Source organism: Hyaena hyaena, unplaced genomic scaffold (genome assembly GCF_003009895.1).
Source record: "Hyaena hyaena isolate Hyena2069 unplaced genomic scaffold, ASM300989v1 scaffold_145, whole genome shotgun sequence".
Taxonomy (NCBI): Eukaryota; Metazoa; Chordata; class Mammalia; order Carnivora; family Hyaenidae; genus Hyaena; species Hyaena hyaena.
This window is the reverse complement of record NW_024080777.1, coordinates 217,119-289,207: the sequence shown is the minus strand read 5'-3', so window position 1 is coordinate 289,207 and position 72,089 is coordinate 217,119.

The window sequence follows — 72,089 nt, the reverse complement described above, 5'->3', positions numbered from 1 at the left end:
TATTGGCTAAAGGAAAATGGTTATGAGGAACATTAGAGGAAAAGATGATTTGTTATCATTTGTTCTCTATGATGAAGTGTTTGTCCAATACATTTCAACTGGAAATTTAAAATGTATGATCACTGAAATTATTTGGTGACTATTAAGCACACTAGTTATCATGTATGAATAGCACTTCCTGTCACAAATTGATTGTCACAATAAGTGAATCAGTGAACCCAGCCAAAAAAGCAAATAAGTATATAGACTAGGTATAGGCTATGCTTTAGGAATACAGGGCATATTTTATTTTTAAATTTAAAACATAATTTTCTGTTATACCTGGGCTATATATTGTGTTTTCTTTGACAGGGGTCACCAGTTTACCTACTGGGACAAGTCAAATTCTGGCAAGAAGTGCCACTCATACATGATTACCAATTTTATCTATCTATCCAGCTAACTATCTATAGATATAGATATAGATGATGATATATATATAGATATAAATATAGAGATATATACAGATATAGATACAGGTACAGATACAGGTATTAGAGATGGATAGGTTTCTCCACTGAATCTTAAGGGTTGAATGATAAACGGGATCAGAAATTGGCCATAATCTCTTCAGGCTTAGCCTGAATAAAGCATCACCTATATTCTTGATTAGTGTGATGAGTATATTTCTTTATTAATTCTTCAACAAAATAACTCTGAAATTTGAAAAATCAATACTTATGTGAAGATTCCATCCATTTCAAATATGAACATTTTTATGATGCAAATGCAAATCTCTATTTTTTAATAAAAGGAAAAAGTATTGCTAATTTGTCAAAGTCATTCCGCTCCTCTTCATCTATGTCCTCAACTGGCATCAGTTTTTCCCCCACCAATGGAAGCAGCACATCCTAGATGCAATCTCCATGATTTCACCCATTAAAATGCTTCCTAATTCAGATTTAAAAAGAGAAGAGCTAGCTCACTCTGTTTGAATAAGCCCTAGTTTATTACAGGCAATGAGATGATCAAATAAAAGCCCAGCTGAATTTCAGTTACAGAAGAGATCTATTCATTTATTCTGTGCACTTAAATGAAAGCTGTGTCAGCGTATGACGGTAGTTCAATAATACTAATCTTGATAACCCATTATATTTTTATAACAATTATCTTTCTGTTAGACATGCAAGTAGTCTTGTTAATCCATGCCACATTAGGAGAACAAAACAAAATAACTTTTCTTTCTAAGAAGATTAATAAATTTGCCCTTGCTAGTTTTATAATTGAAAGAATAAAATGGCATGTAACACAAACTGAATAAAAGCAAACACTGTCTTAATCCAATTATATATAAATACAATTCATCCCTCAATTCCACCTAAGGATACTGACCAGAAATTTTGTCTCTATTTGTTGACTGATACAGACATACTGGGTAAGAAGGACTGGACTTCCTACCCCTTTTGGGCTTTATTTCCATGAACAAACCAAACTCAATAATGCTCTACTGCAATACACAAGCATCAATGAGTACTCTTTGTTTTATAAATTTGTGATTCACCTTCTGATCAAATGGTAATCCAAATATTCCTCACTTATCAGAATTAATCAGTTCCTGAAAACTAACTAGAGAATGAATTTTCAGATAATGGTCATCTTCATCCATATTTCATTCATTTAAGTAGGAACTATGATGATATATTTCCAATCTATTTAAAACCTCAAATTTTTTTACATATCTTAAAAACACTATAAAATAGGGAAGCCTGTGTGGCTCAGCCAGTTAAGCATCCAACTCTTAATTTTGGCTCAGATCATGATCTCACGGTTGGTGGGATGGAGCCCCATGTCTGGCTCTGTGCTGACAGCATGGAGCCTGCTTCAAAACCTCTCTCTTCCTCTCTCTCTGTCCCTGCCCTGCTCACAATCTCCGTCTTGCTGAAAATAAACAAATATAAATTTAAAAAGATTTTTACAAACACTGTAAAATAGTTGTGCAAAGCCCACAGTGGAGTCACAAAACAATAAATTACCCAATTAATGAACTTAGGTTTTGTTGTTGTTGTCGTTTGTTGTTTTTTTGTTATTTGGGGAGTGGTTGTTGTTGGAATGATGCTGTGTACAATAACAAACACATTCACTGTTTTTCTAAACTACAACAAATACATGCCATAAATACAATGGCTTTGTCACTTAGTGTACAAACCACATCAGTTTTGAGTGTGATTTTGTATTAAAATTACACTGACTATAGTCATTAAACTGTGATGGATAGTCATCCAATTCCAATGTTACTAAAAATCAGAATAACATGTTAAGGATACATAAGAAATTCAAATAATACTAAGTAAAATTGCTACTTAATGATGGTGGATTTGCTTCAGTGAGGTTGGGTGCTGACAGGAGAGAGACAGAGTTAACAGTCCCAATGCCTGTGGCAGATTAAGTGCCAGCAAAGGAGCCAGGGCAACAGTAAATCCTAGAGGTTCACTGATCACCAAATCCAAGAAACATATACTCAAGACTCTTGATAACTCCAAGAATCCTAATAACTTAAGACCAACTTGTCATTACAGATTTTTAAATGTGATGCATCTGCTCATGTTATGATTATGCTCACTAAGATTTTTTTCATTACCTAAAATTTCAACTAAATTATTGGCATTCAGTATTCATGACTACTCATCTTCCTGTACTCTGATCACTGAGATGAATCAAATTGAATACACCAGGAGTGTGTTCTTCATTATTTGATGTTAATAGTTTTACAACATTTCCCCCATGCATTAAACCCTGCCATTTCCAGATTTAAGATGTATCCAATTCTTTGAGAGTGGGCTGGTCAGAGGGTTGCTTAACATTTTGGAAATCAAGAAAACAGCAAATAGTTTCTCTTATTCTCTATTCTTTATTTTGATGCTTTTCTTTCAAGCCTAAAGTATCTCCTTGATACCAAAGCTCTTTTGTAAATGCTTCATTGAATCAGTATCATCTCCATCAGCACCCTGAACAAGATACTGCTTAGAATATGCAGTGGAGGCTGTAAAGACAATTTGGTCCCAAAAGTTGCAACAATCGTGTCTTATGAGGAAAACAATGCACTTCATTATCATCTCTGTAAATCAATAAATTCTTTATAAATCAACAACTCCTTGAAGTGCTGTTGTCAAAGAGTATAGCTTTAAGATTTTCCTTCTTGTGTTATGTGTTTCTTCAACATTGAATGACCTCCTTTGTCACTTGGGCTTTATGATTTGAATGCTATATAACAGCCTATGTGCTCAACAACATTATTTAAAGAGTCTTGTAGTTTTTGGAGTTATGTACCAACAAAGATTTTACCTACATCTTCATAATTTCTATTCAAGAGCAGGGTAAGCCTATCTTTGGGCACTGAAAGTGCTTGTGTTTTTTTTAATATTCTGATATTATCAGACAAAATTGTCATATATTTCCAAAGGCCCCTGTATTAATAAATTAGAATATCTGCTTTGCAGTGTAGCCAACTCATGCTACTAGCGTAGTGTAGCTTAACTTTCTACATAAGCTGCTTCACCTGTGACCCTCAAATTATAGTTATGCATTAGTCTCAAATTTCCCAAACCATCTCAAAGTTGCTTTGAAATTCAGTCCTTCAATTATTTCTTTGTTCTATCTCTTTTTCCCTCAGCTCTTCAAAGTCTTTCTGACACTTCTGCTGTATCAACAAATGTTCAATGGTATCTCCACTTCCTATGGCTTTTGAATCTTCTGGAATAATGTTTATCTGGTACTTCAAAAATATTATACACTGTTCGAGTATCCTAGTGAGAATATCCAGAATCAACAAAACTTTCATAAAACTTGTGCATTGTTAAACTTTTTCATAGGTACACACCTCTCTCAAAAAGTTTCTCTCTCTTTTTTTTAATTGAAGTATAGTTGACCCACCATGTTACAGTAGTTTCATCTCAGGAAGTTTTGTTACCAATTTTTCTTCTATTCAGTTAGTTTTCCTAGGCTACTTTCTTCTCAGGACTTTACCCTTCATATGATGTTTTAAAATTGTTACATAAAAATGAGGAGCCTATGAAAATACTAGAAAATACTAATGCACAAACACAAATAAAAGATGTGATCCCATCAGAAGTATATATGAGCTATAACTATAGGTCACCTTACAACCTCTTCCTTTGAGTCACACAACTTAAATATTTGTCTTGCCTATTTGATGTAGAAGACACTGAGTTTTGGATAATTGTCACAGTTGTAATGGCAACTGAAAGTGGGCAGTGAGGGGTCCTATGTCTTTTGTTTCAGGGATTTTAAAGTCAATTCTAAAACAAAGGTGAAAGGCATTTTAGATGAAGTCAATTTGGGCTTCCCCAAATTGAAGCAACACTCTATAACCTATTTCATGCCAGAAAACAAAAACAAAAACAAAAGCAAAATGCCCAAGTAGGAGCCAAATGGTCCATTTTCATTTCAGCTATTGAGAGGTTTGTCAGTAACTGTTTGAGGGTAACTGGAAGACCTGGATAATTTCTTCCAATCCTGAGAGTTCTCAATACACTAACTTTTGACTACCTTTGACAAGCCATTTAATCTGATATCTTTAAAATGTGAGAACAGATTAGACTTTAAAATCTCTGACTTTTTCCCATTTACTTTTTATTGTAGCCAAGACAATATATAAAAACACCCTTTCATATATTAACCCTAATGCCTTAATTAGGAGATTAGTATAGAAATGATTTAGGTTTGTTTCATGTCCTAACACATTAAATATATATATTATTCAAAATATTTTACTTATATTACTCATTTTGCCATGATTATATTTGCCTTATTTCATTTGTAACGTGCTTATATCATCCTTTCTGCATAGATTATGAATTATTTTTTTAATTTTTTTAAATGTTTATTTACTTTTGAGCGAGAGAGAGAGAGAGAAATAGAGACAGAACACAAGTAGGGGAGGGACAGAGAAAGCAGAAGACACAGAATCTGAAGCAGGCTTCAGGCTCCAAGCTGATAGAGAGAGCCTGACATGGGGCTCACACTCATGAACTGTGAGGTCATGACCTGAGCCGAAGTCACATGCCCAACGGACTAAGTCACCCAGGCACACCTGCATAGATTATAAATTCTTAAGGAAGACAAGTTATATAAAATTATCCTTTCTATCTTGCATAGTACATATCTCATTAGTGAACAGGGAGCTAAATTATACGATCCTTGATGTATTTTTTTTCCAGCTATATGATCTCCTTGAATTGAAAATTTGATTATCCCGTCAATTTTTATATTGATTGTTTTTATGATTTTTAAAATTTTTCTAAAATGGAGGTTTGATATTATAGAATAGAGAAGATAAAATAAATTTTGACTAATTCTGACCTTTTGTCTTATTTCTCAATGACAAAAGAAAACTGCAGTTTTATATTTATTTTACATTTGTTAGAGATATTCTACATAAATCTGTTAAGGTGACTCACTCTTAGTTAAAATATGCCATGACATTTGGTCTTCTATCCAGAGAAAGGATGGTTATTTAAAGGTATTAGGTATATTTAAATGCTATCAGCAGTTTATAAACAACATGGTATAATGTTGATCATTTATTAACTGATGACAAGGAATATCACTGAAAAATCTTCACAATTCTGTTCAGATTATTTCCATCCAAACCAATTCTCTGTGGGAAATAATGCCAAACAATAACACTATTAAATATGATGGGATTCCTTTCAACCAAGCCTATTCAGGAATGATATTTTTGTTTTTTGCAATTGAATATAGCAGAAATTGATTGAATTTTTCTCAGTGCCTGCAGTGCAACAGCTCAGCAATAATTTGCTAAAGGTCTGCTGTGGCTCTTAAGAAGGCATTTTATTTAACAACAAATGTGTAAACTTGATGTTATTCTATGAATTTCCTGTGGCTTTAAACTATGCCAATAGAGAGAGCTGGAAGAGAGTGAAATGATTTAAAACAACAACAACTATATGAGGCTTTTCAACTGATTTAGACGGCAAGTTAAATACTATGATCTTGGTTTAACCCTTAAGGTTTTTTTTTTTTCATTAACCCTGAAACTATCCAAATAATTAGTCTTACTCTTTATATTATGCTTTACACATGCATTCATTATGCATTCTGCCATTCTGCATGAATTAAAGCACAGTGTCTGAACTGAATTGTGTCTCTCCTCAAATTCATATTTTAAAGTACTAATCCTCAGTATCTCAGAGTGTGAGTCTATTTAGTGATAGTGTCTTTAAAAAGATAATTAAGTTAAAAATGAAGTTGTCAGGGTGGGCCCTAACCCAGTAAAACTGGTGCCCTTATAACAAGAGCACATTTGGACACAGACCCAGATAGAGGGAAGGTGTGAAGACAGAGGGAGAAGACAGCCATCTACAGGCAAAGGAAAAGGGCCTGGAACAGACTTTATCCTCCTGGGCCTGAGAAGAATCCAACCCTGCTGACACCTTGACCTTGGCCTTCTAGCCTCCAGGGGTAAGAGAGGAAATCAATTTCTCTTGTTTATGCCACTCAGTTTTTCTGTACTTTCTTATAACAGCCCTATCAAACTCATTCAGAAAATAAAGCACTGTTTTATATACAGATGGTCTCCAACTTAGGATGGTTTGACTTTCTTTTTGACTACAATGGTGTAAAAGCAATACTCATCACTTGAAACCATCCTTCAGATTTGGGATTTTGATCTTTCCTGACCTAATGCTATGGGGTACAATTGCTCTCTCAGGATGGCAGATGATGGCAGTGAGCTGCAGGCCCAGCCTGCCCTGTAATCATGACAGTAAATAACTGACTGACAACCGTCAGCGCTGTGCAACCATTCTGCTTTTCACTTTTGGTGTGGCATTTAACAAATTACATGGAATGTTCAAGATGTTATTATAAAGTAGACTTTGTGTTAGATGACTTTGCCTAATTGTAAGCTAATGTAAGTGTCCTAAGTATGTTTAAAGTAGGCTAGGCCAAGCTCTGATGTTTGGTAAGTTTAATGTATTAAGTGTATTTTTCAACTTATGATGGGTTTGTAGTCTCATCATAAGGAAACGAAGTTCTGTAATTAAAGATCCTTACAAAGAAACATCCAATAATGGTTGAATGACAGAAATCTAAGTAGGTCACCTTGTCTCTAAAATATAACTGAATATAAAGCCTTGCAAGAAGGATTTCTGCGGTCAAAGCTGAACAACATTCAGATAGAGACACTGAGTCAGCAAATGATTAAATAGAACACAGAAGGGAAGACATGGCTGAAATAGAAGATCAAAAATAAAGATGGACACATAAGTAGTTGCATTTTATTACAAAAGAGGACATCATAGGGGTGCCTGGGTGGCTCAGTTGATTAAGCCTCCCACTCTTGATTTCAGCTCAGGTCATGATCTCATGGTTCATGGGATTGAGCTGTGCATTGGACTCTGCACTGAGCATGGAGTCTGCTCAAGATTTTCTCTCTCTCTCTCTCTGCCCCTCTCGCATGTTTGTGCTCTCTTTCTCTCTAAAAACAATTTTAAAAAGAGGACATCGTGAAATTGAACTTAAAAATGAGTATAAATTTTACAGACTAAAATGAGAATATGATTATCCATGGGTATAGATACCCCAAGAATAAGCTTATGGGCATGACAATGCAAAGAAAGTCATGTGCGGAGTAATGAGCTGGAAAGTTTAGAGAAGAGATAAGGTTGAGGAAAGTTGGTAGAAGGTAGAAAAGATTTAAAAATGAAGATTGGAAATGTGCCAAATCACTTGTACTTATTTTTGAAAGAAACAGGTGACCTCAACAATCTGGGCCATATGTTGACCTTCCTAGACCTAGTTTTAAGGAAGATAATTTCCCTGGCACTTTAGACAGAGCTGTAGTGAAAGGACAGATTGGAAGTCAGTCCAGAACTCCTGCCTTTGGCAATATTGAATGTATGAAAACACACTACTTAGGGAATTTTTCATTTCATTAACATTAACTTACTTGCATTTCCTTTAAAATTTGTTGAGTGTCAAATATAGGAATGCACCCTAATTCTGTCATGTGTTCATTTATGTCTTGGTCTATTCTAGAAATGAGAGGGAGGGAGGAAAAACACATTAAATTACCCCATGCTCCATTCAGCCTTCAAAGGAGTTTGGTTTCTTTAAATGGAAGCTGATGAACGTAAAGACGTTGAGGAAGACATGATGATGATGACGGTCTGGATTAACATAGAAGTTTCTGTGTACGCAGGACTTTCCTGGATTGTGTGCTAAGAAGAAAAACAAAAAAGGGGAAAAAAGGAAGAAAAAGCAGATTTCTGTGCCCTACTTCCAGAGTTTCTTATTTAGTCGGTCTAGGATGATAATGCAGATGCTGCTAGTTCTGGGAATATCAGATTAGCAAAATGGGTCTTGGAAAACAAACACAATAGCTGACCAGGACCACATTCTAAGGAATCAGATTGTGTTGTTTTTTCATATAATAGAGGATACTATGGGGTATATTGGAGTCTCCACTCTCTGTTGATTTAGGAATTATATCATTTTCTTTTTGCTTTTATTGTCAATCATTCTTTATCCCTCCTCCTTCCTTCTTTCTATTCTTCTTTTCCCCTTCATCTTTTTCTTAGAAGTTTCTACTTTCATGCTTCTCTTATTCTCCATATTTTTCTAGATTTGTGATAATAAAAAGGAAGTTTCTTAAAAATATTGTCCATAGAATAAGAGATTTTATCAAAACTCACTTTTCTTACCCTAATTCAGAAAATAAATTTACAAGGTGTGTCATTCAGATCTGTCTTGAAATTATTATTGATTTTATTAGTTAAGCATGGATAAACTTCTTCTTTGATGTTTACTGTCATTAGCTTAAAAGATGCATACATTTAGATGTGTTTTTAAGAAATTGGTATGTAATTAGAAACACTTTATTTCAATCAAGGAAATTTATGCCATCATGCATTGGAATAACAATGCAGATTCTGTAAGATATTTAATGATGATTATTATGTATTATTGTGGGTACCTGGGATTTTACTATTTTTTGAACATGTCAGTACATTAGCCGTTAGTTACTATGGTCCAGTAATATGAATGGTATCTGATTCATGTAATTTTTAATAAGTTATTGCAATACTCAGTGGTAGTTTAAAGTATTTTATTTTATTTTTTTATTAAATTTTTTTTAATTTACTCATCTTTAAGAGACAGAGACAGAGTGAGTGGGGGAGGGGCAGAAAGATGGAGGACAGAATCGGAAGCAGGCTCCAGACGCTGAGCTGTCAGCCCAGAGCCTGACGTGGGGCTCAAACTCATGGACAGCGAAATCATGACCTGAGCTGAGGTCAGATGCTTAACCAATTGAGCCACCCAGGTGCCCCAGTTTAAAGTATTTTAAATATCTCTGTACCTCAGGTAAACTTGTGTACTAAATCACAGAAAAATAACATTATAGAAGTTGTCGATATATATATTCACTTTTGAAACGACTTTCATATTCTGCAATTTTGCTCCACAAGTCAAGATGACTCCTCTTCCAAAAAGTGAAGTATAGGTGGCACGTAGTGTTCTCAGAACCCTCCGTCAGCCACTCTGACCAAAAGATAATAGCATTTCTGAGAAATAGTGAGCCTCTTGCAATTCAATTAAGTCCAATTAGTTATAACATAGTCCCATATGTTCTTTTAACAGCCAACTAGAAATAGATTCCATAGAAAACTATAATTCATGTCTCTTCTAAGAGAAAATTTAAGGCTGCAAGAAATTACAGTCACATATATTAAACACTTAATTCTCAGACTATGTCTATCTACAATATTTATAACTTAACGTGCAAAAATATTTCTTGGATCAAATTACCTGCATTGTATGATACCAAACAATGAGAACGCGTAGCTTATTTTCCTTGTATGTATGCCTTACTGCTTGAAGAAGTAAGTCTGGGGGCATAAGACAGCGTAAGAAAAGCCAGCTTTCAGATATTATTTCTACAACCCAACAAAGCAACTTAATTGGCTGTTGGGAAAAGATAATCAGATTAAGTTGGAAATACCTATGGTGAACTATTGGAAAATTGGATAAACCAGTGTTTAAGCATTTTCACAAAGGATTTCTATAGCTTTTCATTGTTGATTTGGGGTTATTCAAGTTCAACACATAAAATGACAACTGTAGTTTTGCTATTGATGGTAGATCAAATCAATTCTATCTGATCTACTAATAAATCAATATCTTTGTCTAGTATGGACAGGATTCATGAAGAGATATAACAGGAATTTATAATTACTATAAACCATTGGTAAAATGTAATTGCAAACCAAAAATCTAACACTAGGGAGTCACTTGAGAGATTTAACTATAACTCACTGCCAAATGAAATTTGAGGCCTTTTAGATGCAGCTATTAACTAATAGCTTCTGGAAAACAAATTAAGGAGAAATAGTTAAATCACTCTGTTTATATCAATCCCAAGTCAGAGGAAAGACACTCATATTGTACGGAAGTTTATTTGTTTGTTTTTCAGAGAATTTCAGTTGATAAACTACTTTCTGTGAATTCTATTGTTCTTGCAATTAGTGACCAATACAAAGGGAAAATTGCAACTATTTCTAATTTATAGACTCGTATATCAAGTTTTCAAAATATGTCTCTGTTTATGTAAACTTACCAAACATTTTCATCAGCAGCCCCTTAGGAAGCTATTCCATGGGGAATAATATTTTTACACAAACATATTTGTGCTTGGATATCAACTAATTACATCATTATCACCTATAAAGAGTGATGTTAAGACATTGTTTCAAGCATCCCATGATAGTGATGATACAGAAACAAAATGTCAGAATATGAGGGTAATGTCTCAAATTCAGTATAATATTTGCACTTCGTGGTAGATGGAATAATGCCCCTTTGGGGGTCTATAGTAGCCAGATCCAGTAATTGTGTTACCTTAAATAGTATATTTGTTTCATATGGCTACTATAAACAATTACCACTAACTGGGTGGGGGGGAGGTTGGACAAAAGCAATTTATTCTCCTATTGTTATGGAGTCCAGAAGTCTGCAACCAAGCTGCCTAAAAGGTTGATTCCTTCCATAGGCTCTGAGAAACTGAGAAAGAACCCATCCCTATCACCTTCTACTCTGTACCTCTATGTTTAATCCTTTTCTGTCACTTATATGGTCTTACTCTTTATTGGACTCAGGCTCCATCCTAATCCACAATGACCTCACTTGGGGACCTTCAGTTACAGTTACAAAGCTTTTTTTTTTTTTTTAATTTTAAAAAAAGCCATATTCTGAAGTCCCAGGTGAGCTTCTCTTTTGGAGATCCCTATACTATCCAGAAAACATGGCAAGAGAGACTTTGCAGATGTGATTAAATGAAAGCTCTTGAAATGGGGAGATTACTTTGGATAATCTGGATGAGCCCAGTGTAATCACAATGATCCTTATAAAGGAATAGATGGGGTGGGATAATTAGAGTCAGAAAAGGAGATGTGGCAATGGAAGCAAAGGTAAGAGAGAAAGAGATGGAGGCAGAGATGGATTTGAAGATGCTACACTGCTGGCTTTGAAGATAGAGAGATGGGCTGGGAGCCAAGGATGCAGACAGCATCTAAAAGCTGTAGAAGACAAGACACAAAGTCCTCCCCTCCAGTGCTTTCTAAAGGAACACAGTCCTAGTGACATTTTAAATGTAGGACTCTGAATTGTAGAACTCTAAAATAATAAATGTATATGGTTTTGAGCCTCTAAATTTGTGGTACTTTGTTACAGCAGCAGTAGGAAACAAATGCATACTCATATAAGAAGAATCTATATTCTACCTTGCATTGGGGATCCTTACAAACTGTTAAGATTCAGATTCCTAATGCACAGTGATGATATGCTAATTAATGATTATAAACTAGTTAGCTACTGCATTTCAAAATCATCTTTTTTTTTTTTTTTTGAGATAGAAAGAAAGAGCATGCAAGCAAGCAGGGGGAAGGGCAGAGGGAGAGGGAAAGAGAAAATCTTAAGCAGCACCCCCAACGCCTAGCTCAGACCCTTACCCGGGGCTCGACCTCCAGACCCTAAGATCATGACCTGAGCTGAAATCAAGAGTTGGACACTGAAACAACTGAATTACCCTGGTTCTCCTCAAAATCATCTTCATAAGAATTTTATTATTAATTTTTTCTAAATTTATTTTTGTTGTTGACATAAAATCGGTATAGAATTATGAAAAAAATTAAATGCTAAGTATAAATTTCATGTGAAAAAATAAACCTATTTCTATTTTATAGACACACCTGACAAGCTCTTATTGTCTGTGGGTAGCAGTAATATGTTTCATCAGATTATGGAACCAACTTAATACTAATTGTTCTATTTAACTCCATGTTGTTTCCTAATGTAATAGGGCTTTACATTTAGAATAAAACCCATTACACTTTTACATCTGACAGGTTTTTGCCCCACAAAAATTTCAATTTATTGGAGTACTAACATTGCAACTAACAACAATTTTGGAAAGCTTATTGTTAATGCAAAAAAAGAAAATACCCTTGCAAAATTTACCACAATTGTTTACTTTCTGAAAATGAGCACTAAACCATTTGCATAACATCTGCAGTGCTTGGAGGGTTGAAACACTAAAGCAATTAGCTCTATTCTATAATGCAACTCAAGCAACGTTGAAGTTGAGCTAACTTAATATTTAGTTAGAAAAGAAAAGTCACTTTATTTGCCCTTTACTATTAGTGCTTCTTCAAACTACCCGATCATGGTTAATATGTTAAGAATCTTGTTTTCAAGACAGTTCCAGAAAACATCATTTTAAGAAAAAAAAGCTCTCAGGGACATTCATTTAGTCTTCCTAATATGTGTTTGTTTACATCTATTTTATGTACTTGAGTAGTACAGATTTTACACAGTAGTTATAATATAGTAAATAAAGCTGTAAGTCTGCTATAAGGAATAATTATATTAGTGATATGACAAAGTAACTATGTTATTCTAGATCAATGCACTGGGCAATACTTTTACAATTCTAAATAAATATTAGTATCTACAATTTTATTTTTAAGAAAATATGTTATAGGGGCACCTGAGTGGCTCAGTTGGTTAAGCACCTGACTTTGGCTCAGATCATGATTTCATGGTCCGTGAGATGGTGCCCCACATTGAGCTCTGTGGAGACAGCTCGGAGCCTGGAGCCTGCTTCAGATTCTGTGTCTCCCTCCTTCTCTACCCCTCCCCTGCTTGCATTCTGTGTGTGTGTCTCTCTCAAAATAAATAACTATTAAAAAATTTTAAAAATATATTCTAACCAGGAATTCATGCTTTGTTTCTAAATAGTCATAGGATTTGACAATACAGTGTTTTTTGATTTGCAAACACATTTAAGTTGACAATTTAAAATTTATTATTACACCACATTAAATTCTGTATTAAAATAATCTTGATTAGATGTACATCTAATTCATTAAATGTATTAGATCTAGACACATCAATACTATGTAGCTATATGTATTCTACAGGTGAACTTTAGTAATGTAAATCAAATATCTATGAGTATTAAAAGCTCTGTTGTGGGGGCACCTGGGTGGCTTAGTCAGTTAAGCATCCGACTTCAGCTCAGGTCATGATCTTGCAGTTTGTGAGTTTGAGTCCCGCATTGGGCTCTGTGCTGACAGCTTCACAAAGCTGACAGGCTTTGTGTCTCCTGCTCTCTCTGCCCCTCCCCCACTCATGCTCTGTTTGTCTCTCTCTCTCTCTCTCAAAAATAAATAAACCTTAAAAAAAATTCTAAAACAGTTCTGCTGTCCTGGAAAGACATGAGTCATTCCACAGCTCAACAGGGCAACATTCAAACAATTCTATAAAACAGCTAAGAATGCAATTAAACATAAACCAAATAAAAAAATATTTTTATACATGGCTATGCTTGCCAGAAAGAAAGGGACGTTACAGGTTCCAGAAATGAAAAGGTCCCTGATAGCAAGAATGTTGAGCTCTCAAACTAATGAAGGAGATAGGTAATCTTAATCTGGGGGAGGAAGGTCAGGTGATGTAGAAATGGTGACTGGGGTTCAAAACTCAAAGCAGGGAAAAGAAAAGGGAAGGACAAGGATGTTAAGTTACAAGACGGGAGGTTAGAACCAGAACTTCTGCAAAACCTGGGACCCTGGAAAGGCTGTATGTTTTACAAAGAAAAGACTAGCACATCCATCTACCAGGGGCAAAGAAAAGGTTGACTAAGCCCTGTGTCCATGTTCAAAATAGTAAAATATGGTAACATTTTCCCTTCCTCTGAGACCCTGACTACCACGACCCACCTCTGTCAGATTTGAGGCTAAAATCTAAACTCCCCACATGATGAGGGGAAGCTGCAAACCTGGGCTAGTTGAGGAGGAAGCCCAACATCACATTGTTCTGACTGATAATCATGTCACATCACATCACAGTCTGATCACATGGTTTGGCTGATGATGAAGCGCCTGGTCTGCATGTGGGGACTGCTGGCAAGCATCTATGCCAGACATACGATCTCATGTATCTAAGGGCATTGACATTCCTCTTTCCTAAGACTCCTTGTTACCAGGAATGTAATCTTGCTTCGAGTTCCTGAATGTCCAGTCAAAATCGTAAGTCATAGTTTTGCTCATACTCAGGTCATCATCATTGCTCTTTCCAAGCAAAGTGAGTAGCTAGATGTGTTAATCCAGGCTGGTCCTGAGTGGGGTAGTCATTCTGTTAATGTCATCCTGAAGCTGATATCTCTTATGAGACAGAGCTTTCTCCAAACCAGGGCTTTCAGATATTTTCCACTTCGGTAAACAGGTTACAGGAAAGTCCTCTGGAGATTCAAAGATTGATTATAGAAGAAGTGGCCATCCAGTATTGTGCCAGAAGGAGGCAGCCTGGAATTTCTGGTACAACTGTGTTTAGCTTTAGTACTTACGTAAAATTTATGCCATGTAAACTATTTCTGAAGGGCCAGGGCCAGGAGTACAGCTCAACACACCCAAATTTGTAACTAAGTGGATCAAATGACAACCAATTGATGCTGAGTGGGTTTGTTTGCAAAGATGCTTGGAGTTTTGTGATTTGGCATCTAATCATTTTGAGAACTCAATAGCAGAGCAAGCAATGTTTCTCAAATGTACAGTAGTTCTTTAGTGAAGTAGACATGGGTGTGCTCCAAAACTTTATGTCCAGCCACTAGAGTTCAGATACAAATGCTTGACAAAATTTGCATAAAATATCCTGTCCATTGGCAACACAGCAACCAGTTCTATTGACTTGATTATAAAAGCCAAAAGTTAGACCTGCTCTCACTCTAGTGTGAATCAGCTGGGGGACTTATGATTTTCTTTTTCTGCTTTCCAATTAAAATATAGCTTTTTTCACTTGTAAATATAATGTGGAATATTCTTATTTTTAGAGTATGTCTCTTTCCCAATCCAAAGAGCTCTAGTAAAATACACATGCCTTTTAAAGGAGTAGTGTCGTACATACAATATCTTTCTTCAGGCTGTGAAAACAATATCCAGATATATTCTAGACTATTGTAGGTCTCTTCTCTTCACAGAAACTGTATCCAGGCCCAATATTTGCATGGGATTCATTTCTTTTTTTTTTTAATATTTTTTATTTATTTCTAGGAGAGAGAGAGAGAGAGAGACAGCGTGAGCAAGGGTGGGTCAGAGAGAGAGGGAGTGACAGACTCTGAAACAGGCTCCAGGCTCTGAGCTGGCAGTCAGCACAGAGCCCGACATGGGGCTCGAACCCACAAACCGCGAGATCATGACCTAAGCGAAAGTCAGATGCTCAACCGACTAAGCCACCCAGGCACTCCGCATGGGACTCATTTCTATCATTTAAGTCCTGATGTTTTCTGTTCTAATTTCTATTAACATGCTAGCATCAATAGAATAATTTGACTTGATATTATCTTAATGATGAGGACAATTAAGATCCTTTTGGACTAAACACTTAAAGTTGATACAAACCTGAAGACAGCACAGTGAATGGAGGTGTATTGCTGTACTTACTGTGTATAAATCTAAAACAATTTCTAGTACTTCTGTTTACTAATCAAGGGCAGGAAACAAACATTCACCCAAACCCTGGCTATATCAGATGCTAAAGGTGTTTATTTGCTTTAGTAAAAACAGACAGCATCTGGAACACCTTCAAATGGAGTCACCAGTTAATTAAACTTAGAAATTCACTGTCATTCTCTATCTGCCCTCCATCTTTTGGACTTGCAAAAATTGACAGTTAAATGGAAATGTGATAAAAACTGTGACTATCTCTGAATCATTTAAATCCTTTTAGTAATAATAAGATCTCTTACGCCCCCTTGGATATGCAAGTTATTTGTCAGGGAAGACCTTCGGAGAGCTCGGAAACTAAGGAACTAATGAGGTGAAGCTGTGGCTCCATAATAAATACTGTTTGTTGTATAAGGTAAAATTCCATTTCTTTCCTGACATCAACTGGCCTCCATTCCAACAGGTGAATTGAGGAGTTATTTTGGTCCCAAATTAATGTTATTTCAGACTCACAACCGATGTCAAATAGTCTCCCAATAATCTGGATATTTCGTATTTTCCCTATTCATATTTCTTATCCCCCAAGTAAATGGTTGCTAGACCACTGAGCACTTATGACTTTTGAGGTATCTGAGCTCTGCTTATCCTCCCTACAAATAGGAAGGTTGCTCAGCTCCCTGAAAAACTTACATATAGACGAGCAGGGAAGAAAGACCAGTTCCCTGCAGGAAGCTCACTTTCACAATGGAGTGCGAGAAAATGGAGTTTCCAATGTACAACAATGGAATCAACAAATACTAAATGAGCTATAATAGAGAGCATTTACAAAATACAAATAAAAGATAAGAATATATATCAGCAAATAAGTTTAAATATATGAGAATGTTCTGTAACTACTGTAATCCTATAGGTATAAAAAGTATGGGGCAAGAGGCAATTTTCTTCTTTCAATATTTTAAAATTTTATTTATTTTTGAGAGACAGAAAGCAAGCAGAGGAGGGGCAGAAAGAGAAGGAGACACAGAATCTGAAGCAGGCTCCAGGCTCTGAGCTGTCTGCACAGAGCCTGACGTGAAGCTCAAACTCACGAACTGTGAAATCCTGACCTGAGCCAAAGTCAGATGCTCAACCAACTGAGTCACCCAGGCACTCAACAGATAATTTTCCAATGCAATATTACAGATTATGCAAGCTGACTCAGAAATGAATAAAACACTAAGTAAATTTACAACCATTGAAAAAAATTTATAAGTGAAATAAATCACTTTGATTCTATCAACAAAACAAACAAATGATCTGGACCCCTTGAAAGACCGTATAATCACCACCTTGAAAACGATAATCCAAAGGTTATGAATACATATGCACACATATGAATACATATCCACCGGAGATCCTGAAAAACCAAAGCAATCTTGAGAAAGTAAAACAAAGCTAGATCTATGAAGCTTTCTAATTTCAAACTATATCATAAAGATACAGTAATCAAAACAGTATGGTATTGGCAAAAATAAACACATAGATCAGTAGAACAGAGCAGAGAGTTCAGAAATAAACACAGAGTTATATTTTCAATTAATTCATGACAAAGGAACCAAGAAAATGCAATGGGGAAAGAACAGGCTCTTTAATAAATAGTGTTGGGACATGTGGACAGCCACATGAGAAAGAATAAACACACACACACAAATTAATTCAAAATGGCTTAAAGACTTAAATGGAAGACCTGAAATCATAAAACTCCCAGAAGAAAACATAGATGGTAAATTCTTGGACATCAGTTTAGGTGATGACTTTTTGGATTTGACACTAAAAGCAAAAGCAACAAAAGCAGAAATAAACAAACGGGGCCACTTCAAACCAAAACACTTCAGGAAAAGCAAAGGAAACCAGCAACAGAATGAAAAATAAACCTCCTGAATGAGGGAAAACATTTGCAAAGCATTATCTAATAGAGCATAAATAACTCATACTTTAATATAAAAACAACAATAACAACAAGTAATCCAATTGAAAAATGGGCAGAGGATGTGACTAAACATTTTTCCAAAGACATATGGCTGCATACCAGACACATGAAAAGATGCTTGATGTCACTGATCATCAGGGAAATGCAAATCAAAACCACAATGCGATAGCATATCTGTCAGAATGTCTATGAGCAAAGAAACCAGCAGTGACAAGTGTTGGAAAGGAAGTGGACAAAAAGGAACCTTCATGCACTATTGGTGGGAATGTAAACTGGTAGCCACTGTGAAAAACAGTATGGACATTCCCTCAAGAAATTAAAAAGAATGGCCACATCATCTACCAGTTTCACTTTGGAGAAAGAAGAAAACAACGTCAACTCAAAGAACATATACATCCCTGAATTCACTGAAGCATTATTTACAATATCCAAATATGAGAGCAACCTACACATCCATTGACAAATGGATGCACAAAGAAAATGTGGTATATATTTACAATGGAATATTATTCAGTGATTAAAAAGAATAAAATCTCACCGTATGTGACAATGTAGACGGATCTTGAGGCCATTATGTTTAGTGAAATAAGTCATATAGAAAGACAAATATTGCATGCTATCACTTGCACGTGAAACATAAAAACAAAAAAAAACAAGCTCATAGATACAGAAAAAGATTGGTGCTTGCCAGAGGTGGGGGGGGGGGGTTGGAAATAAATGTGTAAAGGGTTCAAAAGTTATAAATTTCCAGTTATAAAATAAATAAGTCAGTGTGATATTGCATGCCCATTATACCTCAATAACAAAAGAAAACTTCTTTAACTCAACAAACACCTATAAATAAAAACTCTACAATTAAAAAAAAATCTACAGTAAGCATCAAATTTCATCGCTGAAATAGTAGAAGTACAGGAGGCACTGAACCTAGTTTCCACCTCACTTCAAAACTCGAGCTTGCCCTAAAATACGGACATTTGCAACATCAATCATCCTCCCTTAGAAGGGGGATACTTCAGCCCCTTAGTTTATTGTGAGGAAACAGATCTCAGTGGACTTAAGCAATTTGTCTAAATTTACTCAGCTAGTAATTAGAGGAACATTGACTTAAATGCAGTGAAAAAAATTCTTTTGGGTTTGGGGGGAAGTCAGCTGAGGTGACTCAATTGATTAATCCTCCAACTCTTGATTTTGGGTCAGGTGAAGATCTCATGGTTGGTGAGATCAAGCCCCACATCAAGCTATATGCTGATAGCACTGAGCCTTCTTGGGATTCTCTCTCTCCCTCTCTCTCTGTCCACCCCCCACCCCCTAATGCATGTGTTCTCTCACTCTCTCTCTCTTTCTCTTCCCCAAAAAATAAATAAACATTAACAAACATAGAGCCAGCTGAAAGCATCCTGGTTGATGTCCTTTCCCATCAAAACACAAACACATAACACTTGTAACTAATCTTGTTTATCAATTGTTTGTTACTCATTTTGCAATGGGAATTAAGCTCAGAATTAGATTTTGTCACTTTTATCTCACAACAATAAAAGAATAATAGAAATGTACAAAACGCAAGTCTCTGTACTAATAAGATAATACCAAACTATGCTAGTAAACATGATTTGTTATATGGGGAAAATGTAAAAAATGAAAACCACTCTAATTTCTATATTAAATTTGAGTGTCTAACAAGTTATGTTTTTTTTTCCACAAATTATAAAACCAGGGGATGTAATGTGAAAGTTTGCTAGGAACCAGAAACTCAAACTATTTTGTCAGAAATCATTTAGAACCTTAACTATTTGGCAGAACTGAACATATTACATGCTTAATGCAACTTGCAGAATAAAGAAAAATAAGTTTGAAGCACATCTTCGAATAAACTTTAAGTTACCTCCAAATGAAGGTTATTGTTATTCCAATTCCTCAGCTGATTTCTGTCATACTGGAATAGATACCTAGGCTTGAGAGATTCTAGTTTGTTTAAGATGGTAGAAACCTAGGAGCCCCTACGTGGCTTAGTTGGTTAAGCATCTGACTCTTGATTTCAGCTCAGGTCAATATCTCAAGGTCATGAGATGGAGCCTGTCTTGTGGTCTGCACTGAGCATGCGGCCTGTTTGGGATTCTCTTTTCCTCTCTCTCTGGCCCTCCCCTGTTCACACTCTCTATCTCTCTCTCAAAGTAAATAAACATTTAAAAAAAAGGATGCTAGAAACCTTAAACTTATATCCTGATTTTTAACACAATGAGCATATCAAATAAAATCCACCCTGGGGCTACTGTCATACAATTAATAACCTCTCATTTACACTGTGAAAATATTAACTTTATATTCATAACTTAATTAGCTTATTTGTATGTTTGCAAAAATCATATTGAGAGCTTATCTTGCATGTCCTTTCCCTTTATTTCATTTATATTTATTTATTTACTTATTTATTTACTTCATAAATTCATTCATGTTTCAAGAGATGCAGACTACAAATCATGGTTCTTATTAGTTCAAAGCTTTTCAAACTATTCCTATAGGCTAAGAGATGAAGGGAATAATATACTTGTAGAGGGAGTACAGAAATGGTAGAGAAAGAAATACATAGTAACTGATATAAAGGCAAAATCCTACTGGACAGTTGTTAAATGTGCCCAAGAAGACTTTATTCTAGACTATTGCAAGGCTGTATAGAGGAGAGACTATAATGGAGGAGAGAGATTGAACTCAACTTGATGAAAAGAAGGAAGGGTTTTAAAATACTGGGCTTAGCTAACGGGCATGTACTGGAGGACATTAGTAGGAAAGATGTTCAATGTAATCAGGCCAACTGTGTTGGCTCATTGTCACTATGGAAGTTAGGCTCTTGCCCTCCCAACAGAGATTGAGAGGTAGAGACACTGTCTTTTTGATGATTACATTTCAAAGGGATAATTTCCAGGTTGTTTCCAGAATATTTACATCTCAAAGGAGCAGAGAAAGAGTTTATAATCACAAGTTTTCTAAAATAATCTCTAAGAAGGTCAGGAAGAAACCTATCTAAAGTTTAGTCAAGCTAAAGGAAACATTAGGCCACCATGGTCACTGATAACCATTATGGAAATGTAGAGATTAAGATGATATTTGCCAAGTATATTAAGTTCTTTACATTTCCATAGACACTACATAGAGCAATGGAATAGATATGAATAGATGGCCACATGTTCAGGATTAGTGAAGAGAAGCTTGACTAATTTCATCGAAAAATATGCTAGACCATTTCTTGCTTGTTAGAGAAGGACAGAAACTGGGGTGGAGGTGGGGACTAAAAGACCAACAGAGGAAAAGAAAGAAAAATATTGAGCTTAAATTTTACATACACTATTACTGAGATTCACATGGCTCTCAATTAGAGACTGATTCAGAAATATATACATTATATTATATATATTTGTATATTCATTCATATATATTCATTGATATTCAGAAATATATATTATATATAATATATAAATATATATTTACTTAAGTTCTATCTCTATATATATGATTTTATCATGAAAATCTGACCCCCTATTTTCTAGTTCTTGCAGTTATTAAATCTCAAAAGCCATAGCTCAATAAATGACATAACTAAAATCTTACTCAACTCGATTTTCCAAGTACATAAATTCTTCCCATGAGGGTTCGGGATTTTTTAAAGAGCATTAACTTTTTCACACCACTGGGGAATCATGCACTGCATTTCACAGTTGATACATTAAACCCCAGTGAAGCACTGGGTGTTATATGGAAACCAACTTGACAATAAACTATTTATCAAAAAATAAAATTAAATTAAATTAAATTAAATTAAATTAAATTAACCTCGGTGAATTAGGAGTATTGCTGCATTTGTTAAAAGGACCATATTTGTTCCATGGAATAAATTGGGCATTGGGAGAATGGAGTTAGAAAATTCAGTATTAATTTCATGATTTCAATGCTGAGCTTCTAAGTACTAGACAGCCAAAAGAATATAGATGGTTTCAAAATTCAAATGTACCTAATTTGCACACTGAGTCATTTTAGTAATTATATTTGCCATGTATTAATATGCTGCCATACCTTTTCAATAGTAAAGCTTTTTAAAATAAAGTACAAGGTATTTGGATAAACTATTGTTTTAAGTGATTTTATGTTTTCCTTTTAACTACTGTTATATATGAAATAGAAATCTGATACAGCTTTATTTTATATAGAATAAAATTTTAGTGTCATAAAGATAAGAGATTTTGTGACTAACTTTTTAAAAGGACCTCAATAGAACATCTTGTTTTCTAGAAAAAGTATTTCTCTGTGGATTTTCCATTGAAACCATTAGAACCAGACTCAAAAGTTTAGTTCTTGTTTTCTCTAACCAATCTTAAAAGAATAACTTCCAAATTTGTAATATAACAAGATTAACACATATGAGACATTCATATTTCAACATTTTTAAATCTGGAGAAGTTTTCGAAATTATTAGTGTCACTCTCCTTAAAAAAGGAATAAAATACTAATCTTAAAACCTGATGTATTAATAGTGTTATCCAAAATGAACTGTTATCAAAATTATATTGATACTTTTACTATAAAACTAAAATTTATTTTTAAATAAGTTTAAGTTCTTCAGGACTTTTCATTAGGTTAGAATGATTGTTAACTTGAGTTTATAGCTCCTCGTGTTTGTTCAAATTACATATAACCAAACTGCTGTATAGAAAATTGTAAGGATAGAAAACTGGGTGGATCAATCTGATTGTTGATTTTGGCTCATGTCATGATCTCATGGCTCGAGAGTTTGAGCCCCACATCAGGCTCTGCACTGACTGCATGGAGCTTGCTTAGGATTCTCTCTCTCCCTCTCTCTCTGTGCCCCTTCTGTGCTTGTGTGTGTGCTCTATATCTAAAAAATAAACAATAAACATTTAAGAAACTTGTAAGTATAAAAAATAAAGCAATAAATAATACCGATAATGTTAAAGAATATTAAGATAAAGATATACTTTTGAGTAGGCCTAAATTACAGTGTCTTAAAATTTGTAACACAATATAATTTTTATATGTACATCTGATTAATTTTTAAAATTGGTTTAAAAATGAAAGAAAAGACATAAAGCTAATTTCAGTGATGTATTTGTTGATATCTAACTGAAAACCCTTAAATACAATTTAATTCCAATGGGCATACTAAATACTGGCTTTTTATACTCAGGTACTATTTTGCTATAAATAATCTTCCTTGACCAGACATGTGTTTACCAGAATATACAGCTGGCTCAATTCTGTACTAGTGTCTCTTTTCAAAATAACAAAATGCAATGATATTTCTTAAGAGCCTCAGCTTCTGAAAACACCTTTCCAAAAGTCTGGCCAGGTTAATGCTAGTAAAGAGCTAACGGTGCAGGGCATTGTTGATATAAAGAATAGTTTGGTGGCTCATGTTTTCAGTATTTGTTTTAGTTTGTCTTCTGAACAACAATCTTACTTCTAAGGTTTGACCTGATCTAACTTCTTCTAGATTATATATCAATATAATATTATATATCAATACAGGTTTATATGTCTAGTGTAAGAAACTAGAATGGAAAAAACCTGGAAATTATCAAATAATTCTTTAGATTTACATTTACTTATAAATGGGCAGCTATAGCAGAAGCCATTGACAGTATAGAGCAAGACCCTCTGCCAATGGGTATGAAATAATAGTAAACGTTACCTCATTAGTCCTTTTACTTAAGTATGAAGCGATTTTTAAATTGTAAAAGTTGGAGAAATATAAGTGATTTGCTCATTTTAAGTTAACTTTTGGTGATGTCTTTATTTCAGTATATACAATGAACTCCCTTTTCATATTATTACCACCTTTAAAAGATAAATATAATTCATATTATGCAAGCAATAAAACAAATATGTTTCTTTCCCATTATTTCTTTCTATTCTGTATGTTGTTTGGTTACCCACTTCTTAGGATATCGTTATTTATTTATTTTTGAGAGAGGAAGAGAGTTTTCAGGAGAGGGGCAGAGAGAGGGGGGAAGGGAGAATCTTAAGCAGGTTCCATGCCCAGTGAGGAGTCCAACAAGGGGCTAGATCTCACCACCTTGAGATCATGACCTGAGTCAAAATCAGGAGTCAGATGCTTAACCGACGGAGCTGCCCGATGGCCCCTGGACATAGTTATTTAGAAGGATTTCACCTAATCTGAAATAAGGGCAAGTAGTAAAAGAAAAAAATATGCATACAAATGTACTTGGGGCTCTTTCTATAGCAGGAAGGCCTGATGTCTTCCAAGGGAAGTAAGAGAAATACGATTACTCAGCACTTGGACATCAAGATATGTAAAACTCAGGTGTCCCACGGAGCAAATGTTGCCACTTGAGGGATGGATTGCAATAAGCCTGCAGAAAGTGAAGGGCATGTTCCCATTTTCCACAAGAAATTTTAAAACTTCTTTATGAATTTTTGCTGCAACCACCTTTAACTTCACAGTAAAATATGGTTGGAAAACATATCATTCATCTTTACATGTATTTATAGCTCAAATATGTATTTGGGATTTTCCATTAAGAATAATATACTATTCTTACTTTGCCTGAATTCACACAGGAGTAATTCTCTACAGGACTACACTTCATTTACTTTTTAAGTGTGTAACTCTGGAAATGATTTGAATATAATGAAAATGCTATTAAATGCACTTTTGTTGAAGAGCATAATAAACCTCACTTTAATAACCAAAATGTAATCTAGTCATTTGTCTTCTCGGAGAACATTGCACGCCTGGTATAAAAGGTAAAGGAGCTCTGAGTGTGCCTTTTCCTCTTTATTTTTTTATGTCAAACCAAAGCCAGGAAAGAATTATAAGTTATTACGCATACATTGTTTGTTAAAACCAAACTCATTGCACTATATTTATGCCCCAGATGAGGAAATCCTAAATGGGTAGAAGCTTAAGAATGGCTTTATTTTACAACTCCACTGGTAAGAATAGCATAAAGGGTATGTTAAAAAATGGTGGAAATTCTAAGACATCTTGGGGAATTATAAAGAAAAGTACATAAAATTATAGTGTGGGGAAATTTAAGGAAAATGTGATGTGATATTGAATTCTGGCATGACCCTGGTGGAAGGGTGGACATTCATTCGGGCCTCTTCAATTATAAAATAATAATTGCCTTTATTTTCCTTTTGTTTAAAACTCCCACATAAATATGCTTGGAGAAAAACATTATTATTTTCAGAACACTACTGAGGTTTGAAGATTCAATGGTTAGAAGAATGTAGAATCTATTGCAAGACAGAGATAACTTCGAAAAGAGGACATGACTTATATATTCCATAGTATATTCTTAATCTCTCCCCAAATAGAGCAAATTACTATGTAATATTGTCTTAATTTGTTTCAAAAATAATATAATTAATTGCATTCTATTTTTTTAAGTTTATTTATTTTTGAGGGAGAGAGAGAGAGAGAGAGAGAAAATGAGTGGGGGAGAGGCAGAAGGAGGGAAAGATAGAATTCCAAGTAGGCTCTAGGCTGTCAGCACAGAGCCCAAAGCAGGGCTTGAACTCACAAACCAGAAAATCATGACCTGAGCCTAGATCAAGAGTCAGAGGAGTCTCCCAGGCACTTCTCATTAATTGCATTCTTATTTAAATAACAACAACAACAGGAACAAACAAAACTAGGGGCACCTGGGTGGCTCAGTACATTCATTAAAGTCTGACTCTTGATTTCAGCTCAGGCCATGATCTCACAGTTCATGAGTTCAAGCCCCGCATCAGGCACTGCAGTGATAGCATGGAGCCTTCTTGTGATCTCTCTCTCTCTCTCTCTCTCTCTCTTTCTCCTCCTTCCCCACTCACACTCCACACTCCCTCTCAAACAAATAAACATTAAAAAATTAAAAACAAAACAAAACAAAACTAAGTTTCTAAAACTACCTGGTTTCATTCATGTTAAATATTCTAGTGACCTTCAGTTACTAAAAAATATACAAATTATATATAGTTAACTGCTCTTACATTCTCCACTGCCTGCCCAGACCAGAAACCACAGGACCAACTTTGATTCCACCTAGTTTCAAATCTGTTGACTGTCTTACTTGAATTCAGAACCACCCCATTTGAGTTGGATTGTTCTGGGAGAGCCATGAGTTTAAGCCCTTTACTGGGGTCATGGTTGAGGCACAAGGAATCATCGTTTGAATTATGACCAGCTTCGGGTTTGCTGAATGCTCTGGGGCAGTGGCTGCTCATTGAAAGCACCCAGGGAATCTGTAAAAACAAAACACACTGATGCCTGAATTCCAACCACACCCAGGCTCAGATTCGATTGGTCTGGGATGTGTCCCGGCAAAGTCTGTTTTAAAAGTCCCTCAGGTGATTCTACTGTGCTGCTACGTTTGAGAACCACTTCTCTTACCTAACAATCATCTGGCAGAGAGGAATGTGAGCACCACTGGATTTTGAGAAAGTACATGGATGAGAGAAGAATCTGAAAGTTTTGAGAAAAAAACATATGATGATTCCTATAGGAAGTGATTTTTTTAGGAAAAAAAAACATGTTGGAAGGGAACATTAACCAGTTTTGCTGTATTGATGTGAAACATGGTTCTTTTCTATGTTCTCATATTTGGTCAACTCTATTAAGTCTTGGTTACTTAGGGGATGGCATTAGGTTGGCCGGGATGGTGTTCTATCTCTACCAATATCACCCATATAAGTCAGGGTGGGGGCTCTGGAAAGTCCCTCCACACACTATTTTAATTCCCTAGTTAATTGTCAGTGTCTTGCTTTCACTTAACTCTTCATGAAAAAAAATTTTTAATCACTGTCTACAGAATCTTGTAGTGTGTCTGAGAACTAGCTAAAATTCAGTAAAGGTTTGTTGAATAAATATTGAATAATGACCAAGTTGGTTGAATGAATAATTTAAAATTATTTTTGCAACTAGTTTGGTCTTTATTAAGCAAAATAAACAAAATATTCTAACCTAAATACTGCCTTTTCTCCTTTTTTAAAAAATTTAAGAAGTTTTAAAAATTAATATTCTCTTATCTCAGACTTACTGTTTTGAGACTCATGACTCAGCTGGGGTCTCCTTTATTTTCTCCTTTATCCTTTTAAAGAAGCTTCTGAAATAGGCAATATGAAAAGTGACATCAAGTAAAATAAATAATACTGAGAATTCTAGGAAAGTTTTCCCTTCATAAAGTTTCTCAGACTTAAGTAGTTCATCTTGGCTATGTATGAGCCATTATCTAAGAGTCACTCTGCTCTTGGGAAGGACCATACGATGTGTGGCAATGCCAATTTATTTGAGGAAGTATTCTCCTTTACAGCCAGCCAGGAAATATCCTTATTGACATAGAATTGAAGAGCTCCATCTTCTAATTTAACAACAGATATGCTTTATTCTTCTAATTTGGAAAACAAGAATTTACTTAGTTCCAGCTTCCTGTCTCCTATTCTATTCTAATATTTTGCCCATTATTGCACTCTGCCCTCTTTCTCATCACTCTCCTTTCCTTGCCATATTAATGAATTTTTTACATTCATCTCTAGAAACTACATTCACACTTGTAAAAGATTAATCATTTCTCCCTGGCCTAGACTTCTATTTTGGGTGTCATGGATTTCAGTAGTCACCCTCTGGACTCTGCTGCTCTCATCCTTGACCTGAGAGGCACTCATCTCCACCTATATTCTTTGAGGACTTTGGCAACAGTCTTCTTGCTCAGGACAACACCTCTCATTTTCCTAGCACACTGTTGCTACCCAGTTGTATTTTCTGTTCATAACAGCAACTGTTTCCAACTCATGCTTCAGATAATCTCTGATCACGAAACTCCTCTGCTTTAATCCCATTGAAGTTGTGCTTTGATATAATTCAAAATTCTATTCATAATCCACTTCTCTTCCACCTTTTCTCCTATGGATGCAACTGGCTTTCTGTTATGTAATTTCGACAGCTGTCTTGTTTTATATACTCAATAAGCTCCATATTATATCCTTCAATTAGAACCAAGCCATTACCAACTCTATGTTTATCTAAATCTACACCCTTTGATATGGGAATGACTAGCCACATTGTATGGAGGGGGGAAAGCTCTCACATGGTAATTGGGGACCTGGACCAAGTTAGCTCTATCAGGTGCTCAGGTATTGATAACAATCCTATCTGGATAGCTCTCTACTCTTCATCATTGTCCAGATTGTTCTCAGCTTAACTGCCTTTGGTGTTTAGCTATAAATTCAAATGGTTATATTCTCCATAGTGTATAAACAAGAGAAACAATTTTAATAAAGAGGGCTTTTGCACATAATAGATTAGAACAGATAGTGAAAATCACTTTGTAAAAGAAAATAGTTACTCAGTTTCTAGTCCTTGGTATGGCCTTAATTGATTTTACTAATATAAATAAATTAATCTAAATAAAACAATGTGACATGCATAAAAGGAAATTTTATCCAGGAAAGATAGAATAGGAGACACAAAAAGTAGGCAAAAACCTATTCATCAAACATCTTTACTAAAGGTGATGATAATTTTAGTTTCACTTTTGACCTGAGATAGACCATGGAGGTGATCAAATTTCAGACATAGGCCTTTTCCTTCCAATGCCCTGTTAGTGTCACATGGTCATATACATTTTGTTTAATTTAAAAAATTGCATAATTTAACCAGAATTGGTGAAGATCACTGCTTCTTTGCATTATGACTTTCTTTCACAATACTCTTCCTTACTTGGGATTGCTCTGGAGTGGACTCAATGTCATGGAAAGGAAAATTTTTTAAAAACTTCATTGGGGGACATCCAGATGCCCAACAGACACATGAAATGATGCTCAATGTCACTCATCATCAGGGAAATACAAATCAAAACCACACTGAGATACCAACTCACGCTGGTCAGAGTGACTAAAATGAACAAATCAGGAGACTATAGACGTTGGTGAGGATGTGGGGAAATGGGTACCCTCCCACTGTTGGTGGGAATGTAAGCTGGTGCAGCCCCTCTGCAAAACAGTGTGGAGGTTCCTCAAAAAATTAACAATAGAACTCCCCTATGACCCAGTGATAGCACTGCTAAGAATTTACCGAAGGGATACAGGAGTGCTGATGCATAGGGGCACCTGTACCCTCAATGTTCATAGCAGCACTCTCAACAATAGCCAAATCATGGAAAGAGCCTAAATGGCCATCAACTTACAAGTGGATCAAGAAGATATAGTTTAGATATCTATATAGTTTATAGTATATAGTTTATATACACAGTGGAATACTACATGGCAATGAGAAAGAATGAAATCTGGCCGTCTGCAGCAATGTGGATGGAATTCGAGGGTGTTATGCTGAGCAAAACAAACCAGGCAGAGAAGGACAGATACCATATGTTTTTACTCATATGTGGAACAGGAGAAACTTAACAGAGGACCAGGGAAGGAGAGGGGGAAAAATAGTTGAGGAGAGGGAGGGAGGCAAACCGTAAGAGACTCTTAAATACTGAGAACAAACAGAGTTGATGCGGAGTGGGGGAGAGAGGAAAATGGGTGATGGGCATGCAGGAGTGCACTTGTTTTGATGGGCACTGGGTGTTATATGGAAGGAAACCAACTTGACAAAAATCATATTAAAAAATAAAAATATCATTGGGAAAGTTTCAATAAAATAAATAAGAAACTACAAACTCCCAAAGTGAAAGTACACATGAATATTAAATTTACTTAGTGAAGACTTGAGAGAAAATGCAGATAAAATTAATGCGATGCAAAACAACAATAATAATAAATTGAAAGAGTTTTGACACTGAGGAGCTAATTGTGATGAAAAATGATTTCAGATCACACCAACAGTAGTAATTCATGTAAAGGAAGAGATAAGTGTTGAATAAGAATAATTAATAGACTTTTGTATTGTTTGATACTCCAATTAATGGAGTGGCATAAATCATATAAACATGTGGGGAAAATATTTAAATTTCTTGCTGATGTTACATGAAATACTGATATGGATGAGATAACATAAAAATCACAATATAACCAGGAGAGCAGTGACAAATGAGTTAATTGTTTTTATTGATTCAAGTAGTGCTTAAGACTAACTACGACAGTATGAAGGTTCCTCAAAAAATTAACTATAGAACTCCCCTATGACCCAGCAATAGCACTGCTAGGAATTTACCGAAGGGATACAGGAGTGCTGATGCATAGGGGCACATGTACCCCAATGTTCATAGCAGCACTCTCAACAATAGCCAAATCATGGAAAGAGCCTAAGTGTCCATCAACGGATGAATGGATCAAGAAGATGTGGTTTATCTATACCATGGAATACTACATGGCAATGAGAAAGAATGAAATCTGGCCTGTGTAGCAACATGGATGGAACTAGAGGGTGTTATGCTGAGCGAAATAAGTCAGGCAGAGAAGGACAGATATCATATGTTTGTACATATAGTTGGTTTAGGAGGAAGTTAATGGAGGATAATACGGGAGAAGAAGGGGAAAAAATAGTGGGGGAGAGGGAGGGAGGCAAACCAGGAGAGACTCCTGAATGCTGAGAACAAACTGAGGGCTGATGGGGGTAGGAGGGAGGGGAAGGGGGGTGATGGGCATGGAGGAGGGCACTTGTGGGGATGAGCACTGGGTGTTATATGGAAACCAACTTGCCAATAAACTATTTAAGGAAAAAAAAGAAAGATAATTAAAAAAAAGAATACGTACAACAGAGGAAAATGCAAAGTGTCCTGAAATCCTACATCTTACATGTGATACTGCAGTCTTTTGAAATTTGAATAAAATTTCTGAAATATACTTGAATTTACAAATAATGAGACAATGCTAGAAATTATAAATAATAACAAAAACTTTCTTAAATCTTCTAGAGACTATACTGATTATCTTTCTATTCTCTCTGTAGAAAATATTACAAAATTGAAAAATGAGGAGTCATTCAAGGAAAGCCAAAAACATAGAGAAAATGTGTTATAAAAATGTGTCAGGGGACGCCTGGGTGGCTTAGTCGGTTAAGCGTCCGACTTTCACTTAGGTCATGATCTCGCGGTTCGTGGGTTCGAGCCCCGCGTCGGGCTCTGTGCTGACTGCCAGCTCAGAGCCTGGACCCTGCTTCAGATTCTGTGTCTCCCTCTCTCTCTGGCCCTCCCCTGCTCGCGCTCTCTCTCTCCTAGAAATAAATAAAACATTAAAAAAAATTTAAAAAAAATGTGTCAGGGATTAATTAACAAAAATATATTTTCTCAGTTTCATGATGTTTAATATTTTCTAGTTCTCAGTTTTAATTTATTGCTATATACCTTCACAATCCAATCACTTTATTATTGGTTTTGCATTTATAATTTTCTATATTTTTATAAAAAGTCTCCTTATCCTCTAATCGATATAAGTTTTAGTGCTCACAAATCTGGATTTGCATTTGTCTTTGCCTATTTTTCAGGCTTAGCTAAGCATATTAAAAACAAAGAGAAGAATGTAGTGACAATATATGAAATAGAAAAGAAAACACTTTTCTTTAAACTGTGTTAAATGCTTTCAAACAGGAGATTTCAGAAAGCAATACTGACTGAACCCAAAATGAGTTTTCTCATGGCCATTTCTTTTTTTTTTTTTAATCTTTATTTATTTTTGAGAGTGACACAGATTGTGAGCAGGGGAGAGGCAGACATAGATTGTGAAACAGGCTCCAGGCTCTGAGCTGTCAGCACAGAGCCCAATGCGGGGCTTTAACCCACTAACTGTGAGATCATGACCTGAGCCGAAGTCAGACGCTTAACCGACTGAGCCACCCAGGCGCCCCTGTCATGGCCATTTCTTAAAATATGTACAAAATTTTTCTTGGGAAAAAACTTTAAAAAACAGGTAGTGGTTGTTTTCTAAACAATTTTATAGGAATATGTAGGAAACCAAGATTTCTTCAAAATTTCTGAAATACCTACTCTGTGCTAGGCACTCTTTTTAATGTTTTATTTATTTTTGAGAGAAAGGGAGACTGAACACAAGTGGAAGAGGGGCAGAGAGAGGAAGACACAGAATCTGAAGCAGGCTCCAGCCCTGAAGCTGTCAGCATAGAGCCCGACATAGGGCTTGAACTGACCTGAGCTGAAGTCAGATGTTTAACCGACTGAGTCACCAAGTGGCATCTTAAGGGCTTTTAGCTATAATGTTCAATGATACCTTCTAATCCCTTCTTTCAGTGGGGCTTGGGAAGAATACAAAGGAATAAATACAATTTTTGGTTGTACATGTCTGTTCAGGCTGCTATAACAAAAATAACATAGTCTGGGTGGTCTAAACAACAAACATATATTTCTTACAGTTCTGGAGCCTGGGAAATCTGTATTCAAGGCACTGACAGATTCAATGTGTTGTGAGAGCCTTTGTCCACTCCCTGGCTCATTGTGGATATGGTGAGGGAGTTCCTGAGATCCTTTCTTTTAAGGGCACTAATTTCATCCATGAGGGCCTTGTTCCCAAAACCTCATCACCTTCCAAAGGCCCCACTTCCTAATAGACTCATATGGAGGGTTGGGATTTCCACAGATGAATCTGAGAGGGACACAAACGCTCAGTCCATAATGAAAAAAGTCGTACATAATGAATGAATAAATAGAGCCCTTTAGTAAAGTATAATGGAAGAAAGGAATACTATTTTATGTAAGGAGGTAAGAAAAGCTTCCCGAGAATGAAAACTACATGTTTTATCTAAATGATGAGAAGGAGGCAGACATGAGAAGAGGAACAGGAAGTTATTTATACATAGGGAAGAGCAAATACAAAATCTATGTTAATATGTGCGTGTTTTAAGTTTTGTGCTTACTGCTATTTTTTTTATTTAAAAAATTTTTAATGTTTTTTAATTTATTTCTGAGAGAGAGAGAGAGAGTGAGTGAGCAGGGAGGGGCAGAGAGAGAGGGAGACACAGAATCTGAAGCAGCTCCAGGCTCTGAGCTGTCAGCACAGAGCCCGACGTAGGGCTCAAACCCACAAACTGTGAGATCATGACCTGAGCTGAAGTTGGACGCCCCTGTGCTACTTCTTAATATATGTACTATAAATAGTTGGTAATCTGTATCACCAAAGTAATTTGGTTTTAATTAAACAGGTTTTTATAATACTTCCTCTAATAGAGTATTCTTCATGAAAGATACATAAATATGTTGAGGAATACCTAGTGTACATCCACTTTTGCTCATCTATGCTTCAATTAAAAAGTCTCAAAAGACCCTTGGAATCCTGTTTAAAATGAGCTTCCATGCAACTCAATATTTGTCTTGAATTAATTTTGAAGACACAACAGTTGAAGAGAACTGACAACTAATTGCATCACTAGCAAAGGAAGAGTCCTTGTTAAGGCTGTGACAAGACAAATCGTGACCTTAGTGCTTTTTGAAGAAATTTTATACTTGACAGCTTGCTGAAACAGCTCTTTGAAAAGTAATGCAGCAATTCATCACCTTCATAATTGATAATATATCCTATAAAATGATTTCATTTAAGGACAGACAAATAAAGGATACCATTTGAAAGGATGTAATGAATTTGAAAACTCAAAGAAATTTGAAATGGAAGAGCACACTATGATAATAATAGTCTGTGTAAAGTCTATTAATATGCACTTTGTGCTGGTCATGGGGTACAGAATAAGATCTCAGGAGTCAGTGTGTCCAAGTTAAGACCCCTGCTCTTTTACTTAGTAGCTCATTAACCTTGAAAATCCATCTAAACTCTTCATATCTCAGTTTCCCAACAGCAAAACACTAACAATGTTTACTTCATAAGCTTATTATAAACATGTAACAAAGATCTTTGCAAATAATAGCTACTGCTATTATTACTTTAACTGATTTCTTAAAATATTAAAATTTCATTTTTTTTACCGATTTTAGACAAAACTAATAAGTGAAAATGCATCATCTGCTAGTAAATAGATTTGATAAAAACTGCTGCCTTCAGGCTATCATCTTAATTGTGGCCCCTTTTCTTTCCTTCCCTTTGGTTGTATTTCAAGGTTTAGAGTAGATGAAGTACAATGCAGTTCATCTTAAATATAAAATAATGATAAAGCCTGTATCTTCGAGCAAACATGAGTTTCAGTGAACTGCGCTAAACAAAATTTACCATCTTATTGCAAACTATTCCTGTGGTCATTCTTGGTGAAGTAAATATGACATTATGACCCTTCCGATGCTCTGTGGCCTCTCTTGCATGTGAGCTCTCCTCCAATGATGCTGTTCTTCCCCATTTCTCAACCTCTCAGTTCTAAATCATGTTTTAGACTTTGTCATGATCAGAAACTGCAAGAGCATCTTGCTTTGTAGTCACCTTTAACCTACATTCCACAGCTTTTCCCTCGTTCTGTTATGGATAGATAGGTCCCACAGGTTAGGATTTATAGACTTGATTTTGCATTTCTTTACCCCTTCATTGTCCCACTTCTTCCCTCAGGAAGCTGAGAGTCCAGTCATCGTAGTCTTTTCTTGCCCTTCCCCCCTCCCCCCCACCTCACCTCTCTTTTCCTATTCCTAGTTTTGTCTTTTGCTAAACCACAACCCTGATTGAATCTAACTCCCGTGCATCTACACCAGAAACCATGTGGCTGGCTGACTGCAAAAAAAGGAAAAACAATTAACTGACTGTTCTTATTAAATTCAGGATCCTAGCTGGTTTCAATCAGTCTTCAATAACCCTGGCAATCAATGTTTTCCTGGTTCATTCAGACTCACACATGCCCAGAAGACTACTCACTGATGTGTCCTATCTCTTTAAATTGCCAGTACTCTCTCCCCGCCCCCCAATCTTTTTCCTTCACTGACTACCTAGCTTTCTATTTCTTTGAGAAACTGAAACAATCAGAGTACAACCTCCATTAATTCTGTAACAACAACATTATCTACCCACTTGCCTGCAACTGTGTTAATATAATTTATGTTTCCTCCCAATAATATGGATTTACTCTCTGTGCTTCTAGCAACGGCCAACACACCTACCTGCTTCCTTGATTCCATCTCCTTTCAATTACTCAAGAACTTTACTCAAGCAATTTTTCCCTTGTTCAAACAGATTAATTTTTCCCCTCTACTGGATGTTTCCCATCAGAACATACACTGAATTGTAATTATGTCACTTAAAAAATCTATTGGCTTCATTATTACTTTCAGCTATTACCCCACTCTCTCCTGTCCTTCATAGTACAACAACACAAAAATGTATCTTCATTTAAAACTCCCAGAGGGTTTTTACACTTTTCAAACAACCCTACTCATGAACACAAATCACCTCCATTTTGCTGAAGCCAGTGGTCACATCTAAAGCTTCTTCTCTCCTTTGACATATCAGTGTTTGACATCCCCTTTTCTTTAAACTTTTCTTATATGGTTTTAGGACAAGAACATCTCTTGGTTACTATTTTATTTCATTGGCTTTTACTTCTCCATCTCCTCTGTCTGTGTCTCCTTTCTTTCTATAACTCCTCATTTCCCTGACTCATTTGTATTGGCCATATAGAGAACTCCATTTTCTCAACCGTATTTCAATATGGATATACCCCATCACCAAACCCATCCAGGCTAATAGTTTTATGGCTTTTCCTCGAAAACAAGAGTGTTAATTTAGGGAATTTCCATTTGCTCTCCCTTCTGCTTGGAATATTTTTCTTCCCTATATACATACAATTGCTGAAACCCTCACAGCCTACAGAGCTGCACTTAAAATGCTACAAACCCTAAATTTGTCTTCTGTATTATCCACACTTTCCTCTCTCTGGGATTCAGTTTGGATTTTTTTCCTGATATTATCTTTCAGTTTATTGATTCTCTCTTTAGTCATGTTCAGTCTTATATTAGAATTATACACTGTAATCTTGACTTTGGTTATTGTGTCCTTAAGTTCTATACTTTTGTTCTCTTATTATGGCTCCTTGTATTCTGCTACATTTTGAAGTCTCACATCTTTTAAGTGTATTAAGGATAACTAATTTAAAGTCTGGGCTTCAGATATAGACTATAATAAATGGAATCCTATATGCTTTTTTGTTGTGTTTTGTTTCGTTTTCAAGTTGTTCTATGTCTGTGTCTCTGGCTCTCCTTGTCTTTCTTATTTTCTCTTAATGCAGTCTTATCTCCTATTGTGCCTAATTAACTTTGAGTGAATGCTGGACATCACTTATGCAAAACCAGTGGAATAATATGAGGCCTATGGTTATGATAGAATTTTTATTTTCATTTGGGAAGTCTCTGGGAGTGATAGAATTTTAGGATAATTTTATCCAATTTCAAATATTAAGATGATTTGAATCTAAAACTTAGTTTCTACAAAAACCATTTCTCTTTCAGATCTCTCTTACTTTTAAAGTGTAAACATTTGAAGTCTCAACCCAAAGCATAAGTGATAGTTATAAGAGACACTCTCTCTTTATGAGCTTGGTCTCTAATTCATTTATCCCTATGTCACAAAATCTTCCAATATGCCCCTAAGTTTCTCAGATTCATACCACCTTTTCCAGATCAAGCAAATACTTAATTTTTTTATGTCTATTTATTTTTGAGAGAGAGAGAGAGAGAGAACATGAGCAAGGGAGGGGCAGAGAGAAAGGGAGACACAGAATCTGCAGCTGGCTCCAGTCTCTAAACTGTCAGCATAGGTGTGGGGCTTGAACTTATGAACCATGAGATCATGACCTGAGCTGAAGTCAGGCACTCAACCAACTGAGCCATCCATGCACCCCCATATTAAGCAAATACCTAGAAGAAAAACATCTCTACTTATGGACTCATCCCTTTAAGTGTCTTTGTGGATTGTCTAGTTTGTGGACCCATAATTATTCATAATACTTTCAGTTCTCTAACAACATTAAGCAGATTTTGAACAATATTGTGAACAACTTTCTATGCATTCTTAGCAGGTATATCGGTTCAAATTATTCTGTATATATACTTTTCTGTTATTTATCTCTAATTTCATCTTTCCTTCCTAAATTTCAACAATGTCTCCCCAAGGATCAGCCAAAAAAAATCTTGACATGTAATTGAAATGTAAATGATATTATGTTAAATATAAACTTTGGAGAAATTGCATCTCTCTGAATTAATATATTAAAGTGTCAGGAATCAAATTACTGGTAAATGGAAACGAAATTGAAAATTTGAACTGCAATATTTTTTATTTGTAGAAAATAATTGCAAATTTTACAAGGAAAAGATAGTGATTGAAAGCACTGTGAATGTTGCAACTAGACTTCTGACACAGAATGGAATCAGTTGTACCAGGAAAGGTTAAACCAGAAACTCAATGAGCCTGTATCAAGGACTATGTGCCTAAACATATTTCCAAACAAAAGCAAAGACTCTCTTACTCACTGTTATTCAGTTTTCTTCTTCCTTATTGAATATTATTAAATTTATAATCATCCCTCTAATCTGAGTAGAAACGAAACATTATTATTTACTGTCCATTTGCTCAGATCCAAGCACACAGTCACTTAGGTGACACTGGATGGATCCAGAAACATATTTTGGAAACTCAGTCCACAAATTTAGAACAAAAATCACAAGTCAAATTTAACAAGATGAGGTTTACTAGGGATAGTACTTTTCTAGATTATTATTTTCATTATTATGGAATTTAATCAAGTTTATATAAAATAGAAGCTCTATTTTGAATAATTATTTATTTTTCAAGTCCTCATTTATACAAGAAATGCATATTGATAGAAATTCTGAACTTCAGTAAAGATGGATGCTGCTTTCAAAAGCAAAAATACAATTAAAATGAGGGCAGTCTAAAAACTTTTGTTAAGAATATACATACCTAGGGGCACCTGGGTGGCTCAGTTATGCATCCAACTCTTGGTTTCAGCTCAGGTCATGATCTCATGGTTCTTGGGATCGAGCCTGGAGTTCTGTTCAATGCTGACAGCACAGAGCCTGCTTGGGATTCTCTCTCTTCTCTCTCTGACCCTCCCAACTTGCTCACTCTTTCTCTCTGTCTCTCAAAATAAATAAACATTAAAAAAATTAGGGGCACCTGGGTGGCTCAGTTGGTTAAGCATCCGACTTCAGCTCAGGTCATAATCTCGTGGTTTGTGGGTTCGAGCCCTGCATCAGGCTCTGTGCTGGCAGCTCAGGGCCTGGAGCCTGCTTCAGATTCTGTGTCTCCCTCTCTCTCTGACCCTCCCCTACTCACGCTGTCTCTCTCTATCAGAAATAAATTTTAAAAAGCATTAAAAAATTATATTAAATAAAGAATAAGCATATCTAGGGGCATGGGTTTGAGCCCCATATTGGGCTTTATGCTGACAGTGTGGAGCCTACTTGAGATTCTCCTCTCTAGCTCTCTCCCCCTCCCCACTTACTCTCTGTCTCAAAAATCAATAAATAAACCTTTTAAAAAATAATAAGCATATCTATTTCCTGGAATCTTTCTTTGCAATGCACTACTTGTCAAAGTGAGACTAAGGTGATGATTAAGGCTGAGTGTTCATTGCTCTTAGTAATGGGAAAAGCAGAGACCTAGCTATTTGATAATAACAATGTACATTGTCAACTGAGGCTCATATACCTGAAAAATTAGCATAGTAGACTGAAATTTTACACATTTTGGTCCTTCCTTAAGAAAAAAAATCACCATCTGCTCATGCTTGTTCTTGCATGTTTCTTCTGAATATAAAAAATAGAGTGGAGCTCCCAAACTCTCTAGGCCTTGTTGGGATACATTTGGTAGGAAAATTGGGAGAAGTTGAAGGTAGAGATATGAGAGAAGACTAAACGACATCTTCTTATAGTTCATACTCCAAAGATGTGTATGCACATTTGTATGCCTTCTATTTACATGGCTCAGTAAAAGATACCACCTATGTAACACTAATCATTACAGACTTCCTCTTTAGTATATTCTGTCATATGGACTTAGCAAAATTAATCTCAACAAATTTGAAAAAGAATTATCTACCTCGAAGACAAAATTAGAATTTCTGATACCTGTACAAAGTGCAGAACATATTAAGGAATAAAAAAAGCTCAGACATAGCCATAGCAATCTTCATGACTCCAATATACTGTGACAAAATGGCCAAGTTTAAAATATTTGAAACTCCTGACTTTATTTTGCATGCCTGTTTTCCCAACTGTGAAACTATCAATTTAAAAAAAATTTTCTCTGAAATGTTTTCCAACTCCCTCATTAATGCTGGTACTTAAATTAATTTTTAAAAAAATAGATAATTGATGACATTTATAGATTGCAGAATAAATCTGAAATGTATAAAACAAAAGCACATGTTCTTGGTTTGTTTGCTGTGTAAAGGTCACGAGGCTGACTTACAGTCCCCAAACGTTTAATCAAAGTTTTAGGTACTGTATTGATATAATTAAACAAACCATATACTTTGTTATTATTGCTGTTGTTTTAAACAGTACACTTTAAATTAGACATATTATCTTGCATGGGATACATTAATCTCACTCTTCATTAGAAGAGTGTTGGTCTTCTCCAAGAGGGAGAAGGGGAGGGAGGGAGGAGGGGGAGAGCGATAGAGAGACAGAAAGAGACATAAAGAGAAAAAGGAGAGAAGGAAACAAACAGGGATTGATCGTTGAATTCAGCCTCTGGATGGTACCTCCACTCCATGCTTGTGGGCTCCAGTCTGCTAGCAATCTTCCCTTCCTGTTTGCCTTGTGGACTAAAGATGATGGACTTGGGACTTGCCTAGCCAGACCCTGCAATTGCATCAACCAATTCTTTATAATCAACCTCTGTCTCTCTCTATTTCTCTCTCTCCCTCTCTCCTCCTCTCTCTCTCCTTCTCTATCTCTTTTGACCTTTCTCTCTACAGGCTCTGCTTCTCTGCTTGAACCCTGACTGGTAATGAGTATCAAACTTTCAATAAAAATTGTATTGAAGAAAACTGAACCATAACTTAGAGACTAAGCTTCAATAGGGAGTTCTTAAAATTTTATTCTTATTAGCACTTTATTTGTTTAAGCAGTTGTAAGTCCACAGCAAATTTCAGAGGGAGGTATAGAGATTTGTCATATATCTCCTGTTCTCATCTGTGCACAGTCTCTCCCATTATGAGCTCTTCCCACCAGAATGATACATTTGTGATCATTGATGAACCTGCCTTGACTCATAATTATCACCCAAAGTCCATAGTTGACATTAAGGTGCACAATTTGTGCTGTACATTCTATGAGTTTGGACAAATGTATAGTGGCACATATCCATCATTTTAGTATCATACAGAATATTTCCATTGCCTTAGAAGTCCCCTGGGCTCTGCCTACTCACCCCACTACTCCCTCCCCTCCCCTGTAACCACTGATCTTTACACTGTCTCCAAGTTTTGTCCTTGACATAATGTAGAGTTGCAATCATACATATATGTAGCATTTTCAAATTTGTTCCCTTCGCTTAGTACTATGCATTTAAGTTTCCTTCATACTTTTTCCTCCATATCTATTTTCTCCAAATACTTGATAGCTTATTTCTTTTTAGTACAGAATAACACTCTATTGTCTGGATACACCACAGTTCATTTATGCACTCACCTACTGAACTGTGTCTTGGTGGTTTCCAAGTTTTCACAATTATTAATAATTCTGTTATACATATCTGTGTGCAGGCTTTTGGGTGGACATTGCCTTTAATTCATTTTGGTAAATAGAGAGGAGTGCACTTGCTGGATCATATGATAAGAATATGTCTATTTTTGAAGAAACTTCCAAGTTGTCTTTCGATGTGGCTGTACTGTTTCACATCCACACTAGCAGTGACAGTTTCTATTGCTGCACATCCTCGTGCATTCGGCTTTGTTGATATCCTGCCTTTTGGCCATTCTAATAGGCATGTTGTTTTATCTCAGTTTTATTTTAATTGGTGTTTCCCTACGACATTTGTCATCTGGATAACTTCTTTGGTGAGGTGTCTGCTAAGGTCTATGGCCCATTTTTAATGGGGTTGTTTGTTTGGTGAAATTGGTGAAATTCAAGAATCCTTGTATATTTTGGATGATAATCTGTTATCAGATGTGTCTTTGGAAATATTTTCTTCCAGTCTGTGTCTTGTCTTTCTATTCTTGACAGGGTCTTTTTTCAAAGCAGAAATTTTAATTGTAATGAAGTCCAGCTTATCAATTACTTATTTCTTGGATCTTGCCTTTGGTGGTGTATCCAAAATGTTATTGCCACACTCAAGGTCATCTAGATTTTCTCCCATGTTACTTTCTGGGAGTTTTATAGTTTTAATTTTTTTTTAAATTTATGTTTGTGATCCATTTTGAATTAATTTTTATAAACAGTTTAAGTCTGTGTCTAGATTCATTTAATTTTCTTTCCATGTGATAACTAGTTGTTCCAGCATCATTTATTAAAAACCTATAGTTTTTAATGCATATTTCCATTGACTTTCACAAAGAGAAGGGGAAACCAATTTCTTTATTTCTTTTTTTAATGTATTTAAAAAAATTTTTTTTTTTTAATTTCTAAGTGAGAGAGAGAGAGACAGCATGAGCAGGGGAGGGTCAGAGAGAGAGGGAGACACAGAATCTGAAACAGGCTCCAGGCTCTGAGCTGTCAGCACAGAGCTCAACATGGGGCTCAAACCCATGAACCATGAGATCATGACCTGAGCCAAAGTCAGCCGGACAACTGGCTGAGCCACCCAGGCGCCCCTGGGTGGCCCTGGTCAAGATCCAGCACAATGATTTTTTTTTTCCCAAAGGGTCTAGAGGACGGAAATTATCTCACATTGAACTCAGGTCTGCCTCTTTATAACGCTGTCAATTTCATTTGTTCTCTAGGCATGCTAAATGGAATAAAATTAAAGAAACAAAGTAAACATTCTTTAAGAAATAATTTTCTCTCTGCTACAGAGACTGTGATGGAAATGTCTTGTCACATTTCATAGTTATATTCAATCTCATAGTTTGTAGATTATGCACATTTCAGCAAATTTACTATAAATTATAGATAGATAATATAGATATAGTTAATTTTAGGAGTCCATGGAATACCAATGTGATTTCCTCATGAAAATGAAAATACATTAGAAAGTTTTGGAAAATGAAAATGCTATGACAGGGGTTTTCTGGTATTTTGTATAATGTAAGAGTGAAATCGATTTTAACTGCAGAGATTTGAAACTTACAAAATCATGTTCCCGGTGTTGCAAGAATTTGGCCTCAGTATCTTTTCTATCATTCAGTGTGGTACTCTTGTAGACCACAAGAATACCTCATATACATAATGAATATTTTAATGAGCATCTGATTCTAATCTTAGAAAATTGATTTCTTCTTCCTGTTTCATAATAGTATTTATATTGCCTAAAGGGATTTAATGATGACTATTTGTGCCTCAAATTTCTTTAAGATTGAGTGTTAAGGTTTAAGGTAGTAAATGAGGTTACAGCTTCATAACCATATCAAGTTCAAATAGTTACATACTAGGTTTCTGAAACAGTGAGTATCTATAGCCCACAACACACAAGATACTTTGTCAATGTATAATTTTAAATACAATATTTTACAAATTGTCAAACAATGTTTTAACTTTCGGTTATTCCATAGGTGAAGAAAACATGCACAACTCTTTCAAGAAAAACTGATGGCCTAAGATTTGAAACATATTTGTAATTATTCATTTTAATGAGCTTCTAAAAGGTTATATACATTAATAAAATGGCCATATGCAGGAGGTGGTATATATACTTTGTCGTTATAGGAATTAGTTATAGGAAAATAGTGATGGATTTGATATTTTAGAACAGTTTTAGTTTCATTTAGAAGAATATACATATATTACATCTATATTTTTAGTAATACCTTTGTCTCTATGTAACAGCATAAGCAGTGTCTTAAAGAAATAAAAAAATATTTGTTCTACATAATATGCTGACAGGCAGAAGTCCAGGGCTGATGTAGCTATTCAGCTATGCCTTCAGTGATCAGCTCTTTCTATCTTTTCTGCCTGCCACCAAGAGTGGGTAGATCTCTATCATCCGCTTGCCAATTAATGGAAGTAAGAGTTCTGCTGTTCATCTGCATGTTCCAGAAAGGAAGAAAAACATGCTTAAGAGAAAAGGAAAGTTTCCTCATGACAAAATTATTTTCATTTGGGAGAATGCTCCATATTCAGGGACGTGCATCTATATCTCATTGGAAACTGGTATATTTTATGAATGAATCCCCCAGTTGGAAGGGATGTTATTAGACGGAGTATTTTGCTTACTAACTTCTACAGTTGGAAAAGAGATACAAGAAGAAGGTTGGTGATAGAGGTGGAGTGAATTAACATTGTCAAATCCTTTTGTTTTGTTCTGGTATTTTTTTTACTACTACTTAAAAAATGCAGTTTACAAACTTTCTCAGAATCTAGATTCTCAGAATCTAGTTGTTTAAAAATAATTTTGTTTGATTTTCATATTTTATTTTCAAAATTTTCTAAGGGATTTAGGAAATGGTCCATTGTTGAGCTTGCCTCTGATCCACGTGGCATGGCAAAAGGTAGCGCTCTTAAAAACATGTCAGGAGATGACAGCACAGAGCAGACAAGCTGTCAGAGTTTCTGGCCATCTCACAAGGCTATAGAAGCAAATTTTTGAGTTTGGAGATGCCAGCGAGCTCCAAACTTGGTGGTTCAAATAACAGAAAGAATGAAGATGTAGAGAAGTACCATTCCAGTTCTCACCTGGATGCATGGGTCCATTTCTTAAGCTGCAAACGGCTAAGAGCTTTCAAGGAATTAAAGTCTAAAAAGTAGAGAAGAGTTTTCTTCGGTCTGATAGTGCTTTGGAGACAAACATTGGAAACAGAATCTGCCAAAAAGGCAAGGATCTAGAATATCCCAGGTCCCAATGGGGAACCTTTGTAGGATAAAATGCAAATATAGGGATCAGTCAAAAAGAGAATTTTATAAAAACTGCATTTAACTCTAAGTGAGCTCAGTTCCTGTCCTGTCTACCACCCCCACCCCCCCACCCCCAAATAGACTAAACTCACTCCAGAGGAAAATAGTGTTATCAGAATTTTTGAAAGCATTCCATACATAATATCCAGCTCTACTGCATTGACCTCTGTAACCCAAAAAGATACGTTCAAGAACTAATCCTGGTACCTGTGAATGTGACCTCATTTAGAAACAGGGTCTTTGCAGATGCAGTTAAACTGAGATTAGATCATACTTGATGAGAGGAGGACCTAAATGCAATGGCTGGTATCCTCATAAGAAGAGAATAGGACACACAGGGAAGAAAGCATTAGGATACTAGAGTCAGAGATTAGAGCAGTGCAGCTACACGCCAAGACATACCAGAACTCACCAGTAGCCACCAGAAGTTGGAAGAAGTGAGGAAGGATTCATCTCTGGAGTCTTCAGTGGAAACATACCCCTACAGACACCTATTGGCCACTCAATTTGAGGGATTTTGTTACGGCAGCCTTAGGAAATTAACACACTAGCATTCTATTATATACTGTCAGGAACATTAAGAAATAGAACTGGAGAAAATCAACAGTGGATTCAGACCAACAAATGACACATTTATTATAATTACCACCAAAACTATGAAAAAAGTATCTAGGGAAATATGTAATGTGTTGGAAACATTTATCAGCGATTTAAGGTCTATAAAAAGGATCAAATAGAAAGTTAGAAATTTATGCATTATCTATGTGTTATATATGTATCACACACATACATATATATATATTAGAATTAGAGAAATAATTTTACACGTTAGAATCAATGAAAAAGAAATTAATGTACATTAAAAAGACTAGTCGAAAGTATGCTCTCTGAACAATGTAATAAAATTTAGGGAAAAAAAATACATGACATAGTAAAACAAAACAAAACAAGTCAAGAGTTGTATAATTGGAGTCCCAGCAAAGTAGGACAGAAATGAAGCAAAAACAGCATTTGAAAAGATAATGGCTAATACTTTTCTAAAACCTCTCTAAATACTCAGGGCACTCATGAATACTCTTGATAGGGTGAACAAAAAGGAGACTGAGATTTCTGTTTCACAGTTAAATAATTAAGCTCTGGTAAGAGAAATAACATATAATAGGAACAACACAGAAAGCCCAAGTTTTAAAATAGGCAAAGATCTTAAATCGTCACTTAACAAATTAGGAATGCGCATTGTCAACACATATATAAAAAGCGGCTTAACCGTTTAAGTCACTACAAAAGAAACAGATTTGAAATTCTGCAATGTGAGACCATGAATGTGACAACCAGTCTAAGAGCAAAAGGGACAAGTCTGACAATGAAGATTGAGAAATAGCTACAAATGAAGCGCCTGAAATGCTCAAGTCATTGGTCACTCGCACTCAGATCACTTCAGAAAATTCTTTGTCACATGCTCTGATACAGCAATTTCCATCTTTAGGTAAATACCTATCAAACTGTTTCCATAGTTTACCAAAACGTATGGACAAGAATGTTCACAGCAGTGCCATTCATAATAAACAGAAAACTAACCCTTAATGTTGATCAATATTAGAATAGAGAAAGAGATAGTATATTACAACAAAATGCCATAGAGCACTGAGAAGAAATGAACAATTGCTGTACTCACAACAGATTTGAATCTCACAAGCGCAATGTTGAATGGGTGAAGAGATACAAATGTGTACTGAATAACTCCTTTAATTAAAAAAAAAAAAAAAACCTTGAAGACAAACAACAAATCTGTAGTGTTAGAATTCATGATAATGGTTAGTTTCTATGTGTGGTTTAATTACCAGGAAGGAGAAGAGTCGGAGTTCCTGAGGCGCTGATCATTTTCTCTTTCTTAGTCTGGGTGCCTGTTTCATGTTTGCTTTTATTTTGTTAAAATTTATCATTGTGTGCATTTCAATGCATATATATTTTCATTAAAAGCTTATTTAATAAATAAAATAATGTGAGTTAGAACCCACGATAACCAAGACAATTGGAGTGAGTGGTGGATATCAAATTATTTGGGTTTTAAAATCAGATGTATTTGGCCTTGAATGAAGGCAGAGCAATTTCTGGTCTCCGTGGCCTTGGAAAAATAACTTAACATGTCTAAGTATTCAATTTAGCCACATTAAAAGGGAAATAATAATACTTGTTTGAGGCATAAATTGTCTTCCACAGTAATAGAACTTAACATCATGTTGTCGATGAACATGTGCTTATATTTTAAAACAAACGAGCAAACAAATCAAAAGTATTTTTCATGGTGCATCACTGAAAATATTTTTAATTTCATCTCTATGACCAGTGCCAGTAACTTTGTTAAAATTATGAGATACTAAGTTGAATAATTCACAGCTGGGCATCCCATATTTTTATTTGCTAAATGTGGGGGAAAGGAGAGAGGCCCAGAGAGAGAAAGAAGTCACAGTTTTTTGTAGCCTAATCTCAGAAGTGACAGGCCATCACTTTTGCATATTTTATTTCTTCTAATAGAAGAGCTCAAAGCCATGAATTCTAGGAGGCAGGAATCATTGGGGGCCCGCTCAGAGGCTGTCAACTGCAACCCCCACCAGAGATCTTCACAGTCAAGCCCCCACTCTACTCTGTGCCTTCACCTTAAAATATACCCTGTCATCCCCTCCGCATCTGCCTCTGGCTCTGTTTCAGTTCTTTTTAGACTCCATGCCTCCAGTCACAGTGTCATTGTTCATACTTTTCCTTCTTCCCGGAAGGCGTTTCCCATCAGCTTTGTGTACTTAACTCTTCTTCGTCTTTTGGATTTTATGTTTATTTCATTATGTCCTATTTTTCTCAATTCCACTGGTACCCAGTGAACAACCTGTATGCTACTTACAGCTCTTCCCACAGGTAGAAATTCCCTCCACAACAGTTAACCACTTTTGTGAAGGCTGTAGGTTGACAGGCATCCAATGCTGACTACCACCAACATGAGACACCAACCACCATGGGAAACAGATCCAAGTTATTTGCTTAATTGCTCTTCTGTCAGTTGGCCATAAATTTGAATTGAGGGAGAAGGACCAGTATAACAGATCTGATGACAGGAGTGATAAATACATGAGCCACGTGCTTATGCAATTTACATATGCTTTCTCAATTTTTCCTGGCGCATTCCAAATACACCATTTCCACTTGACAATAAAATACCAGTGCATCTGCCTTAATTATGCTTGATGGATCTGATAATCTGATAATGCACAGCTCACAGGGAATAATTACTTGGAGTTCCATGGTCAGGGACTTTATGAAAATCCAAAGCACAAGAAGGGGTATTTGTAGTTAAAGGAAGGGATAGTCCTATGACACAGAATGGAATGACCATACTACTCAACCTTATATGTCTGCTCTGAAACTTTCATATAGGGGCCTGTCAGAAATCCTGAACAATGGGGATATCTATAGCATTATTTGCATTTGGTTATACGGTCTAAGAAATAAGGCAGCTTATACTGTAACTCAGACCTATTGTAGAGCCCCTTCTTTCCTTAGGCAACATTAGGAATTATTCATCTTCTATAGTATTCAAGGGTCTCCAGAGAAGCAGAAGAGTATATATGGAGGTTTATTAGAAGAAATGACTCATATGGCACATGAGTGGCTCAGCCAGTTGGCAGTCGACTTCAGCTCAGGTCATGATCTCACGGCTTGTGAGTTTGAGCCCCACATCAGGCTCTGTGCTGACAGCTCAGAGCCTGGAGCCTCCTTCAGATTCTGTGTCTCCCTCTCTCTGCCCCTCTCCTGCTTGCACTCTGCCTCTCTCTCAAAAATAAATAAACATTAAAAAATTTTTTCTTAAAAGAGGAAATGACTCACTTGATTATGGAGGCTGAGAAGTCCCATGATTTGCTATCTGCAAGCTAGCAATCCAGAAAAAGTTGATGGTGTGACTCAGCCAGAATCCAAAGGCCTGAGAACCAGGGGACACTACGGTGTGAAATCCCAGTCTGAGGGCTGGAAAAGATGAGATGAGATATCCCAGCTTGACCACAGAGGCAGGGAAAAGAGTGGATTTCCTCTTCTTCCTTCTTCTATTCCACTCAGGCCCTCAATGGATTCGTGGATTTACTTTGCAATTTACAAAACTGATTCAAATTTTAAAGTCATTTGGAAATACCCTCACAGCCACACCCAGAAATAATGTTTTGTACAAGAACCTATGACCAACCAAGTTGACACATAAAATTAATCATTCACCATCTCAATGACTTATAAATAGATTAAGTGGTGTTTCCATGCTATTTTTGAAATCAAAGAGTCTTGGAGTAACTGGGTGTGACTCAGTTGGTTGAGCATCTGACTCTTGATTTCGGCCCAGGTCACGATCTCACAGATTCGTGAGCTTGAAACAGCTTTGCACTCACAGCACATGGATCCTGCTTGGAATTCTCTCCCTCCCTCTCTCTGCCCCTCCCTCTGCTTATACTCACATGTGTGCTTTCTCTCTAAACAAACAAGCAAACTTAAAAAAAATTGAAATCAGAGTTTGACAAAGGACTCTACTTGTGAAGAGTAACATTTTATCTTCCAATTTAGAGAAGATGTTCAAAAAGCTTGCATTTCTGGTCTAAAAATGTGCCAGTGTTGCAGGCTTCTGAATCATTCTGGTGTTTTGGAAAGCAGAAGAGTTCCTCCACTATTTCTTCTCTCCCTTAGCACAAGTTCACTGAGTGAGAGTGGTGACAGTCTAGAACTTCAGTAGAAATAGAAGGTCCCAGGGAGGGTAGGTGTTTGTGGGGATAGCACTAGTGGAGGTGTGAGAGATCTGTCCCAAAGACACTGATAACAGATCAAGCCTTTGCAAGGGCCTCTCCAGGCAGGAAGCAAGGCAAACGTGCTGATCTGTGGCATTCATAATCTAGAACCCACATATGCATATTTACCACTTTAAGTTTTTATATAAATTAATATCTTCTTGGTCATATTACATATATAGTGCAATTAATTGTTAGTCATTAATTTATTACCTAATTATCATCAGAGATTGGGAGGCAAGTTGATATGAACATAGAGGTGAGGAGAAGGGCATTCCCAAGCAGAGAAGGGATTATCTTTTAAAATATATACATAGTATAAAGCTAAGACTGGCAAGACTATGACAAATAGGTCAAAGATCAAGGTAGAAAAAAGTTAGTGACTTAATTGTCTGCATTCATTCTAATAGCCAGCAGTATCATCATTTGTATTTTCATACCCTGCATAGAGTTCGGCCATTATTTGGAAGAATTTAATAGTCTTGATAGTGATTATTTTATGCAATATAATATGAAAAATAATAATATGAAACATATATGATAATAATTAAAATTAATTATCTCCAGGATATCATCTATGCTTTCAATCTTAGAGACTTAAAACAAATTTTAATTAGCATTTATAGGTCCTATCAGGTAACAACACCTTCTTACTTCTCATGATAATTGTTTCTATGAAAGCAGAATATATAAATAAGAACAATATTTTAGTTCTAAATGAACAATTACATTATTAAGTAATATTGCTTACTGAACACACGTGGATTGCCATTTGGTATAAGAGAGAACTTAAAAAAGATTTAGGTAAAGATTTGTAAGTAACACAAATAGAAACGACTTGAAAGTTCATGCAATATGTCAGTGAGTACAAATTATATAGTATTTCTAATTTTAGCAACTGCAATCAGACTCCAATTAAACAAAATGAAACAGTTTATGGAGGAAAGACAAATAGTTTTTAAAAATTTAAATTCAACACTAGGATTTTGGCTTTAACATACACTTCCACATGGCCTTACCACACTTATAGATAAAAAAATCATTCTCTATCTTTCTGGCCTTTCACATAATGGATATGTTTGAATTGGGTCAAAGGTACATGTTTTATAGGAGACATATTCTGTCCTTCTGTATCTGAAACATGGGAACCTCGAGACCTTCATTTGCTTCTCTTTGTGTGTACATTTTGGATATAAAGAAAAAGATAAGAATTTACATGTAAGTTTTCACTGAAACTTTTACCCTAGATTTAACACAATATCTATCAATCACATGCCAAAAGCACTTTATAAGGAGACTAAAGAAAAGAAACTCGTTTCTGAATTATTTAGTCCTTGTCAGTCAGTACCTGACAGTATTGTTATATTCTCCCACATTGTCTACTTTGTATATGTAGGAGTTACTTTGTCATCAGATATTAGAAGATGATAGGCCACAAAAAGTATATGCTTCCCACACAGATGTATCAGGAGTTTGAGGGAAAGTACACACATGCGCGCGCGTGCACACACAAACGCACACACACAGAAGAATGCATTCTTTTCTCATTCCTAGGGTATTATTTGGATGTGTTTCACTCTTTGTCAAGCTATTAAATCTTACCTTAAAACTTCAATATTTGTTCATAGAGCAAACATTTGAAAAGCAGAGCAGCCAGCTTCTGTTCTGTGATCAGTTTCTAGTAAGCTTTATACCAAGAGCATCATGTGCAACACCCCTCCTCGACAACCCGAGTGGTAGACGATTGTGCAGTGGTCTGACTTCCACATACATCTTTTTGTGCATGGGAATGCACCGAGTCGTCCTGCGTCACAGGAAGCTCAGATTGGGGATGACTTGGGGCACTCTCCTTGTGGAAAATTTCCTGCCAACAAATCCATACCTTATTAGGCTATGTAGGTCCATCTGTAGAGATGTAAATCAATCTATCAGGCAGTATTTCACCATAAATTTTCACTTACTATGAACTGTTTCAGTTACATTATGGCAGAAAATAAAATAATTAAAAGGTCATTTGGAAGAACTGTTTCTTTTACATCAATAAATCCTTGGTCTCCATACAATTCAACAATCCTACACATACTGCCATTGATGTTAGAATATTAATCTAGATATAGATTCATCTCTAACCCAAATGCCTGTTAATATCTGTTCTAACTTGAAAACATACACATGTAGCACATCATAGTATTAATCTTTTAACAGTAATATAAAAAGAGAAAATTTCTATATAGTTATAATGTATGTGGGCATCTTATTTCCCTTTTCCCACTAATGGTCATCAATCAGAGAGCTGTTTGCTCTTAAACTGCCTTTTTACATTGTCAAGGGTATATCTTTCTCTTTTATTTTTTTTTGAACTTGTGAATTTATTTATTTATTTATTTATTTATTTATTTATTTTACAAATAGTTTATTGTCAAATTGGCTTCCATATAACACCCAGTGCTCATCCCCACAAGTGCCCTCCTCCATGCCCATCTCCCCCCTCCCCCCCACATCCATCAGTCCTCAGTTTGTTTCTCAGCATTCAAGAGTCTCTCATGGTTTGCCTCTCTCCCTTTCCCTCACCATTTCCCCCCTTCTTCTCCCCCATGGTCCTCAGTTAAGTTCCTCCTAATCCCCCTATACGTGCAAACATGTGATATTTGTCCTTCTCTGCCTGACTTATTTCACTCAGCATAACACCCTCAAGGTCCATCCATGTTGCTGCACATGGCCAGATTTCATTCTTTCTCATTGCCATGTAGTATTCCATGGTATAGATAAACCACATCTTCTTGATCCATTCATCTATTGATGGACACTTAGCTAAAACATGGAAAGAGCCTAAGTGTTTATCTTTCTCTTTTAAAAGCTGAGTTTGTATCACCTGCCACCAACCACAGACACTTTTTGTACTTTGCTGTGGTGTATAGCTAATAATGAGCTACAGAATTGCATAACTCATCAAAGTGATGAAAACTGAAGCATATAGCGAAATCCCAAGTTCTTTATTAAGAAAGTGGGCCTCATCACCCCAGCTTTCAGACTCTGTCCCTTTTAGTCTTTACTGGTTATTTTGCAAAAGCAAATTCTGACATCTGGAAAGAGTACTAGAATATTATGAATGTAATGAAATACACTTTAATGCTGTCTTCTTTATCGCAAGCATTAATAAATCTCCTTTCTCCTATAGGAGTAAGGAGGTAGAGTTATTAATTTCATTTTCAGCACCTATGAAAGATAGTCCACTTATATGAGAGGCACCACAGGACTGAATAAGTAAGACACAGAGTTAGGATTTTGGTTGTTTTGGTTTTGTCAAGCAAATACATGCTAGAGATAAACTTAGCAAGACTTCCTTCACTTGTAAAATGGTGATGAAATAAGAGAGACTACCATCTGTAGAAACAGCCATAATCTCTCATCAGGATTTAAAAAAAAAAAAAGGCAGTTTTCAGTCCTTGGTCATTTTCAGCTCATGGTCCTGCTCCAAACAGCAAACACTGTGTGTTTTCTGGAATGTTCTGCATACTTCCAAATCAGATTAAAGAGTTATAAATGGTAAAATGGTGTTAACACTTGAAAAATTGTTTTGCTTCAAATTTCCTCTAGCATTGAACATGTTGGTGAACAAAATGAAAATTAAAGCTTTGTATAATTCAGTAAAAGACAGAAGGACTAAATTTGCCTTTGGATATTTTTAATTAAGTAAAATGTAATTATCTTAATTAGATAAATCTACCATTTCAGCCAAACTTTATTTTTAAGATTTTGAGATGATTTTCTCAATATGATTTTGGAAAGAACACCATTCAATCTCTTACTCAATTCTCACTTTTCAATTTTGGCAATGCACTATTTTACAAAATAAATACCCTAGTGAAGAGTTACTTTATAATATATCAAACAGCATATGAGACTATTGAAACACACATATTGTAGTGTAAAAATGTATGTCTGTGTCCACATTAGTGTGTCTCTTAAAAGAGTGGAGAGGGAGTAGTCTAATGCGATCACTAGCTCAATAGCAGATCCTATTTGCCCATCTGGAAAGGTTTCTGATACTTCATAGTAAGTACCTAAATTATTAAATAAAATTATAGACAAATATTTCAGAGTAAAATAATTGGTTCCTAATAAATATTTGTTGAATTTATTTTTTAAAATGGTTCTTTATTTTTGAGAAAGAGAGAGAAAGACACAGTACAGGCAAGGGAAGGGCAGAAAGAAAGGGAGACAGAATCTGAAGCTGGTTTCAGGCTCTGAGCTGTCAGCACAGAGCCCGACATGGGGCTTAAATTCACAAACCGCAAAGATTGTGACCTGAGCCGAAGTTGGATGCTCAACTAACTGAGCCACCCAGGCGCCCCACATTGCATTTTAAAATACGATTTCACAGTATATTTGAGCCCAGGACTAAACATAAGAATGAGACAAACTCAGTGGCTTGACTCATCTGACTCAACCCACAACACTCAGCCCATGGCCATCAAGCCACATGGATGTGTGTAAGTTGCAAGTTTCTTGGCAAATTCACATGTCTTGCTAATTCTTGGCATACTCATGACATTTGTGGTGAGATTACCTTTTAATCAATATGAAAGGGACATTGGTTTTATATTTAAATTATTAAAGTAAGTGTCACCAGTATTACTAAACCCCATTGTGGCAAATATTAACTGTGTGCTACATGCAGGCGGGGGAACAAAGAGAGTTTTTGTTTGTTTGTTTTTAAATTATCTACGTAATTACTTATCTATATCCTTCCTACTATATTACAAACAGCTTTCAAATAGGAGGTGTGTTTTCCCCACTTCTTTGAATCAGCAATATTTGACATACTGCCTGAAACATGGGAGAATTTTAATTAGTTTTAGAATACTAAAGTGTTTTAAGTATAAAAGAAAATGTGTGTGTGTGTGTGTGTGTATGTGTGTGTGTGTTCATCATATAATAAACAATGCCACATGGATGGACACATGAATAGTAAACGCAAAGTAGAATTCTTCCCTAGCGTTTAAGCATAGGTTTCTGGGTCAAACTACTTTTATAGAGTCCTAGGTACATGTATTTACAAAATTATTGTCACTTCAGTATATTTAAATTTTCTCTCCATAAAAAATATACCATGTACTCTGTAAAAGTATTTAAATTAACACCTAAGTATCTTTAATAAAAATATTTAATTTGGGGCACCTGGGTGGTTCAATTGGTTAAGCATCGACTTCTGTTCAGGTCATGATCTCCCAGTTCATGAGTTTGAGCCCTGCTTTGGGCTCTGTGCTAACAGCTCAGAGCCTGGAGCCTACTTTAGTCTCTCTCTATCATTCTCAAAAATAAATAAACATTAAAAATTATTCAATTTAAAGTTTACACATTATGTTGTGAGGCTTACCTCATTACAGAATGTTCATTGCCTATGAGTGAGTATGTGTTCTTATTTCTGTGACAAGGGAAACATGACCATAATTCTATTTACCATCTTTGTGGCTATTAAAAAATAGGTTTTAGCTCTGAAATTAAAAGGGCTTGAGAGTTTTCACTCCTGTATTTAAACCGAGGAATTGCAAAAACAAAAAAAACAAACAAGAAAAATCTTAAAATCAATACCCTTTTTAACCAGAGAATTAATTTCATAGGGAAAACACACTGAGTGTAATAAAATTTGAAATAATCTACATCTAAGCATGCCCTATTCAGACTGCAGAAAAACAAAGGCAAAGAAAAAGATCTTGAACAAACCCGGAGGGAAAAATGCATCTTACCCATAAAATAACAAGGGTGAGAATTACATTAGACTTCTCTTTCTAAACCAGGCAGATGAGAAAAGAATGTAGTGAATATTTTCTGTGTTGAATGAAAAACTATCAACCTAGGAATCTGCATCCAGAAAACCTTACCCTTCAAAATTCAAGGAGAAATAAGGAATTTTTCAGACACACCAAAACTGAGGGAAACCATTGCTCATAGACTGCCTTCTAGGATGTACTAAGAAAAAAAAATAATACATTTTTTTAAAAAGTCTTCAGGGAGAAGCAGAATGATATAGGTATGAAGCAATATTGAATAAGGAAAGAACAGTGGAGAAGGAATAAATCAAGCTAAAATAAAATCTTTTATTTGTCCTATTCTTAAAGATCTAAGAGATTGGTATTTGTTTAACATCATAGTATTAACAGTGTTTGGATGGATAAATGAAATGAGTGGTAGCAATGCCATTGGTATGGGAGAGAGGAATTGAGAATATGCCCTTATAAACTATCTGCACTATACATGAAGTATAATACTGTTATTAGAAGGTGGAGTCAGATTAATTAAAACTATGTGTTGTAAAATATAGGGAGTCCAGTCAATATTCAAGTATAATTGATGACTAAAAGAGGAGATTAAATGGAATCAGATAAGAAGATCAATAAAGCCAGAGACCCCCAGAAGTGAGGAGAAAAATGAAATAACCAACATGTGCAATAAATGGAGAACACTGCCAACAAGATAAAATATTCATTCAACTCTATCAGTAATTGTTGAAGGTGTGAAGGCTCTAAGTACACCAAAGACACATTGTCAGAATTGGTAAAATAAAAGACTTAACTCTATGTTTTCTACAAGAAACCCACATTAAATATAAAGACTCAGATATATTAGAGGGTCAGAGAAATACCATGTTTACACTAATCAAAAGATAGTTTGAGTAACTCTTATAATTTTAGACAGAGAAGACTGCAGAAAATGGAAAAGGAACTGAAATAAATACGGGCATTACATAACAATAAAGGAGCTGATGGGGCAGCTCAGTGGTTCACTCCATTGGTTAAGAGTCTTAGGCTCAGGTCAGAGTCTTATGGTTTGTGAATGTGACCCCTGCCTTGGGCTCTGAGCTGACAGCTGGGAGCCTGGAGCCTGCTTAGGATTCTGTGTATGTGTCTCTCTCTACCCCCCTCTATCTCTCTCTCTCTCTCAAAAATAAATAAACATTTAAAAATAATAATAATAAAGAAGCTGATTCTCCAAGAAAACATACAAATTCTTAATATGTGTGCTCATAACACTCTGTGTCAATAGGATGCAGCAAAAATTGATAGGTCCTGAAAGGAGCGATAGACAAACCACTATTATAATTGGAGATTCCAGAACCCCTCTTTCAGTCATGATGGATCAAGCAAGAAGGGGGATAGACTCATCTATCTATATCTATATCTATCTATATCTATATCTATATCTATATCTATATCTATATCTATCTATATCTATCTATCTATATCTATCTGTCTATATCTTTATTGCCTATCATCTATCTGTAAATATAAATGTATTTAATTAATATAAATACATTATAAATGTAAATATATTTAATTAATATAAATATGTATATTTATAAAGCATTCCCTTCATGGAGCATACATTCTAAATGGAGAAAAATATGACAATGTTTAGTGTATCAAATGGCAATAAATGACTTAGAGAAAAAACTAGGAGAAAGTATGAATTGTTGAGTGTAGTGGTTTGAATTTAAATAAAAACATTGGAAAAAGCTTAATGTGATGGTAGGAATTTAGGAAAGCCAATTGGATGGCTGAAACAGGCTCCTTGGGTATCTGGGGGAAGAATATTTCAGGCAGAAGAAACAGTTCAAAGGTAATGTACCTTCATTGTATCACTCAGGGTTTCCTTTCTTAAATGGGATCACTAAGCAATTACTACATGTATTTGTCTTTCCTTCCTAACCACTCTAAAATTTATAGTAATATATACAAAGATTTGGTGGAAAATAGGTGAGTTAGTGAAACACAAGAAAGGGTTCTTTATAGAATGGAACACAGATTTAGTTTCTGCAAAGTTGCTAAGCTGAGTGGATCAGGTGATACGAAGTCAAAAGCCTTGATACGCCTTTTTATTTTTTTCTACCTAATCCCAAACTGTGAAACTGTAATTATATGACACTTCAGCATACCATAAAAGGTTAGATCAGAGGTTCTCTGCCTTTGACCAAATGTCATTTATTATATGACTTATTTAACACAAAATAGTTTCAATTTGATCTTTAAAATAAATTATAGAGATTGTAAGAGGATAAAGTTTGAGCCTGCAGTATATTACCATTTACAAAGGTCCTTGTAAAGTTGCCAGTGGAAATCCATAAGTCATCTAGATGCTGCTGTTGAACACCTTTTTAGAACTGTAGTGAGAATAAGGAAGTTGGAAAGGAATTATGAATAATGAATAACAATATTTCAAATAAAAAAAGTAAATTCTACTGAATACATGATGCATCACATGATGCTGGAAAAACACTTAATCAATATGAGGGTATTTCCATTTCATAAGCAAGTTAAAACTTTTTAATCCAAAAAAAGCATATAATGGCCATTATAGAGTAAATACTAATGAAGTAACTTTGTGAAGAAAAACCTTGTTCTTAATCAGGTTTTAGCAGACTTCCAATTTCTAGTGATGGCTTCAAATAAAAATTAACTGAAAATCATTGTTCGGGGATGTCATTAGTTTCAAATTTATATTTTCTATCTTTTATGGATACAATTTATAATTATTTACAGGACCATGCCCACTAAATTGAGTAAAAATTTAATATGGTTTGACAAATTAATGGATGAATTCCTGAAAACTTGGAAACTTTATTGACTTACTGACCATTGGGGGAAAAAAAATGTAGCTGAATAGAAGATGATCTTTAATGCATCACACACATACTTTTTGAGACTGTTTTGTCTCCTGTATTAAGTGGGTAGTCTCTACTTATATGTTTCTCAAATTGAAAAAATTAAAATTGACTATTGCTTAAAATTACAGATTTGCAGATCATAGATTATTTAATATTCAAGATGTTCTTGTTTTCTAAATCTCAAAAATGATATTCAATTACTTTATGGGGTAGGGTTTCATCTTCCTTCAATATATGGATAATACTGCTATTATATCATATGTGTTAACCTGACATATTGGACTAAAAAAATCTGCATGACTAATTATTAATTTTATTCTACATAAAGCTATTTATTGGATAAACAATTTCCATTTAATAGGAGATTATGGTTAAGCATGTATTTGATACATTACTTACCTCTTTAATTCTATAAATGATTATACATACGTATAATGTAGTAAACTAGAAATATAATATATACATATATCTCATATATATAACATTGTAGAACTGTATTAAATGCTGCATAGGAAACCAGTATAAGGTATGCATTTTTCTAATTGTGATCGATACCTAGATCTTCTTTAAGACTTGTTAACTTTTGTGAAAACAACAGTGGCATGATACAGAATTTAATGACGTGCTATTAAAACCTGCTGCAATCCACAAATGGAAGAGGGAAAAAAAAAGACATTTGATCAAGGTCACACCAGGATTAACTCTATTTTTGTAAAAGAGTGCCTGGGGATGTTTAATATCCACACATGGCAGACGAGACCTTGGTTTTATAGTCTCACCTGAAAGACCCTCACATACTCTATTCTATAATTAATTTACTTCAGAAAGGATGGAGGTTAAGACAGGTGGGATTTGGAAGGAAGCTGAAATTCTACAACTGTGCACTGAGAACTTAGCAAGATTCAGTTTGCAGTCATGTATTCTTAACCTAATGAAAGTATATGTATAATTCACCTGTTTCTTTCATTTCCTCTATTTTTATGACAGTAGGTGCTTATGGAGCAAGGCCTCAGCCCAAGCTGGGCCCCCACCCTCCCACAGACTCTGGGGTGTTATCTTCTTTGATGAGGACATTTCAAAGAGATGGTTCCCAGGTCTTTGAGGAAGATATTCCCAGGTTGCTAAGCTGGTGAGAGGCTTATTTAGCTTTTGAAATGATTTACATACATTTCAAAGAGACTGAGAAGGAGCTTATAATTACAAGTTTTCTAAAGTGAATGCTCTAGGAAAATAGCATGGGGAGAAATCACTTCCCTAATTTTCAACAGAGAAAATAAAGCCTCTCATTTTTAATTTGTATGTATCCAGACAGCTGTTTTTCCTATTTCCAAATTGTTTTCTGTTTTTTTTATTGTGGTATAAATCACAGTGATTTATCTATTTTTATGTCAATACAAGTCTCCCAATTTTTGTAGATTTTGAGAAAGTCTTGAAATCTAGTAATATACTTCTACAAATTCTCTTACCTTTTAAAAGATTGTTTTCACTAGTTACTTATGCCCTTTTTATTTTCCTATTAATTTTTGAATATGACCATTTTTTTCATAAAAAACACCTGTTGAGATTTTGATTGGAATTTCATTGAAATTATAGATTACTTCAGAAAGTATTGCTAACCTAACAATATTAAATTATCCAATCATGAAGGTGACATATTTTCCATTTATTTGTCTTCTCTAATTTCTCTCAGCAATGTTTCCTAGTCTTCAAAATATCTACCACATACTTGATTATACGTTTTGTATTTTACAAGGCCAATGTAAATGACATATTTATGACATTTTCCATTAGCTTACTGCTATTACGTAGAAGCACAATCAATCTATTATTTTGTTGCCCTTGCAATTCACCACCTTACCTAATTCATTTATTACTTCTAATAATTTCCTAGGAGTGGATACATACATAATTAATCATCAACAAAATGTTTTATTTTTTGTCTCCAATCTTTGTGACTTTCACATGTACTTCTTGCTTGACTGCATGTACTATAAGTACCAGGCTGAATAGCAACATTAAGAGTGAGTAAGGTTTATGGATATTAAGGAGGGCACTTGTGATAAGCACTGAGTATTATATGTAAGTGGTGAATCACTAAATTCTATACCTGAAACTAATATTACACTGTTAAGTAACTGGAATTTAAATAAAAACTTGAAAAAAATGAGTAAAAATTAAAAAAAAGGAGTGGGTAAGGTAAATAGTATATAGTATATTTAATATGTACTAACATAGCATTGCTTATCAAAGATCTATTTTTAAAAAGTAGGTGGGGGACACCTGGGTAGCTCAGTCGGTTGAGCATCCAACACTTGATCTTGGCTTAGGTTATGTTCTCATGGTTTGTGAGTTCTAGCCCCACACTGGGTTCCTTGATGACAGTGTGAGGCTGCTTCAGATTCTCTCTCTCTCTCATTCTCTCTCTGCTCTGCCCAAAATAAATACACTAAAAAAAAAAAAAAAAAAGTAGGTGACATAGGCAGGACATCTGAAGTTGCAAAATTTAAGAAAGTACTCATTGCTGCCCAATGCAGACCCTGTACTTACAAGAGCCTGAAAGTGTGCTGCTTTATGAGGGAGTTGCCTCGACACAGTTGGGAGAGAATCATTTTTTAGTTTACTCCTATATTCCAGAAGTATAGTCATCCTTATGACTGAATTTTAATTCCTTCTGTTGTATAAATAAATAAATAAATAACGATCTTTAGTTGCAAAATGATTATTACTTTAGTTTATATGAGGTTTATATTTAGTTTATGCTAGTATATATTAGGTTTGAATAATATCACAATTATGTTAAATATTTTGAAGAGGCTCTTATATTTTCAGCCTAAATTTATATATATGATAATAGTACATAAGAGAGTTAGGATCATGGTATTTTCCCACATTTCATGCATAGTTCAGATTGTCATGTGTTAGATTTGGAATGGAACATGGAAATCATCCAAAAAATTAAACAAACAAAGAAACAAGCTACTATTTACTAATCTTCTCTTCTAAGCACTATACCTATTTGGATATTATTTTAAATAAAATTTATATTTAAATTAAGTCTTTGCAAGAGCAATTTATTTTTATTTTTTTAAATAAATTTAATGTTTTATTTATTTTTGAGACAAAGAGAGACAGAGATGAGTGGGGAAGGAGCAGAGAGAGAGACAGGGACACAGAATCCAAAGCAGGCTCCAGGGTCTGATCTGTAAGCACAGAGCCTGATGCAGGACTTGAACCCACAAACTGTGAGATCATGACCTGAGCCAAAGTCATATGCTCAACTGACTGAGCCACCCAGACATCCCGTTCCCAAGAGCAATTTAAATTAGGTATTATCAATATCTACTTTATAAATAAGAAAACTGAAAGCCAGAATGGAAAAAAAAATCACTCAGCTACAATCTCACTATTGGTTATTGGTAGAGAAAAATCCTTGAGAGAAAGTATTTTTAATTTTAATTTTTTTAAAAATTTTATTGGTGTATCCCAAAGCCTAAAAGAGTGCCTAACGCATAATCGGCACTCAATTAACATTTATGAAATGGATAAAATAATTTTGATGCTTGGGTAAGTTTCATTTCCATTGCTCTTTCTGCTGGTAATGGTAAGTATCTAATAACACATCCTAAGTGAAAATAATTATCATATTTAGCAGTTATATTTATGGCATATCTGTTTATTGGTAGTAACATAAGGCATTAAGGATTTGCTTTCATCTTGCAAATTCACTTGGGGGCTATGATGTGCTGACTTCAGCTTATGTTAGGATAACGTAAAGCTCGTGTGATACAGCTTGAGTCATAATAAATGTTTTCCAGTAGGTGAGAATGTTGTCAGAGTATGAGCCGTACTTGCAATGCAAACCATCAGCATACTAGAATATCTGTTCACGGCAAACAGATATAGACAGTCTTCAGAATCAAAAGAAGGAAATTAGTCAAAATTAAGCCAGGTTCTGAGAAGAGACATAAGAAGAGAATCTAGTATAAAAAAAAAAAATAACAGACCTAAAGGGAGAATGTAGAAAAAGGCCTAGATCTTGTAGGACAAAAATGAAACAAATGAGCAATGGTTCCTATGTCCTGGTTAAACCTAAGAGGTTTTCTCTTCTGAATGAAGTTGTTGATAGTACTGAGTGCTTTAAGTCAAGGTAGTCTTGCAGCTGGGAGAAGACTGATACTATAGAACTGGAACTCGCTGGGTTTATTAAAAATAACTGAGTTTTGTCAGAAATAATCTTGGTTTAGAGGCCATTTAATAGTATGCTTTATGTGTGGCATGGGGAAACCCAAGTTGTTCCTAGGGCTCAATGTAGTGTCTTTGAGCTGTAGTGAAATACATGACATACAAAATATATATTTGCTCCAGCACTCAGGAAGCTCACAGTCTTGTGTGAGAGACAGACAATAAAAACAGTATCATGTTTATGAATGTATTACATAAGACTGACAATTTGAAATTCATGCTCTGAAGGGCAGCAACAGCCTCCTCTAAGTGTGTGCAACAAACAAACAAACAAACAAACAAAAACATGTCCTATACTGGGGCTTTTCAGAACTTTCCCAAGAAAACTGCTTTTAAGTTAATGTTGAAGTTATGGATGAACAGATTTCCTAAGAGATATACAAAATGGGAAGAGAAAAACATAGGATTTATCCTTGAGGAACTCTAGAATGGATATCATTTCCCTTAGAAAACAAAGAAAGGGCAGACAGGTAGGTAGAAAATAAGAAAGAGTCAGTCCATGGAAGTCAAGAGAAGAATTATTCCTACAAAGTCTCCTCCTGTGAGTTGTCCACTAGAACAATGGCTTTCACCAGGAGGGTGGGGGTAGTGATTTTGCTCCCAGAGAAACTTGGACATATATGGAAACATTTTTAGTTGTCACAGCTGGGGAAGGTGCTATTGGCAGCTAGTAGGAAGTGACCACAGATGCTGCTAAACATTTTATAATACAAAGGAAAGTTCCCCAAAACAGATAGCTGTCTGTTTGTACCCCAATGACGGTGGTACTAAAGATGAGAAACTGAGCATTCGTGCAAGTTCAAAGACGATAAAGTAACCACAGGCTGAATGAGGTGAGTGGAAGTCCCAGGTAAGGGAAGGAGAGCCAGAGGTTAAAATAAGAGCTGCCATTGATGATAGAAATTATAGAGGGCCACCACTGACAATAGAAGCTGAGGCTTAATGCTGTAGGAGACTTCTAACAAGGACAAAGATACATAACTATTAAGAAATTCAGGGGGCACCTGGGTGGCCAGTCAGCTGAACATCTGACTCTTGATTTCAGCTCAGGTCATGATCCTACAGTTTGTGGGACTGAGCCTCTAGTCAGGCTCTGCACTGACAAACTAAATAAACACACTTAAATAAGAGAAATTCAGGAAACATGAGCCATATTTGAAATTTGAATGAAAACAGTCAGCTTTTTGGATTTAGCATTGATGATTTGATATTCCTTCATTTTCTCATTGATTCTTTTAGGAAATTCTAGGAATCATTCATTTATTTCTGTCATAGGATGAATATCATATCCTACGAATCATAGAATCTATTCATTTACTTCTATTGAGTTTATCAAATTAAAATAGATTACAAAGATAAATTGGTGTTAAAGGCCTTGAAAATCTATAACAAGATGTTAACTTGATTCTGGAAAGAGAAAATATTCACAATTCTGCAATCTATTGGGTTCATTGATTCTGTACTTACTGAGCCTATCCTATGTTCTAGGTGCTCTAGGTAAGAAGCTTCAACAATCAGCTATATTGACAATGGCCTTTTTCTCTTGAAGCATAAATTCCAGTTGGGAAGAAAGAGACAAGAAAAAAGTAAATTGATATGTAAGATAATATTAGATAAGGACAAATTCTATAAAACCAAGGAAATTAAGCAGTACAGAGGCAGTCCCTGATTATACAGGTGAGAGTAACTGAGTTGGTGACCTAGGTAGGGAAATGGGGTGATATCTTAGATTTTGGGGTGAAGCTATTGGTCATGTAAAGACCTATGCCAAGCTCATGCCAGTAAGCTGTTGAAAGAGGTAAAGAAAATACATGAGGAGGAAAAGGAATAACACAATATGTTAATGGATCATATTTGTGATATTGAAGTTTTCAGGAATGGTTCTAGAAGTGTTGGAAGTGAATCCAGTCATTTAATCCATGTGGAGAAATAACTAGTTGATTTGGGAGCAAAAAGTAATAAAACAAAATAGCAAATATTGCAACCTAAAGTCATAAGCTTAAAAAATATAGTGTTTGGAGCATCTGGGTGGCTCAGTCGATTAAGCGACTGACTTCAGCTCAGGTCATGATCTCACAGTTTGTGAGTTCGAGCCTCATGTTGGGCTCTGTGCTGACAGCTCAGAGCTTGGAGCCTGTTTCAGATTCTGTATCTCTCTCATTCTCTCTGACCCTCCACTGCTCATGCTCTCTCTCTCTCTCAGAAATAAATTTTTAAAAAATATAGTGTTTGAAAAAGGGAAGAAATATGTTTAAGGGGCATATGTTAATCCATATTTTATACTTCTGTTTATTGTGTAATTTGTCAGTATTGATGGAGAATTAAAATTCTCATTCATGGATCCCATTCCAAATAATTATTTTTAATAGATATTTACAGGAAAAATTTGAAAGCTACCTCACTCTGAGAAGCATAACTAGAAGTTGTTGTGTGTTTTTTTAAAACAGAGAAGATACTTTAAATTTTTGGTAAAAATGTTATTTGGAGGTTCATAAGACTATAGATTCTTCTAGAGTATAAATGATTTTATAGTTATTGGAGCAAATGAACTGACAGTTTCCTGAGATTTGACTATCTGGAATTGTTCTGGAAATTTATCTCTAAGGCTAAATAGTGTGGCACCATAACTATTGAGTTTAGATGAGGGAGAGGCAACAAGGACATCCTTGAATAAATAAAATGTCAAAGCGGGGTTGAAGGCAATAGTCATGCCTAGCATGGAGGAAATCCTTAATGACACTTTTAACGGAGTTCAAAAAAAAATCATTGCAATTCCCTTTAACTGACAGCAAGAAGAGTAATCTGTCAGCTAGAACACTTACGGCTAGCCAACTAAATTGGTTTGAGGCATCCTGAAGGAAACCAAATCTAATCTAATCAATAACACTGACACACCAAAGAGATGTACGTAGGAGCAATTTTAAAAACAAGGGGTGATATAAATTTGAAATGGATCATAATTCTTCTTTTTAAGTTTCTGATAATAAGTAAAATTTAAAGGAATATTTGTATTCATTCATGCTCCCTTCAATTTTAGCAAGTAAAATATTTGTTGGTGGTGACCCCTTTGAAGGATAAATGACTTAATGTGTGTGTGTGTGTGTGTGTGTGTCTGTGTGTGTGTATTCCTCAACACACACACATTCTCCTATATAATATACAATTTTACCCTAATAAACAACAGGATGGCCTTTCTCTCCTTAGCTATGTTTGAATCTCAGTTAAAACACTGGCTAATCAGAACCTCAATAAGTACCAAACATGGCAAATGCTTATCTTTTCCTGACTCAGCTGTCTTTCAGCTTCCTTTATCTCAAACTTATAAATGTCTCTAATTGGGCTATTTGCCCAACATTTTCTCATTTCAATATTATGATTGACCTTGAAGAAAGTGTTCTGGGATTACACCCATACTAGTAATTATAGCTCCATTATGCCCCTTACTGAACTCAGGAGACGTTTAGACTTTGATCAATGTATTCATTGCAATTATTGATTGATAATTATAATGCATTACTTGCTGACTTTCCAGCCTTCCTCATTAATTGTCTTGCCACAGTCCAGAAATATAGTTTTGAGACCCTTAACATGCATTTCACCAGAACTTGTTGCTCTATTTTTACTTACTATGTTTAATCGCTCACTTCCACTATTTTTTAAAAATTTTTGATGTTTTATTAATTTCTGAGAGATAGAGAGACAGCGTGAGCAGGGGAGAGTCAGAGAGAGCAAGGGAGATACAGAATCTGAAATAGGCTCCAGGCTCTGAGCTGTCAGCACAGAGCTCAACGCAGGGCTCGAAACCACGAACCGCGAGACCATGACCTCAGCTGAAGTCAGACGCTTAACCGACTGAGCCACCCAGGCGCCCCTCACTTCCACTATTAAATCCTCAGTGTATTATTTGTCGTAGCTTCCTGGCCCTACACCTATGGATCTAAGCAGCCTTCACCTCTCTTATGGTCCCTTCCCTGCTGCCTGTGAGCTCTTATAAACTTGCGATTTCCAGACTATTACAAAGAGCTCTAAGAGACCTGGTTCTTTTATTTTTAAGTCTATTTATTTATTTTCAGAGTGAGAAAAAGAAAGAGAGAAACAGAGCTTGAGTGGGGAAGGGAGTGAGAGGTGGGGAGAAGAAAATCCCAAGTAGGCTTCTTGTTGTCAGCATAGACCCTGACATGGGGCTTGAACCCACAAACCATGAGACCTTGACTTGAGCCTATATCAAGAGTCCGCGGCTTAACTGACTGAACCAATCACCCACCCGAGACTGGTTCTTAATTATTACTCTAAAACCTATAAAGACTCTATTTTTATCCTTTATATTTTAAAGTGTAAACTGAAACCTTAAATATATAGAAGTTTGTGAATATTACCATTTTTCCCTTGAATTAAGGACAGTTAAATACACTAACACCTCTTCATCTAACAACATAATTTGGGAAGGTGGTAGAATTTAAGACTTCCATCAGGGTAGAAATATGTTTAAAACTACATATTTGGGCAAGGAAATGGGGCATATAACACACTGTGTTCAGTCACTTTAAGTTACCACTTAAACTACACTAAATGATGGTCCAAGTCAAGATAGTACCTTATATGCATTTGTGAGAAAAAATATTAATAGTAATCCATGTATTCCTTCTACTCAATGGATAATTATGAAAACCTTTTGTAGACATTTCAAATCATGATTTTCCCAAGTGAAGCATGTATTTAATGTCTGATATTTTTCTCATCTATCCATTTAGTCATATTAGTTAATGTGGTTATTGTTCATACCTCTCAGACCATTCCAAGCAGTTAGATGCTGCCTAGGAACTTCCTAGTAAATTTCCTTCTTTCCCCACACATTATACCTCTTCACATATTTATGTAACGTTTTACTTGTTTGACTCCATGTTCCTACTTGGCCACTAGATTTTAGATCTATTTCCTTAAGTTAACATATGGAAGGTTTTAATATAGCTTTATCCATCTAGCTATATAAAGATGAAAAGGAAAAGAAAAAAGCTGATACAAATGAATGGTGTACTCTTACAAATTGCATATGCATCAAAGGAAATTAAATAAAAAATGAAGAAAACTTAGCCATGTTGAGTACAGACAAAGGCAATTATTTTATTTGGCAAAAATTGTTTCTTTTACCCATCTACAAAGCTGCATGATTCTCTGTTTTATCTCATTGCCTGATTTTAATATTTTTCTTAATTGTAGGTGATCATTCCAATATTTAATCACACTGCTACCTAAAGAACTAGTTGTTGTTGTATTTTTTCCTTTCGGTTTCTTCAACTCAGCTCTCAACACCTTTTTAGCCTGAGTATTGGCTTTCCTATTACTATTCTCAAAGCTGGAGTTTTCATATGAGAAAAGACTGAGACATGTGAGTGGCTCAGTCGGTTAAGTGTCTGACTTTGACTCAGGTCATGATCTTGCATTCCATGAGTTTGAGCTCCGCGATGGGCTCTGTACTGACAGAACCTGGTTCTGATTCTTTGTCTCCATCTCTCTGCTCCTATTCCACCCACTCTCTCTCTCTCTCAAAAATAAACATTTAAAAAACTTTAAAAAATGAAATAAGAAAATAATTGATAGACAAAAACAGAATAAAGATAAATCTGTGAGTTAAAAATAAAATACTACCTAAGTGATGCCAATTTTGTGATCTTCTTGTGAATTTTATCTATTTTTTCGTTTCTAATTTACCTATTTTTATCATGAAAATAATATAAAGATGATCATTCTATAAATAGAAGCAATTATTTCATATAGAACAGGAAGTGATTCACCTAGATATACCATTTTTACAATTAAAAATAAAAATAATATTCTGTAATATTTTAAATCATGATACATGAAAAATGAAAATGTGAATTTCACACCATTTAAAAATTTTTTAAATGTTTATTCAATTTTGAGAGAGAGAGAGAGAGAGGGTGGGAGAGGGGAGGGGCAGAGAGAGATGTACACACAGCATCCGAAGCAGGCTCCAGGCTCTGCACTCTTAGCACAGAGCCTGACGTGGGGCTCGAGCTCACTAACCATGAGATCATGACCTGAGCGGTTGGATGCTCAACTGACTGAGCCACCCAGGTGCCCCTCACACAATGTTTTTCTATATTGTGTAGAAATATATGTGTTTTAACTTTTTTTTTGTAGATAAAACAGGCATTTTTTTAGTGTCATTGAATTGATAGAAACAATGTGTAAGTAATGTGTAAAAATCTTTTGATTATCTCCAGTTACATGACAAAATGTCACCCTCTGTCACATCCCTTGGTTTCTCTCAGCTCCAAACAGCTTGAGGAATAAAACTCATCTACCAGGATCCAATGCAGACTTTTTGCTCTTAGCCACCTGGAAGAACGTGCATTATTTTCACACAAAACCACTGAGTGTTTGGTTATTGAGAGGTGGGGAAGAAAGGAGAAAACAATGTTGAGGAAATTTACATATGTTTAAAAAATAAGTTATTTAAAAGTCTGTTCACACACATACTGTCACACATATTCGAAGGGCTGTTTGCTTATTCATGGGTATTTTCAGGGCTTATTTGCAGTGCAGCAACAGCTACATTTTTACTGAGTGTGATCCAACTTAAATTAATAAGCCTCAAAATAATTCATGATTTACTAGTGAATATGAAAGCAGTTCTTCAAGTGTACTTCCATTTGGACAACCGTTAATCTAGGCAATGTCAAAAACAATTTTGTAATTTCCCCTGCTTTAATGTGCTATTTCATATCATCTGTGATGATATATTTTATTTGAAGATCATCACATTAATCTCTAGATTGGCATAATAATTATCTGTTATTATCCATAAGTTATTAATGGTCAACAAGCCTAAATTTGAAAGAATTGTGAGTGGAAGGCCGATAAAAATAAGTCAACATTTCTACACACTAGTTGTTACATATAACTTTTATCCAACAGTGAGACCTTGTTCAGTTGTAAAATTTGCTTCATAATGGTAAGCTCACAATGACAATCACCTGTTCTTCGAAAAACATCACATGATCTTTTGTCCCCTTTTCAGGGTACATACGCTGAGCTAATATATGGCTTCATTCCTTCCATTAGCGCTGTAATATATTTTTTTTAATTTTCTGCCTCAGCTACACAAATTAGATATTTGATTTATTAGGTCATTCTGACAGAGAGATTATTTATCATTACCCAATAAGATGAAAAATAACCCAGTTAGCTTTTCTAAATCATAGAAAAATTTCAACCTTTGATAACAATGTTAGAATTTTAAGCTTTGCTACTAATAAAAATGTAGTTTCATTTAACCTGATAAATTTTATGTTGGTTTTCATATTTTTCTATTTATTCTATAAATGCTATATCAGCAAAGAACACTTTATAAATAGCGAAGAAAACAATTAAATAATATCAGTAGTTTAGAATAATGTTTCCTGATTCTGACCCCTTCTATTTAATACTTTTTCTCTGCTGCTGTGCTTGACCAACGTATGCCTTATGTACGTCATGGCTGTCAGAAACTTGGCCCCCATGAAATTTGTCCTATGATGTTGTGTCTGTGGATATGTGTGATACCTGACAAAGAGACTCTACAAATTATGGTTATTAACCAGTGGAGTTTGGATACTCCACAAATATAATTATGGGTATTAGCCAGTGGAGTTTAAGATAAGGACATTATCTTGGATATCCTGGTGGGCCTAATATAATCACTTAAGCCCTTAAAAGCAGAAGAGAAAGTTGTAGGCTTTTGAAGCAAGAGAAAGATTTGCTGTGCTTGAAGGTAGAGGGACTATGTGCAAAGTGTGGAAGGGAAATACCTCCTACCCAAAACTACTGTGCTAGGACCCAGAACCTGAGGTGAGAGCATTAGCCTTGGTTGATGTCTTGATTTCAGCTGGGTGAGGCCCTTACCAGAGAATTTAGACACACCATGCTGGTCTTCTAACAAACAGGATAGATGACACTATACACGGTGTTCTAGACTATACATTTGTGGCAATGTGTTACTCAGTGATAGAAAACAAACACATAGGTCTTATTCTAGGGCGTTATTATTTTTCACTATTCAGATTATTCAATGATATGTAATGTGGATACTAGTGTCATGAGTAATATGGAAGAGATAGAACATGGTTTAAAGCTTTAAGAAATCCACCATGTAGCCAGAAACATACACAGTTACAAAAGAAAAACTGAAAAATCTTTATCAATTGCCACAAAGAGAGAGAAGTATTTAGGAAGAGTCCCAGAGGCAGGATAAACTGTCTTGTTTGGTCAAAACTGGGTCCTATCATCTGACTGGCTCTCAAGATTGTCTCATTAACTCTATTTCCACTAACACTGCTTTGGTTAAGTGGCTGGAAATAAACAGGAACTGCAAATAGGATGTTGAAAGATCATATTGGTGGCATTACATGGACAGCATGATGTCACTCCACTAACGATAGACAAACAGAAAATGTCACATATCTAGATTTTCTATAATCTCAGCATGACCAAAAGATCTAATATTAAGTAACTTAATTAAATAAGTAACTTATAGTAAGTTAGTTTTGGATAAGGTCTTTGTAAGGATGTTAAGGGAAAAGATTACTGGGTTGCCTTATGCAGTAGAATATTCAGGATGCAGGAAGGGGACAAGTCAAGACTTACCCCAAGATTCTAAGCCAGACTACTGAGGAAAAAGATACAATAAAAAGAAATGAAGTAGCATTAAAGAGCCAGTTGGGTAGAAAATGGAGTATTAGGGAGTTGGTCTAAAATAATGTCTGAATTAAGATATCTTCTGTTCCAAGTCGTAGAAGCCATGACTCAGTCTACAGAATATAGAAGTCCATCAGCTCACATAACAGCATGCAGGTTTGGTAGTGACAGCATTTCAATATTGCAATCTAGGACTCAAACTTGTTCCCCATCTTTTTTTTTCTTTCTTTTTTTTTTTTTTTTTCCTGTTCACAGCCTAAGCCCCATTCTAAAAGTAATTTCTCATGGTGGTTTTAGAATATCTGACAGCAAAATCCACACCAAAGTACTTCCCTGACCACATTCTGCATAAGAAATTTTCTCCCAACTCATGGGAGCCACTCTTTTCCTCAGTCTGATTAAGACAATTTAGGCATGTCTTAGGACAAAAACAATCACAAGGGAAATACTGAAATTGGCTTAGATTAGATTTAGAGTAATCCAACAAGATAAACATAAAATACAATACAAAAAACCTTTTAACAAAAGCTCTGTTTATAAATGTAGTAAAAGAACTTAAAAATATAATTCAATCTTATGTTTAGAAAAATGATTAAAGAGGAGAGGCACTTGGGTGACTCAGTTGGTTGAGTATCCAGCTCTTGATTTCAGCTCAGGACATGATCCTAGGGTCATAGGATCGAGCCCCACGTGAGGCTCTGCACTAAGCATGGAAACTGGTTAGGTTCTCTCTCCCCATTTGCTCCTCTCTCTCTGTCTCTCTCTCCTGCTTACACACTCTCTCTCTAAAAGGAAAAATAATTAAGAGGAAAATACACTGTTCTGTAACACAAATGTCATCTTGTTGGTCAAGCTTTGAAGGAATCAGTCTTGTCAGATTGGCCATCCAATATGGCAATGCTCAGTTCTATTCTCTAATACAGTTCTCGTATCATTGTCTTCATGGCTCTTTTTTTTTTTTTTAATTTTAAATGTTTATTTATTTTTGAGAGACAGAGAGTAAGCGGAGAAGGGGCAGAGAGAGGGAGACACAGAATCTGAAGCAGCCTCCAGGCTTCAGGCTCTGAGCTGTCAGCACAGAGCCCAATGTGGGGCTTGAACTCATGAACCATGAGATAATATATAACCTGAGCAGAAGATGGACACTTAACTGACTGAATCACCCAGATGCCCCTGTCTCCATGGCTCTTAGTTCTTTCTCTGTAATAGACACTTTCTCTTCCTCCATATCCTCCATGGCCCTGTCTAAAATGGGCATTTGTGAATTTGCCAATTTGGGAAACTTCATAGTTTTAACAAATCTCACTGCTCAAGTACAAGTACATATTTACTAAAGGGGCACATTGTTTTTGTTTTTTGTAATAGTGAACACTTTAATAATTTTGAGGATAGTTGTCTTATAATATAGGATTATATATGTTATTGAAGGAAAGCACATTTGTTAGAATATGTGTGACTCAATTAAGAATGTAAACAAGCGTTATCGTAGAAATATGAATTCACTCACCAGATATATATTACCTAATTCACCAACTATGACCTCATTGATGCACTTCTAATTAACAATTGAGTATGAATACTGAAGATTCTCTTATAATAATGTATATTTATCGACATTCCATATTGTGTAAGTCATTTTACAGAGACATTAATGTTATTCTTTTTTCTTAAGTTTATATATTTTTTAAGAGAGAATATGTGTGGGGAAGGGGTAGAGAGAGTGGGAAAGAACAAGAATCCCAAGCATGCTGCGTACTGTTATCTTGGAGCCTAGTGCAGGGC